We start from the raw sequence: 71761 nt of genomic DNA, 5'->3' as shown, positions 1-71761 counted from the left end.
AAGCGGTGCCAAGTTTTAATTTAGTGTTGAAGATTGATTTATTTTCCCCTATTCTGTATACAGAACCTGTGTATGAGATAGTGACAGGTGTGCTTCTAAAGAGGATGTAGAGAAGAAGAGGATGATGTAGTGTATTGGTGTAGCTCCTGTGTTTTCTAAAAGAGGAATTCCAGCCACACAAACAACACATTAAGGACAGAAAATGTGATTTAAGTGAGTGCTCAGACTTGAGAATGCACAATGTCAAGTCCTCTAGGTAGATTTTCCATATCTTAGTTTAACATTCATTCATTTATGACTGATGTAGGCAACAACAGGAGAGACAATTTTTCTGTTTGCATTCTGGGGCTTCCACATGCTTCTTCTCCTAGGCTTTCTTCTAAAGGGTGTTAATAGACACTCTGGGAGTGAGGGCAGGGGGACCTTTAACTAGAGTGGCTCTGAGGGTGTCTGGTGAACTCAGACTGGTGGGGAGGGTGGAGTGTCCCATGGGAGTGGGGTTGGTGGTTTGCAGCTGGCCAGCAGTGGGGGGTCGGGGGAGTGCCACACTCCAATAGACTTGATTGAGTCTACTCTGACACGCTGTAATTGCAGTATGTCAGAGCAGCCTCCCTGAATGTGTATAGGCACCTAAAGTGTCATGTCCAGTGAAGAGTTAATGGAGACTGATTGAACATAAGAAGCAGGTTAATTCAGTGTTGATAGAAGAAACTGATTTAGACTGGAATCTTAAAAGACGGGTGTGGTAATAAATTTAATCAGGCTCCTAACTACTTGTTAGGAAAACTGACACCATCACTAAGCAAAAAGTTGCTCAAAGACTTTATTCCAAAGTTTGATATTCCTTTATCCCTAAACTCTGATAGAGGAACTCATTTTACTGGACAGATAATGAAAGAAGTCTGCAAAGTCCTGCAGATCCAACAGAACTTTCATTGCCCATACATCCACAGGCCTCGGGTCGAGTGGAACACCAAAATGGCATTCTGAAAAATAAACTAGCTAAAATTTGTGCTGAGACGCACCTAAAATAGCCAGATGCACTTCCCATAGCTCTTATGAGTATGAGATCCACTGCCAACCGAAAGACTGGGCTTAACCCACATGAAATTCTAATGGGAAGACCCATGAGGATCCCTGCCTTGCCACCTGTTGCCTCCCACTTTTGTGATATACATTCACTTGATGATACCATTATGGACTATTGTAAGGCACTAATGAAGTGTGTTAAGGCTTTTCATTCACAGGTACAGGCAGCTCTCCCCAAAGCACCAGATGAGCCGTGCCATTCTATCCTGCCTGGTGACTGGGTCCATATAAAAGTCCATCAACAAAAGTCATCACTGGAACCTCACTAGAAAGGCCTATTCCAGGTACTCCTGACCACCAACACTGCAATAAAGTGTCAAAGACTCCAGACATAGATCCACGCTTCACACAGTAAGAAAACATCAGCCCCGTTAGACCCAGGGTTTCCTCCATATCAATCTTGTAATGAGCCTCCACAGACTGATAGTGAGCCTAGTGCCTACCAACAGAAAACTCAAGACCAGTAGTGAGCCAAGCACCTACTGGTGAAGAGGATTTGCCACTACAAAGCAAAGAGCATGTGCCCCAACGACACCACTATGCCCTTCAGGAAAAGAAAAAGGCCTCTACCTAGTTCCTGGTTCCCGAGGTAGAGTTGGTTAGTTGTGATTTGGGTAGTTCTTAGTATTTCTTTTTGGGCCATCTTATATGAACTTGACTCACCAGTTATTAGAAACTTTGTAAACCAAATTATACTTCCACACTGACAAAGAAGATCATTTCATGAAAATCTGTTCTTGTCTTTAGTTAATCAAATTGAGAAAGATTTAAATGTCTTTCCTTGTTGGATATGTAAACATGTCCCTATCTATTCTACCGGAGGAATACCCATACTACTGGTACCCTTGAATGTAACCCAGATGTTAGCCCCTTACTATTCAGATTTTCATGGAAATGAAACTTGGCAGAATGTATGTTGCAACCGATCTGACTGTGTACAATAACATATGCCACCCCTGGAAAGTTCTGTTGGACTTCTAATAGACCTTGTGTTGTAGTAGGAGTCAGTAAGCACGAGGTAAAATTTAAGATAAATGGTGTTTGGTTTTCTAATAGTTCTTGGATATCTAACTACTTCTCTGCAGGTCAATTTTCAGGCTGTTATTCACAATGGATGATGTCCCCACGCTGTAATAGAGCTAGATTTACTGCATTAGCTAGTCACTATTTTGTGTGTGGAGATAAAGCCAATAAAAATCTTCCCTCCGGTTGGAGAGGAATGTGCTATGTCTCCATAACGTATCCTACCTTTACTATTAGATCTCACTTACCTAAAAGTAAAATTCGCAATGTTCACAAAATTACAGGAAATCAGAGGTTTTAGAGTATAATGTTCCCCAGCTATGGTGCAGGCTTAGCTATGTTTGAGATAAAGAAAGGTGCAGCATCTCTGGAAAAGATTGCTAGTGCTGCTGATGGTTTTGATAAAATAAATACAGAAATGAAGGAAATAAGGCAAATGACATTGCAAAACCAAATTGCGTTAAATTACATACTAGCCAGCAAAGGAAGATTCTGTGCTTTAATAGGTAAAGAATGTTGTACTTATATTCCTGATAATTCAGAAGAAATCCAAGATTTAAGTAAACATATTTGAAAAGAAGCAGCTAAATTGCAAGAGTCAGATAGTTGGAATTTGAGTTCTTGGTTTAGCTCTATTTTCAATTCCTTAGGCTCTACCATCATTCATAGTTTGTTGATATTGTTTGTTGTTTTTATTTGAATATACCTACTGTTTATAATAATACAATGTTGCTTAAGTTGTGTTGCCAAGCAAATGCAGAATAGCCCAATAACCAGAAACAAAGTATATAATTTGTATGTTGAAATTGCAGAAAGTAAAGAGAAAGCAAAACTAGAAATGGAAAAACTAATGGCTATAAATATCTAACTTGTTGAAAAAAAAAAAAGGAGGGGATATGGTAATAATTTAATCAGGCTCCTAACTACTTGACTAAGAAAACAGACAGAGACCAGAAGTGCTGATACTGCTTATTTCAGTTATGTGTTCTGAGATAAGGAATCCTGCATGCCTTGTTTTGTCTTGCTATATTACCCTGTGTTTCCCTTTTCTTTAAGTAAACTCTCTGTGTGTGATTTACTTCTATTTTGTTTCTTGAAGGGTGTATTTTTTTCTCTTTCTGTCCTGAGTATAGGTATGCCTCTAAACTTATAGTTTGAGGATTCCTTTGAAACAGACAAGTGGGTGATTCCCCTTGCTGTATGGAATTCTCCCTGTGATCACAGTATAACCCTAAATAAAGGAAAGCTGGCTCTGTCAGTTCTGATTCAACCACAACGCAAAGTTTGATTTCTTCCACACAAGGCAGTTCCTCATTTGGAGTCTGACAGACTGCTTATATGCAGAACCTTTTTTTAATAACTGAACTTGCACATTTGATTAGAGCTGGCTAGTGAAGTTCAGATGGACATGAATGCTTTCCTGAACAGTTAGAACTTGCCTAAGAAATGCATTCCTATTAGAAACAGAAATGTCTTTCAAATGCTTATATAGTGTGCCAATGGAAGGCATTCTCAATTATTTGCTTAGACATAAGTCCTTTGGCTACAAAGAAACATTGTTTAATTCTCCCTTCATCTATCCCCAGCTCATTCTCAAGTAGTGAGAAATTGCTTTAATTAATTTCTAGTCAATTCAGTCTCTCTCTGAAAGGGGGAAAATGGTTTATGAACAAAAAGCAGTGTGAGCTTTATGTACTTCTGGAATAGGATACATGAGCTGAATGGGGGAAATTTTTAAAGAAATAATGGGGAAGTGAGAGGCCATCCACAAATTCACACATAATTCCCCAGTGAAAATTGGGTGCTTAATTTTCTTTTTGCCTGTGACAATTTCTCCTGTAATCACTTTGTTTTGATGAAGTTCAAGCAATTTTGGTGTAATACCTACAGAATGACTGAAAAAGTATGTCATTGTGGTAACTGAGTTGTAAGATAGGGGTCACAGGAACAAATAAGAGGATTTGGGCCCTAGGGTATGAGGACTTCTGGTTCTGTCACTTAGCGAAGAGGGGATGGAGATAGAAAATGGTGCTAATGACTGGGTGGTCTAGGATCAGTAAAAGCTGCTGATGCCAGCATTAGGAGAGATAGAGTATATGGTGAACACAGCAATGGATTTCACAAAGTTGGGATGGGGTTATAGGGACCAGTGCTACAGGGTTGATTGCAGAGGAGCAGCAGTCAGGCACTTAAATGCAAAGGAAGGAAAGAATTCCCCTTCCCATATCCTCCCCATGGTCAGAGGCATGTTCTGTCTCTTCCTTTCTCTGTTCCCTCCTTTCCCATTTCCTCTCTCCCTTGCCTGCCACTGCTAGGACCTGCACTGCACTGGGGTGAGGGCAACTTCTTTCCCACTCAAGATGGACTGTGGGGGACTTTGCCTACCCAGTGCCATGGCAGCAACGGTGGGAAGGCATGTAACATCTCCCTGCACCTGCTCCCAAGCTGGTGGGGGAAACCCAGGAGGAACAGGCAGGGAGGGGAAATGTGAGGGATCACTGCTGCTATGGTTTTGGCAGTCCTGGGCTGATTCCAGCCCTGCACAGCCTCCCTGAAGGTGGAAGAAGCTCCCTTCACCCTTAGGACAGAAAAGAGAGTGGCAGGCTATGGAGGCAAAAATGGGATGGGCATGGAGGGGAAGGGATGGGGAAAGTTCTTACCTTCTTCAAGATTTAGGTCCTTTGCTGTTGCTACTGTGGCATGATCAGAAAGTTGAGTGCAGCTGTCTCACTGCACCCACTCTGAATTTACCCCTGGGTGATTGTACATGTGGGTGGCTACTTGGGTTGCTTGGTGTTCTGGTGTGCATACTGGAGACATATATACTGGCATCCCAGATCTCAGTCTGTCCTGATTCCAGACTGTGAATTCAGTTTTGCAACCTCTGTAAATTGTTCTCTGCTTCAGCAAAGATCAGAAGGATATGATGGAGATGTGGTGGCAGAAGGAGATAAAAAAGGAGCAAGGAGCTCCTTCTCTGTCTCCTGATACCTACTCATGGCCACAGAAATTATTCTTTATGTATTTCCTATTGGTGGCCCTAAGATTAGGAAAACTTTAGTTAATTACTTTTTGGTTGCTGTTGCCGCCTTGCTTATGTTCTTTGTTCAGACTCATTTGTCAACCAAGTATTCCAGCCTTATCAAGGGGGATGCACTCTGGAATCAACAGTCAAGCCCTATAGATCTGTTTGAAAGTCAGTTTGACCCCAGACTTCTCAGAGATTCAGCAGGACCCACATACTGCATATCTCACACCCCACCTGTTAAAAATCAGACCATCCCCCCTCCCATGTCCAAGAACTGATTATTACAAACCTCACTATGTTTTGAGGTCTTTTGGGGATGTCCTGCATATTTCCTTAAGTTTGTTTTACTCTTACAGCATATGTAGTCTAGTGTATAGGTGGCCTCAAGATATGTTCAGGTTTCTTGTCCCTATGTTTATAGGAATTGTGGTATTTGATATAAATGTAATGTTGATATTTTTTCTTCTATGTTAGCCTAGACTGTCTAGAAGGGCAAGGGAACTTAAGTGTTCCTCTCATATTCACACTTGGGAGAAATAATCCTAGAGTATTAATATCTGACATGAGTTTTTTTACACATCAAATGGGCCATTGCAGATGTGGCTGAGGCCCTTAAGCCAGGTGCTCCAGGGTTTATTTTAATAGAAGAGACCTGTAAGAATAATGCCTGGCTATTAAGGGGAAAATAGTGAGTGAGAGAGAAAATAAGTGAGAGTATTTTTGAGACATGCCTGAAAGGATGCAGATATTCTCTTGTTCATAAACAAAGAAACTTCTAGGCTAGGGACAGACATTACACATAAACTGGTTTAAGTGATCATAAACTAGTTTAAACTTGTAAGAGAACAGACATTCAGTGCACATAAACTAGTTTGAAAAAAACCTGGTTGAATGTAGTACCAGACTTAACTGATGTGGCTCAAACTGCTTTATGCAATGTCTGTCCCAGACCCACTGCTGGTTTAAGATAAACCAGACTCCCCCAGCATGCCCTCTGGGTGTGGCTCTGCTCTGCTCCAGAGCTGGGATGGTCCCTCCTTTCTGCTCTCCAGCCAGAGCAGGGACAGGCCACGGCAAGACACCCTGGCCATGGTTAAGGCAAAACATGGTCCCTTTAAGGCAAAGTGGACAGGGTGGAGATTCATTTTTCCCTTCTTCCCCCCCTCTCTCACTGCAGCTGGCTGCAGGGAAGAAAGGGCAAAAATGGATGGAGGGAGGTATTAACCCTTCTACCTGCCCCCTTTACCTTAACAGCACCATGCTGGGATGGTTGTCCTGCAGGGCAGGGAGGGGGCTACTATTCTGTACTGGGGGGGAATCTTCCCCCTTCTCCTCTTCCATCCAGGCTAGGAGTAGAGGGCTCTATGTGAGGCTGTCCAGCCTTGGTGGGGGACTTTTCCATCACTCTTCACTGGCCGCAGCTGTTACAGCCACTCCTCCTTCCCTAGCCAGACAGTACTGCACAGAGCTCCCCCTCACCCCATGGGCAGGGGCGAGAAGCAGGGGAAAGAGTCCCCCTCTGGAGCTGGGGCTGGGCTTGCCAACCTGGAATGGAGCCCCCTCCTGTCTTCCTCTGCTTCCCCCCCAACAAAGTGGGGGCTCCATGCAGTGCTGTCCAGCCCCAGATGGGAACTCTTCCTCCAACCCCCCCCCCCACAGGGTGGAGAGGGGGACTTTGTTTCATGCTTAGGGTACTCTTGCCCCTTCTCCTCCTTCTCCCCTTGCCCCCACTGTCAAGGGGTGGGGAGGGGAGGCTCTGTGAAGGCTGCTCGGCCCTGGAGGGGGACACTTCTCCTCCTACAGAGCGGGGATCAGGGGGAAATACTCCCACTCCTCTTCCTACCCCCACCCCCTGCTGGGGAACAGGGAGCAGCTTTAATGGAGCCACAGCTGCCAGGGGTGGCCCTGGCCTCATGGCCTTTCCAAGCCTGGCCTCATTCAGCCCTGGCTAAGTCAGCTGCTTGGTGGGGCTGGGCTGGGCCATGGAGGAAGTTCCACCCCTGTTGAGTGCAGCTAAGTGATAGGGAGGTGAGTACAGCCATGCAGCTTCTTTAACTGTCAGCAAGTGTAGCCCAGCAGCTGGGCAGTCAGTGGTTTATCTATACCCACTCAGAGGGACAGAGGGGACTCGTAGGGCCTCAAAAAACCTGTGTTTGGTGGCAGCCAGGATCTCAGGCTCTGGACCTGTGGTGCCTCCGAGGCAGATAAGCCACTGCCTGGCTAGCCACCAGCTATGCATGCTGTGCTGCAATCACAGAGAAAGGAAGCAGGTGCCCAGCTGCCCTTACCTCCCTGTCACTAAGCTGCACCTGCAGGGGTGGCCCCTCCGCCATGGCCCAGTGCTGCCTGGCCCCACCAAGCAGCTGTCTTAGCTGGGGGTGAGCAATGGAAATATCTCCCTCTGGGGTTGGGCAGCCTCCACAGAGTCCTCCCCAACTTAGCAGGGGGGTGGGGGCAGGTGGAGGAAGAGGAAGGGAAAGAGTTTCCCTCCCCTGTACTGAAAAGAGGCCACCCTCACCCCATGGGGAGGAAGGAAGTTTTCACCTCTGGAGCTGGGTAGCCTGCAAAGAGCCTTCCTGGCCACCCCTCAGTGTTCGGGGTGGGGAGAAGGGAAGGGGGAAGAATACCCCTGAACATAGAACAGAGCCCCCCTCCCTGTACCGGAAGAGTCCCTATCTGGGGGCAGGTAGCACTACATGGAGTGCCCCCTCCATACCCCTCAGTGGTGGGGGAGAAGCTGGGGGAAGACTCCCTGTCTGGGGCTGAGTATCCTTGCAGTGCCCCCTTCGCCACCCCACAGCAGCAGGGGGCGAAGAAACCCCAAGCACCAAACAGAGCCCCCCCCACCCCACAGTGGTGGGGGACAGAGAATAGGGGGAAGAGTTTGCCTCTGGGGCTGGGCAACCCTGCATGTACAGATTGTTCCCAGCTGTCAGAGAGCTGCTGGGGTGGGCAGAGCACTCCTGCTCCTCCTCCCTCCACCCTCACAGCAGACACTCACTCTTCCCCCACCCTATGAGCCCTGCAGGTATGGCAGGGGTTTTAAATCTTCCTCAGTCTAACTTAGGCCTGCTGGGGCCTGGCCATGCCCCCTCGTAGCTCAGCTTCCCTGTTGGAAGGGAAGGGCTGCTCTAGCACCGTCATGTTTCTAGCCTGAGCTACTGCAGGCATGTGCCAAACATCTATCCACTTGCAAACTTGTTCACCCTCTACAGGTTATACTAACTTGCAAAGATTGAATCAGTTTAGGTTCCAGTTTTTTGAATGTTTGTCCCTAGTCCTAGCCTGGTACATGCATACACTTGAGGGACAGGAGGTTATATGCATAGTATGGGCTCCCCAAGAAGCCTAATGGATGAGTTATGTAAGTGGCCAGAAAAGAAACCATACTTAAACCTTGCTAGGAGAGCAAGTCTTGGTTTTCAGTTTTCCCAGACATAGGAAAGGCTTTGGTCCCTCAGCCACTGGGCTGAGTATTCTGGCTGATGGGAGAAAAAAGCAGAAGGCCTTGGCAGAAAGGTCAGAGCTAGAAGCTGCTTTCTAACCTTTTGAGCAGAGTAGAAGCTACTATCTTGGGTTTAAGATATAGGGTAAAATCAGAAGATTATTTTTCTTTTTTTATTGTTTTAGCTCAACATACGGTGACTGATTTCTTAAGTTTGCTCTTTTTTTTTGCTCTTATAATAAATCTTTTTGGTATCTTTTATAACACGCTTCTCAGTGAAAACTGTAATCTCAGAGCATTTGACATGCAGGCAGGCCTCTTCTCCAAAAGGGGGGGACCTGTCATTTCTGAGTACATGACAAGACAAGCAAAATATGCTCAGCTAAAAGCTGGTAAGACCTGAGTGAAGTAGGTAAAGATGAGCTACCAGAGGTAGCTGGAGATGACCTTTACAGCATCCCAGTCCATCCTCAGTGGTCATATAGCAGGTAGCACAGAGGGGTTTGGGGCTGAAGAACACCCCGAAAGTATGAGAATACCAGGGAGAGTGCTTTAAAGGTGGACCTAGCCATATGCGGGGTTGGGGTGTGTTGCACTGATGTTTTTCCTACTTTATTTTATATTTATAGGTCTTGCTGCATTTTTTTTAACCTTTTCTGTGCTCTCAAAAATAAGCGGTCCTTCCCCTTCATTCCCTGAGGGGGTTACCTGACATTAGTCTTCAACCATCTTGCTGTGGGTGAGGAACATCTGGTTGGAGTCATTGCCTTCCTCCAGCTTCCTAAATCCTGCCCTAAAGAACCATATTCTCTGAGCCCCAACCATGACACAAGTAGTTAATGTTTTTACTGAAAGCTGCAGAGTTAATGGAAACATAATAACACCTATAACCTATTAAAAGCAAACACTATAACTTGAACAAAAGGGGAAAGCAGCACTAGATAAATGTATGACAAGTGTGGCAGGGCACTGTGCCTGCCACTTGAAGGCCCTGGAGCTGGCAGCCTCCAGGTGCCTAATGAGGGCAGCCATCTTAGGCTCAGAGCTGCCTATATAAACAAGGCAGTTTGGCTGTTAGAGGAAAGGCAACAATGTTGTCTGGCTTGAGGGTTGCTGAGTTTCATCTGGAGGTAAGGGAGGAGCTGTAGGGGGTGGTAGGAGGCTCGTGGTCCTGGGTATAACCAGAAACTACACCCTGCCAGGAGCGGGTGGCCTGGTGGGGCTCCCAGTTGTGTGGGAGCCCCCAGGAAATGCTAGGCTAGTGATCACCCTGGTGAAAGGTGGGTTGGGGCACCTTAACCCCTAGGCCTCACCTTACGGTGGGTTGCAGTACACCAGAGGTGTGGGGGTTTGAGACCCTGAGGAGTAGACCTGGAGCCAGGCAAGGCTATGGCCACCTGAGCCCACCAGTGGAGGGAAGCCCCAAGACCCTGAGTAAAGGGGGTGTTACAAACAGGGTGGAGCCCCCGGTGCGTGCGTGCGCGCGCGCGCGCGGAGGGGGGGCAGGGCGTGGAGCCCCCGGTGCGTGCGTGCGCGCGCGCGCGCGCGGAGGGGGGGCAGGGCGTGGAGCCCCCGGTGCGTGCGTGCGCGCGCGCGCGCGCGGAGGGGGGGCAGGGCGTGGAGCCCCCGGTGCGTGCGTGCGCGCGCGCGCGCGGAGGGGGGGCAGGGCGTGGAGCCCCCGGTGCGTGCGTGCGCGCGCGCGCGCGGAGGGGGGGCAGGGCGTGGAGCCCCCGGTGCGTGCGTGCGCGCGCGCGCGCGGAGGGGGGGCAGGGCGTGGAGCCCCCGGTGCGTGCGTGCGCGCGCGCGCGCGGAGGGGGGGCAGGGCGTGGAGCCCCCGGTGCGTGCGTGCGCGCGCGCGCGCGGAGGGGGGGCAGGGCGTGGAGCCCCCGGTGCGTGCGTGCGCGCGCGCGCGCGGAGGGGGGGCAGGGCGTGGAGCCCCCGGTGCGTGCGTGCGCGCGCGCGCGCGGAGGGGGGGCAGGGCGTGGAGCCCCCGGTGCGTGCGTGCGCGCGCGCGCGCGGAGGGGGGGCAGGGCGTGGAGCCCCCGGTGCGTGCGTGCGCGCGCGCGCGCGGAGGGGGGGCAGGGCGTGGAGCCCCCGGTGCGTGCGTGCGCGCGCGCGCGCGGAGGGGGGGCAGGGCGTGGAGCCCCCGGTGCGTGCGTGCGCGCGCGCGGAGGGGGGGCAGGGCGTGGAGCCCCCGGTGCGTGCGTGCGCGCGCGCGGAGGGGGGGCAGGGCGTGGAGCCCCCGGTGCGTGCGTGCGTGCGCGCGCGGAGGGGGGGCAGGGCGTGGAGCCCCCGGTGCGTGCGTGCGTGCGTGCGCGCGCGCGCGCGCGGAGGGGGGGCAGGGCGTGGAGCCCCCGGTGCGTGCGTGCGTGCGCGCGCGCGCGCGGAGGGGGGGCAGGGCGTGGAGCCCCCGGTGCGTGCGCGCGCGCGCGGAGGGGGGGCAGGGCGTGGAGCCCCCGGTGCGTGCGCGCGCGCGCGGAGGGGGGGCAGGGCGTGGAGCCCCCGGTGCGTGCGTGCGTGCGCGCGCGCGCGAGGGGGGGCAGGGCGTGGAGCCCCCGGTGCGTGCGTGCGTGCGCGCGCGCGCGCGGAGGGGGGGCAGGGCGTGGAGCCCCCGGTGCGTGCGTGCGTGCGCGCGCGCGCGGAGGGGGGGCAGGGCGTGGAGCCCCCGGTGCGTGCGTGCGTGCGCGCGCGCGTGGAGGGGGGGCAGGGCGTGGAGCCCCCGGTGCGTGCGTGCGTGCGCGCGCGCGCGGAGGGGGGGCAGGGCGTGGAGCCCCCGGTGCGTGAGCTGAGTTCTGACCCCAGGAAGCCCTCCAATGCTGGTAGGCAGAGTTTGGGTTAAATATAACATCTGAGCCCCAGTTGAGAGGGGGTCAGTGCTGTGGAACCACAGCAAGAGGAGCCAGTGATCAGAAGCCCCATAGAGGGTGATGTGGGTGTATATAACAGGCCACTAGATTTCCCCCCCCCCCCCCAGCCTTCTCTTGTGGAGGCTGAACAGGTTCAGGTCCCATAGCCTCTCCTTGTAGGGCCTGCCCTGCTGCCCCCAACCATGCAAATGGCCCTCTTCTGGACCCTCTCCACATTGTCCACATCCCTCTTGAAGTGTGGCACCCGGAACTGAACACAGTACTCCAGCTGCAGCCTGACCAGTGTCGCACAGAAGGGGAGGATCACCTCCTTAGACTTGCTTGAGATGCGCATGATAAGGTGCAGCTGGCCTTCCTGACTGCACGCCCACACTGCCTGCCCATGTTCATCTTGGCATCAATGATGACTCCAAGATCCTTTTCTGCCTCTGCACTGATGAGAAGGGAGTTCCCCAGCCTGTAGGTATGCTGCTGGTTCTTCCTCCCCAAGTGCATCACCTTGTACTTGTCAGCGTTGAAACCCATCCTGTTCTCATCCGCCCACCCCTGTAACCTGTCTAGGTCTGATTGCAGCCTATTCCTCCCTTCTAGTGTGCCCACATCCCCCCACATCTTAGTGTCATCAGCAAATTTGAACAGAGTGCTTTTTACACTCTCATCCAAGTCCCTGATGAAGATGTTGAACAGTGCAGGCCTGAGGACCAAGCCCTATGGAACCCCGCTGCCCACATCCCTCCAGGTCTAAAATGACCCATCCACCACCACTGTCTGGGTGCAGCCCTCCATCCAGTTGGCGACCCATTTGATTGTGTAAGTGTCGACACCACAGCTCCCTAGTGGGTTTTTTTTTTTTTTTTTTTTTTTTTTTAAGACGAATCACCATGGTTACTGAACCCAAGAGGCAGAATTGGTTGAATGTGGGAGATGTGAATAAGGAGCTTAACTTAACTTTAAAAACTTTAGAATAGAAATCTTCATCTTTTCTCTTTCAGTTATCTGAAAAATGTCATAGCTATCCATGAAGTACTGGGGCCATCACCTAGTATGAACAGTACTTATACCATGAAGTAAGTACAAATGTGGGGCATTTTGTATTTTGCCACTGTAATTTGGCAAATTCTCACTTCAGATAACAACCACTGTATTTGGAACATTTATCTCTTGCTCTCCATAGGACATGGAGAGCAACTGAATGGGGCAATTTGAACAGATGTCAAAAATACTGGCATTTTAGACCTAAATCCAAGCCCCTTGGAGTCTTGATTTAATATGTTCATTGTCCCTGACAGGCCTTCGTAGATCCCTCCTAGTAATCTGGCACCCTGTTTTGGTGACCACCCTCTTCACCGAGCATTGGTGTTACTAGGTTTGGTTGTATACCTGTGTCACGGAGTCACGCAGGTGCCCCGTGACTGTGAGGGTGATTGGCAGAGCTGCCAATCACCCAGGCAGCTCAGGTGCCGGTTGCCAGGGTGACCAGCTGGGTCCCCTGGCCAGAAGGGGGCAGGGCCTGGCCTTTATAAACAGCTTAGGCCAGAGCCTGCCTCACAGTTCCCTTCTGGCTGCTGCAGGAGCAGGAGCTCTGCGGCTGAGCTGAGCAGCCCGAGGCAAGTGAGGCAGCCTTACCAAACTTACCGGCTGCGATGATGCAGGGAACAAGATCACCTTCAAGGGCAGGTTGATTCGGAGGACCAGGTGAGGCTATTGGGGAGCGAGGAGGCCTCAGCAGGGCCCCCCCCCCCCCCCACAGCTTGGGGGGTTCCGGAAGATCGTGCCAGGGAGGCACAGGCCCCAGAGTGGGCGAGGCGCAAGGAGCGCGGTATGGGGCCCCAGAGTGGGCGAGGCGCAAGGAGCGCGGTATGGGGCCCCAGAGTGGGCGAGGCGCAAGGAGCGCGGTATGGGGCCCCAGAGTGGGCGAGGCGCAAGGAGCGCGGTATGGGGCCCCAGAGTGGGCGAGGCGCAAGGAGCGCGGTATGGGGCCCCAGAGTGGGCGATAGCGCCGGCCCAATGGCGCCGAGACTAGGGCGGTGGTAAGGCCGGCCCAAGGGCGCCGAGAGTTGGGTGGCGGTGGCGCTATAGGCCCCGTGGGGCGCCAGGTGGCCGAGAGGCACCCGCAGTGATAGCGCTGGCCCGATGGCGCTGAGACAAGGGCGGCGGTAAGGCCGGCCCGATGGCGCTGAGAGTTGGGCGGCGGTGGCACTATAGACCCTGTGGGGCGCCAGGTGGCCGAGAGGCACCCGACGGGCGAGGGACAAGACAAACGTCCCCCGGAACAGCTGCGAGGCTTGGGGCGTGCTAAAGGGGAGGTTTGGAGGCACGCGTAGCCCTTCAGGCAGGGCACAGATACACACCCCATTGGGGAGCAGAGACAGGAACAACGATACGGTTCACCAGGGAAACAGGCAGCCTCCATACTATATATATTAGACATCAAAGTCGTGGCGGGCGAGATTCTGAGGGTGCTACATTCACCCTAACGTGACGGTGAGTGGCGCTAGGGAGTTTCACGGCCGCCCTTAGCGCCCGCTCCCTCACAACCTGCTTCACCAACCCCGCTTCTCACCTGCCACGACTTTGCTGTTATCCCAGTGGGGCGGGGCTAGTTCAGAGGTCCCTCGGTGTCCCGGGTTGGCCTCGTCGGCTACATATGGGGCTCCTGCCACCCCTACACACCGGCCTCATGCCACCTGTGGTCTCCACCTGCTCCATGATGGTACGTCAGACTCCTTCCCCGCCGGTACAGATGTCTCAGCCATATAACACTGTATAATTCCCACCACGAATTTGTTACCCTACACCATCAGGAGCGTACTTTTTCAAAGTGATCCTTCTATAAGGCCTACCCCCCTGACCTACCACCAGCGCCCCTATGGTCTGGCCCTGGGAGTAAACATCTCCTGGATGAATATATTATATAGCGCTGTCCCCGTATCCTTTGATCGCTGCCTTCTATTCTAGGCGGCAATCCCGCCCTGATCTTTCTCTCCTGCCAGGCAAGCCTTCTGCCTCACACTCCTCTTTGGTGCTTCCCGCACGCACCGCCACGGCACTTACTTCCTGCAGCTCGGGATCTTCCTGGGTGGTCTTGATTCTCCGCTGCTCACCCGATCTGGCGCTGTAGGCTTTCTCTGCCGGTGATCCCACCATTCTGCCTCTTCTCCCAGCTACCGGACTCTCTAGCACTTCAGCTCGGCAGCTCTTGTCCCGCTGGGCTGTCGTCGGGGACGGCTTTGCCAGCCATCTGTTCCCCTCTTCATCTGCCCCTGCCGGAGTGGCAGATGCCATTTTTAAATCTCCCGGGCGGCAGGTGACGTCACCATCAGCTGCCAGCCGCAGCTGTACATGGACACGGCTAACGAGCCGCGCAGGCTCTCCCTTCACCGCAGTGTCCTGCTCTCCTGGTAGGTCTTCCCGGCCCCTTCAGGTCCCGGGACATTCATTGATTGCAAATGGGGATACATCACCACTGAGCTGAAAGAATCTTCTGAGTTAGTTTTTTTTTTTTTTTTTTTAAAAGTGGTTTAAAATTCTCATGCAGTGTTGCTGAAGGTGTCAGTATAACATCTTTTTAAAATTCACATAGTTAAATTAGCTTTTGTTGTTACAACGTAAGGAACTTTAATAAAAAGGAACCATTCCTCTCTTTCCAAATTGCCCAATACTGTTACTTCCAGGTTCCTCCAAAGATGCACTAATCTATTTTAAAATCTCTTTGATGCACCTTAGGTGCTATATATATAAATAGAGACTTCTTTACTTCTCTAGGGAGCATTTTATCTGCAGTATCACTGACAATACATCTTAATTTCAGAAGAGCTGGGCAAAGAAAGAAGAAGTTTTTCTTTCCCCTCCCCCCGAGCCTTACCATATGTGACAGAAATAGGAATAAACACAACAGAGGCATATATAGTAGAAGTAAACAGGGGGGAAAAAAGTGAGTTCATATGAATTTCTTGACTGATGGGAATTTGATTTTTCAAAATACCACCTTCCTACCTAATGTACAGCACTAGTAAAATAGAAACAACTTGCAAACGGTGAACTCATCGTGTTTACTCAAATCTTTTTTGCAATAAAAAACACACCAGAAAACGATCATAAATCGTGTTTCTATCCTGCTGTAAACAAATGATAGGAATTGTTATCCTAGTTTGGGTAGCAAATTAAGCTAAAGTTTTTTGGAGCACAAATGAATGTAAAAATTACTTTTTTTCCCATACAAACACAGATTGGGGGAGGGGGGTGTTCTTTGCAACCTCCACAACACTTGGAGGGAATGAGGGCTTCTGGAGAACTGAAAGAGCTCAGCACTTTGTATGTTCAGTCACCTTGTCATCGTGTGGCAATGATGTTGCTTTCATCTCAAACAACAACAGAAGAAAGGAATCAAGTTTTAAGCAATTTCTCTCTGGAACAGAAGAGACCCCTCTTTGTTCTGAGGATAGACTTACATGATTTGTAAGCTTCTAAGATGTCCTGGTAAACTTGGTATTTATAACTAGCTAAAATTTTGTATCTGAAGTTTGAGGGTCTGTTTGCATTCTTGGTAAATGGGAGTGCCAAATGTGTTTTAAACACAGTGGTTAAAAAAAGTAGTCTAGGTATAAAATGACAGTAGCTATATTTGTCTAAGTTGCTGAGAGTATCAAATGATAAAGAAACTGAAAATAACGCTCAAGTTTATTACATGTGAAACTTGTAAGTACCAGATGCAACACATGGACATATGAACAAGTTATTTTGAAGTTAAAAATTTAAATAAGAAAAGATTGGGGCAGCCATTTATCATGTATTAGTTGCTATAGTTACTACCCTGGTGAAAGCTCTTACTTCACAGTCCATGGAAGCCAAAATGTAGCAATAAACTTTTTTTTTTTTAATTTAGAGCTTAAGTTACAGTGGTTGTCTTCCATTACTGGTGCCAATTTACCATGCAGGTGCTGATGCATAGTAAAGCCATATCCCCTTTTTCCCTGTGGTGAATTATTCAAATATCCATAGACAAAATACCATACATTTCTTGCATACAATGCACCTTTTTTACCCAAATACAGATGCTGGGAATTTGAGTGCACACTGTGTGAGAAATATGATAAGAGTAGTTTCTGCCACTCTGGGTGAAACTGAAGTTTTTAAAATCTGAAGCTGTCTACAGGGAGAAGAACAATGAGCAGGCTCACCCCTCTTGCTTGGGGGTGGGCAATTATTTCATGTGGATGTCTGCTTAATGAGTTTTGGTTAGGCATTGAAGGCGGCAAAGGTAGCCCTCACCCCCACATGGCAGGTGCCTTGCACCATTGTCGCCATCTTGTAACTGGAAGTCCTGTCCCCTAATCCCTGACCTCTGCTGCTGGGAGTCTTTCCCCTTCCCCAGGAAGTACTTCTCTTGCGGAAGGGGGCAGGTTGCTCGTATATTGTGTTTGGAAGGGTGGGTTGTATGGTTGGGGGGATGTGTGGGTATGGTGTAGGTGCAGTGTGTGAGGGCATAGGAGGGGTGTGCTTGTGGGAGGGGGTGGGGGTATGTGTGGGTGTGGGATGTCTGTGGGTGTGGTTGAGGTGTGGGCTGTTGTGGGACTTCTGGGTGTGTGGGTAAGGTAGGGGTGGGGCATGTGTGGGGTATCACATGGATGCATGTGGGATGTGTGGTTGGGGTATAGGGTGTATGGGACTGTTGGATGTGTGAGTGGATATGATGACGGGGTGTGCATGCATGTGTGGGTGGGTTGGGTGTGCATGTGTAGGGGCTTCTCCCTTGCCTGCCTGGATTGTAGGCAGCAGCCCATAGAACTGGTCCCCTGGATCACCCCTAGGCTCAGGAAGGGATCTCTAGCTTTGAAATCCTCAAGGTAAGTGCCAGGTAGTGTCCTGCAGTGCTAATTACACCATTAACAGTCCATGCACCCAGTGCCTTTCATTCTGTGCTGACTACTTTTGTGTGTGGAGCGTCCCCGGTTACTCCCCCACAGTCCATGATAACAATTTACAGGCCAGGCTCAGTCACTTTTGAGTTCAAAGTGGGTAAGGGATTCCCACACCCTTGCCTCAGCTTATCACCACTAATTACCTCATTAGCATCTTGTTACTAGCATCTTAGTCTCTCTCTGCAGTTTGGTGCCGGTGCAGCTCTGGCAGTTCCCTCACCATCAGAGCTGGCACCTTGGACCCTGGAGCAATCATCCCCTGAGCTCCAGGGTCACCAGCTTCCCCTTCTGGGTCTCGCCCTGAGACCCCTTCTCTAATTAGGGTCTCTTCACCTCACCACAGCGCGGAGCCTCAGCTTTTCCCCAGACTCACCGCTGCAGCTGGAGTTGCTTTGTAAGTAATTGATGGCATTGCCAACTTGCCATCCACATGATCCCTTGATCTCGACGCCTCTCTGGGTCTCAGATCCCTCTACTGGATCCTTTTACCTCTGGGGTCTCAAGCAGCCCCTGGTTCTGTCCATTGGTGCCCAAAGTTGTTTTCTTTGGGACCTCCCCCTTTTTATCTTCAGAAGTAGTGTCCCATTGGCCTACCTTGTGTGATTTGGGGAATCTTTTCCCAGCTGCCCAGGATTTTCCCCAAGTAACAGGGCTCCCAACAGGGACCCTGTTACAGGTATGTATAGATATTTGAGGAGGTTAGGGGGAGGTTAAATTGATCTAAGGACCCCAATTTTGGAGGGGCTAATGGGAGAATTGGGGGACAGGTAGGGTCTGTGGGGAGGAATTTGAGGGTCATATCTCTTTTCCCCCTCCCCCCCCCCAGACGAGGGCCTATTTTTAGCCCCCTGCTTCCCCCCCGCCCAGCCCATCTTCTCCTCTCCCCAACCTAACTTACTTGGTTGGCTCCCTGATACTGGCAAATACCAGTAAACTCACATTGGAATAGCTTCTGGTATGGTTGGGGGTTGGTGGACTTGAGGAGCTGGCTGCTCCATTGAGGAGGGGAGTGTCCATCTGTAGGTGATGTCAGGGGGCTACATCAGATTTTTAAGAACAGAATATTTTTTGAACTGGTTGTTTGAACAAAATATTAAATCTTGTTACTTAAAGGAATTGTAGGGAACAGATTAGAAGGGCTAAGGTGGCAACGGAACTAAAATTAGCAGTGGGGATAAAGGACAACAAAGTCCTTCTTTAGGTATGTAGGGAACAGGAGGAAACAAATGGGAGTGTGGGGCCACTGCTCAACAGCTCAGGACAGCTGGTTACCAGTGCTCAGGAGAACCAAACTCCCGAATGACTATTTTACTTCAGACTTTCACAGGCACAAGAGGCCAGATAAGGCACAGAAGGAGCAGGGTAGGAATGACCACATTCCTACTATTGCCGTAGAACTGGTGTGTGACCAATTTATAATATTGGACATATAGAAATCATCAGACCTGGATGAATTTCATTTGAGGGTGCTGAAGGACCTGGCTGAAGTCCTAGTGGAAACCCTGGTGAAGTTCATCCAGAACTCATGGCACTCTGGAGAGGTCCTTGAGGACTGGAAGAGGGCCAATGTTGTGCTCATCTTCAAGAAGGGGAAGAGGGAGGACCCAGGTATCTATAGGCCAATTAGCCTAACTTCTATCCCAGGGAAAACCCTGGAAAAATTTGTCAAGGAGTCTATATTTGATAGGCTTGCAGAAGGTAGGATTCTGAATGACAGACAGCGTGGCTTCATCACTGGCAGGTCTTTTCTTACTGACCTCATCTCCTTTTATGATCAGGTAACTCACCTCCTGGATAAGATAGAAGAGGTTGACATTGTATACTGTGACTTCCAAAAAGCTTTTGATCTGGTATCCCACAATTTTCTCATGGAAAAAATTGGAGACTGTCAGATTAACTGCAAGATGGTTAGGTGGGTAGGAATCTGGTAGGACCCAGAGTTCTACTGGACTGAGCTGTGTTGTTTTAGCAAGAAGTGGCCGGTGGGGTCCCTCAGGGGCCGGTTCTTGGTTCAGTGCTTTTTAATATCTTCGTCAATGATTTAGATGCGAAGATGATGAGCTCAGTGACCAAGTTCATGGATGACACCAAGTAATGGGAACGTGTGATCATGTTTGAAGATAGGCTGCAGAGACAGGCTGCCAAGATGGGTGGATCAGAACCAGATGAGGTTTAACATTGAGAAATATGAAGTGTTCTACTTGGGGATGAACAATCCCCTGCACACCTACAGGCTTGGCAATGGCAATCTAACCAGCACTCTGAATGAAAGAGACCTGGAGGTAATAACTGACCACAGTATGAACATGAGCCTGCAGTGTGATGCTGTAGCTAATAGGGCAAACAATACTCTGGCATGCATCAATCATTGCATCTCCAGCAAAACCAACAAAGTGATTCTTCCACTCCACTCAGCATCAGTGAGACTGAAGATGGAGTACTGTGTCCAGTTCTGGGTGCCACACTTCAACAAGGACTTCAAAAAACTCAAGAAAGTCCAGAGAAGGGCCACCCATATGATTAGAGACTGCCATAGCAAGCTATATGAGGTAAGGGTGAGGGACCTGGGACCCTTCAGCCTGAAGAAGAAAAAGCTAAGAGGGGACTTGATAGCAGCATACCGCTACATCAGGGTCATACATCAAGGGCTCAGGTTCACAAGGGCACCCTTGGAAAAAACCAGGAGCAATGGTCATAAACTCCTGGAAGACCGTTTCAGGCTCAACGTTAGGAAAAACTTCTTTACAGCTAGAGTGTCCAGACTATGGAATAAGTTACCTCCAGAGGTGGTGCAATTGCCTACCTTGGAAAGCTTGAAGAGGAGATGGGACAGTCACCTTGCTGGGGTCACTTGACCTCGGTTATCTTTCCTGCTGGACCTGATGATCTCCTGAGGTCCCTTCCAGCCTACATTCTATGAATCCATGAATCATTTAAGTTGACCTGAACTGATTATCTTTTGAAAGTATTGGCTCCTGATTTTTTTCTTGTTGAATTTTGTATTATGTCCACATGTGTCACTTAATACAGTTGATATATCAAGTTTTCCTAGGAAGACTTTTATTGGTCATCTCTCCATAGTGTGAATAAAACTTTGCATGAGTTTTTTTGATAACTTCAGTATTATTAACATAATTTTAAAATACCAGACTGTGTTGATACAGTCACAATAATAGGTTTTGACTTTAACCTCCAGTAGTGGTGAATTCCACATGCTGTGAAAGACAACAGCAATGAAAAAGAATGCTGTGAAAGGTTTGTACTGTCAAACTGACTGCCAGTTTTCTTCCCTTTAGGTTTATCTTGAGGTTTTTTTTGAGTTCAATACAGCACAGCACTGCAAAGAGACAACAATAAATATGTCAGAAACCATCGTGTTTTTTTCATTTTCTTTCTTTTGTCTTCACATTTAAAAAATTCCCAAGACACTCTCTGCTCTTCTTCCTACTTGATGTTTTCTAGACATTTGGGGTGTGATCTGCAACCCTTGTCAACCTTCTATCATCTTGCATCCCATCTGAAGACTGCATGGCAAATAGCCACCTGCCTTGTTTGTCTGCACAAGCCACCTGGCTTGTTTGGCTGAACTGAGGAATGGAAACTGCTAGACTTTATGGCACCAGAGCCAGCCTCCCAAACAAACTTCCACTGGGGCTAGAGAAATCAGCATTCTAGTGTTTTCAGTTATGGGGCAGATCATAGTGCAACACCTTCCAGAAGTTCTGGCTTGAAGCTGGTAACCACAAAGCCTTGGGAAGCCCCCACTATAAGGCTCAATTCCTGGTCCTGTACAATAGGAACCTTGAAAGCCATAAGGACTTTGGAACCAGGACTCTGGGAGCTTCTGATTTTACAGCATGAAGTATAATCTTGGAACCTAAGAAGTCTTTTGATAGATTTCCATGATCTGTGACTCCAGAGCACTAGATTGTGGAGCTGCTCAGATGTCATCTTCTCACACCCTTGAGCACCTCTTGTGCACTAAAGTTGATATTCCTGTTAAGAATGTTCTACAAAGCTGCTTCAGAATCCAGGGAGCTTACTCCTGCTTTGGAGAGGTTTTGCTTTGGAGATACTGTACTTTGGTGATTTGTATTTAAAAATATATATATCAAAGCAAAGTAAGCTCCCAATATATAACTATGTATTGTTTTCAGTCTGATTTTGAACCAAAACAATTTCCTGCCAACTGGAAATGCTGTGGTTTCCAGCTTTACATGGAGGTCTTGGTCATCTTATTTCAGTTTTTGCTTTCCTCCACATCTATCAGATTTTACCTAGGACCCTTGTGATTGTGGAGCATGCCCATCCACAGATATCTGCTCCTATCCAGGCAAATAGAAAGACATCTTTCCCACTTGTCTTGCTCTCTCCATGAAGTCTTACAGAAATACTTAGTGTGTATCTCATTAGCATTGAGTCAGAGCTATGAATAATTTTGTGGATATTTTTATGCAAGTGTGGGGAGTCTGCAGACAAAGTATTGTGCCACTTTGAAGTGCTAGAATAACTGTTTAAGGAAAGAGAGCCCTTAAAGCACAATTCCCTTAGTAACTTTTCCATACCATGTGACTTTCAAAATGCTGTACAGCCTTCCCACTTTCAGTCTTAACACATTTAAGTGCCATAAGGATGTACATGGTATGTAGTATACTTGGTGAGGGATATTAGAACTGACTTAAACTGTAAGTGTTGGGGATATACAGTACTTTAGGAGTTAAAGTACTGTAAACTCTAAAATTGATCTCTAGTTAAATAACAATTTGGCTTTTTATAAATTCATGAGCTAAAATTGCTCTGTAACAATGCACAGTATCCTATTTTTTATTCAACACTGTTTCCACTTTTCAGTGTCTTGTCTGACTTTGTACATAGGTTGGAAAGTAGTGCGATGCATCATTTTATGTTCTTTTCCACCTTTTATGGGCCTCTTTTTGCTGTCAATCATTTGACAACATTCTGTCAAAAATAATATAGAAAATTTAGTTTCTGATATGGCTGAAGAGCATTAACCTGTAAACAAACCCACAAGACAGAAATCAGAAGTAATGATTACCTAGGGTCATTGCAGCGATGACAAAGACCCAAATGAAAACCAAATAGTTATGGCTACTTGGCATAACAAAGCAATAGCACTTAATTTGGGGTTTATGTGAGTGAAAGTAGATAAGAAATATTGAATAATTATTGATAACGCATATATCCTTTTTTAAAAAATATGCAATTTCATAATGTGTGTAATGGAAGTCCTTCAAAAGCAACCAGGGGAATGTGATTAAAAATTTGCATAGGCCCATAACTATAGAAAGAATTAGCTGCATAAAGTGAGACTTAATCAGAGTTTGGGCACCTGAATCCAAAAGTAGAATCCTCAAATCCCCATCTAAGTCTATGGTCTCTTAAATCCACTGGTTCATATTTCTCTAGGCTGTTACCAGATTTGCCTGCTACTTTGGGGTGTGCTCATTTATTTGGGCTAGGGCCTTGGTAATTCTATCAATGTGCTGCTTGTGTTACTTGTGTTTCTATACAGAGCTGTATTTCTCCCTTCTGCAAGTCCTCACTCCAATGGAACTATCTTGAAGGACTCAGTTTAGTGGGGCTGGGTTCCTCCAGTCCCCAAGTCAGTCATATACACAAATTAACATAACATGCCTGACCTGGCTGGGTTGATCAGCACAGACAGGCTGACATCCTCATATGCCAAGAATCAGTTCATCAGAGCAACAATAAACTACAGTCAGACACAAGCACACAGTTAAACAGAATACCCCTGAATCCGATTGGGTGTCCAGATGACACCCTCGTGAGCCAGCATTCAGTTCATTAGGGCACGTCTGAGCCAAACTCGGGCAATCAGCCTGTACAAGCTGATCCCCTTATGTGTTTCAAACTCAGCACGTCCCAATCTTTTAGCCTCTTGATGAGCAGACCCCACAGTACTTTTGGGTCTTCACAGGGATCTTTAGCTTAGGTAAAAGAAGTGTTGCTGCAGAGCAAGTGGGGAAGGAGAAGTAAATAAGGAAAAATATACCCAGTTACCATCAGTTTGACTATAAAAGTTATTTATTCTTAAGTATATGAAGTATACAACGTCACTAGCAGTAATAGACATGCAAAGGAAAAACAAACACACAATCACCCTGGTTTCACTAAGTATCTGGGGAAACTTAGCTCAAGCTTACCTAATACAGTTCAGGTTCAGAACTCTCTTCTCTTCTCTCTCTAAGCATAATGAGAGAGCTGGAATCTCACCAGTCCAAGGCACTCAAGTTGCAAAGCTGACAGGTTAAAGTTCCCAGCATGATCCTTGAAGGGAGATGATCTTCCTCCTTCAGCCTCTCCAGAAGAAAGCAGGTGGTGTCAGAGCACACACACTGCTGCTTCTTTTACAGATTTTTATACCCTCAGTTCAGCTTCTTTCAAGCATTCTCAATAGTGTAAATCAAATTGTCTCTTCTATTGACAAGGGGTTATCTGTTTGGAATATCTCAGGAAACTGATATTCAGGAAACGCCTACTTAGGAGCCAGCTTGACATTCCTATGGATAGCAGATGTACCGATGGGCTATCTCCTGGTGTCTTCAGAAACAATAGATAGCTTGCAGCATGAGGGTTTTGGATTTTTACTTGTTGTGAACAAGGCTCGGCTTAGCATGACTTTTCCAGATCTTACTATAGTCTTTTAACAGATTTCAGGCACTTATTGGAGGTGTTCATAACCTGTTGTGGAAAGGACTTCCACCAGTCTTCTTGGGGAAAAGTATGACAACACTCATGGACAGGGCTCCAACGGACTGGATGCTGTGATGAACCCTTTACCATTGTTCAAATGTTGCCCATACCCCCGACTCACTGTATTGTCTCAGCCTTCCCTAACCCAGACACCGAGTTTTAGCCAATTAAGTTTACATAGTGGGACCAGGGAATGTACAGCCTGAGATGCCTATTAAACTTACTTCTGCTTAGAGGTGTGTGTGTGGGGCGGGGGGGTGGAAAAGTCCTTTGTTAATCCAGATTAGAACTGGTCTGATAAATGCTGAGCTGGGTGTGTGGGTTGATTAGCATTTGGAGCACAGATTCCCCATCATGCAGTGCTCCCCTGCTTTGCTGATCCCAGAATTCATTGCAGTCTCTGCTTCAGGCTTTTTGTTCTCCATCTCTCATGTAAATGAATGGTCATCTGTTCCCATCTCAGATGCAAATGAGACCTAAGGCAGTTGTTTCATTTTTGTCATCCTTATCTGGAGGGTTTTAGGTGTGTCTTTCACTGCATTTTAATCAGTTTCTGTTTAGGGGGGGTGGAATTCTTTGTGAGTCAGACAGTCTGCATCCTGTATCAGGGTTCCCCAAGAACATGGAGCTGAGAGGTAACAAGGCACTAAGAATTGTCTTTTTGGGCATGCCCAGGCTGCCATCTTGATAGGGCTGCAAGGTCTCAGCATCTTTCTCAGAACTACATCTGATTGGGCTCCTCAGATTAGCAGTTCTCATTTGCGCATGTACCCTCAGAGTCCAAATATGGTTGGCATGCTCAGAGCACATGTTAACAGGAGTCTGCTACAGCAGCAGGCTCCCTCTGATCTGCTTTTGTAGTCAGTCTTTAGTATTTTTGCACAGTGGAAAAGGTAAGGAGCACTTCAAATAGCTACTAGTCTGGTAATTAGGGCATTCTCTTGAGAGAAGCCTCCCCCCTACAAAAGGAATTGGTTTCTCCCAGGTTTAGGGTGCAGAACTAATGTGTACCACTTTGTGAATGCTTTAACTACTGAAGTACTGGAAAAAGAGCAGTACCATTACAACCTCCCCCTGTGTCTTTTATTTTATTCTAAAGGAAACTATAGAAGAAAGATCTAGATTACAAATTTTGATCTGACATGGAACCCTCCAGATAGAGCTGGAATATGGGATCAAGAGGCACTTTCTCAAATAGCAGCAGAGAATGGTTTCTTAGCCAGTGAAGCAAGCTGAGAACAAGGGCAGCCAAGAGAGACCCCACAGGTCTTTGTTTGGTCTGAATCAATCACTATTTCCCATTTATAATTCCGGAAAGAGCATCTAAGTTACATGTGGAACAAGGAGACAAAAACATCTGAAGCCAGTGTTCTGGAACCCTCACTTCAGAGGTTACTGTTACTACCTCAACACCACCAAGTGTACACTGGTGAACAATTAATAATAACTAAAAAAAAAAAAAAAAAAAAGAAGCAAAACCATCCCTTCTCTTCACCTAGTTTGCTCTTGAACATAAGAGTTGTGTAGCCTATGTAACTTGGGTATATACTGCCCTTCTCCAATTGAAGGGAATTGTTAGCTGGCAGGTGTGCTGTGGGGGACCTGCAGACCGCTTAGTTTCCCTCCGTCCCTATAGAACTATGCCAGGATAGTCAGGAGACTTAACTATACACAAATTCATTTACATTAACTTTTCACAAGGAAGAGAAACATGGATATCTATATCTATGAGATATCGAAACAGATGACAAACAATACCCTCTGGGGAAATACTATAAAACCTTACACCAGTGCTCAATACAGGTAAGTATCTGATCTGAAACAGATAAACCACAAAATAAATACAGCTAGCCAGATAAACTATAGATAACTATAGGTGAACAATAAATAAGCCACAAATAAATACAAATAAACAACAGGTGAAATAATAGCAACAGGGGATCCCAGAAGAGCCCTAGGACTCTACTCATCTACTAATTAACAAACATGAGAGTTCACAAAACATAAGGCATGACATCACACCATTTATGGTACAAAAAACCTCAAAAATAAATTTAATCCCAAGGGGAAACCCCAATGCCCTTGGGCTTTTTCCCAAGCCCTACAAGGAAGGTGGTAACTTTAGGGGGGGCCTCCAAGTGGGATCTCCACTTTCAGGATCCTTTGAATAACCAGGGCTCCCCTATGGGAATCTTTTTTTACCCTGCAACTTATGGCTTCCAAGGCTGGAGGGTGGTCCTTGTCCTCCACACCTATGCAGGTCTTCTGGGGCCTCTGGCTTGGCCCTATCTGCTGGCTCAGTAGTGTGAGCACTGTCTGGCTCCCTGGACTCAACCCTTTTGCTATGGGTTGGAAGCCTGGGCTGCCTCATGCAACACCAGGCTTGGTCCATTCCTGGACCCACCATGTAGAGCCTCTTGCACCAAGCTCCCAGCCTCATTCTGGGGGTTGAGGACCTGAGCCACCCAAACACTTCAAAAATCCTGCTCTGTGCCTGTGTACCATGTCTCTGGCCACACACCACAGGTTATAGACCTGGGCCACCTCGCACAACCCTTAAGGTCTGGACATTGTGTGCTGTGCTGAGCCCCAAGGGCCTAGCCGCTGGACCCATCTGGCATTCCCCGCTGATGGAAGCCTTTAGGGGCACTGCTTCACCCTGATGAGCAGCTCTTCTAAGCCCTGCTCTTCTCTCTTCTCTGTCCCAAATGTGTCTCCCTCATGTTGGGCACACAGCTCCTTTTATACTCTCCAGGGCTCTGCCCCTGAAGTCTTCCAGACCTGACAGTGTTGCAGTCTACAATCAGGTCCAAGAGGGGGAAGCTCCTCTCCCCCTCCCCTCAGGAAAGGGGCATGAATTAACTTCTCTTGCTGCATCCTGATTGGTGGATGGGCTCCACCAATCAAAACAGCAAAATTTCAAGCCTGAGACTCAACCCAAGGTCTGAAAGGCAAGCCTGCTACAATTGATTCAGTTGAGCTCCTTTTATAGATTATTCTGCAGACGTTATGCAAAGGGTTTGTTTGTATAGTAAATGTAATGTGTGGCATTAAATGTGCTAGTCTGTTTTGGGTGGGCTGCTTTTTAAACTAGAGACAGTGTAGCTGTATCATGGGGTGCTTCAGGTGGGCTGATCAGTCTGTTAAATGATGGTGCCCTCACAACCACCTATCTGGGGAACTGTGCAGGTGGGTTTTTATTGCTTCTGGTTTGTAAAGTAGAACACCCAGAACAATGCAGCATTCTTGAGGACACTAGTTTGGAGCATGGTAAGTTTTGTCATCTAATGCAAGCACACAAAAACAGTTACATGGTCTGGGAATCTTAACACTGGGGACAACTTTCAGCCAATTGAGAGAAGAATAAGGAAGGGGGGCATTTGAGAGCATGATATCTACTAGGGATGTGCAAAGCTTCCATCACTGATTCAATTCAGCCGAATTCAGTGGCCAAATCCAAATTGAATCAGGAGACCCTTTAATCTCTCTGAATTGGATCAGGACCCTCCAAATTTGATTCAGAGAGATTTTATGAGTCGGACATAGACACAGTTTTATATGTTTTTTCTACATACCTCAAGGTACCAGGCAGCTCATGAATGCTGAGACCAGAAGCACTTCCAGTCCACTCCTGGGTCCACAACAGAGTGCACGGGGAACCGCCCCAGCACCTGGGTCTGGGGGAGCACCCGGGGTCCTCCTGCAGCTGATAGCTGAGCTGGGGAGGCACAGATGGGGGCCACCCCACACTCCTGTTGGACACTCCATTCACCCCACCATCTCAGCATTCATAAGCTACACCTGGTACCTTGAGGTATGTAGAAAAAACATTTAAAGCTGTGTCTATGGCCAAATTGCTGATTCCCTGAATCAGCATCGAATCTTCAAATTCACAGATTCGTGGATGCTAGGCTCAGAAGGGACCTCAACAAATCATCAAGTCTGACCCCCTGCCTAAGCAGGAAAGAATGCTGGGGTCAGATGACCCCAGCCAGATGCCTATCCAGCCTCCTCTTAAAGACCCCCACGCTAGGGGAGAGCACCACTTCCTTTGGAAGTCCATTTCAAATTTTGGCCACCCTCACCATGAAGATTTTACTGATGTCTAACCTAAATCTGCTCTCTGTCAGTTTGTGACGATTGTTCCTTATTATCCCAAGAGGTTCCCTGATGAACGGAGTATCTCTGTTACCTTGCTGTGCCCCTTAATGAATTTATAGGTGACCACAAGATCACTTCTGAGCCTTCTCTTGTGGAGGCTGAAGAGCTCCAGGCCCCTTAGTCTCTCCTTAGGGCTTGGGCTGTAAAACCTTGACTGTATGAATGGTCTTCCCCTCAACCCTCTTGTGGCTATCCACCTTCTTAAAGTACAGCACCCAAAACTGGATGCAGTACTCCAATTGCAGTCTGACCAATGCTGCATAGAAGGGAAGTATCACCTCTGGTTCTATTTGTCATGCATCTGCTGATGCATGATAAAGTGTGGTTAGCTTTGCTGATGGTTTGATCACACTGATGACTCATGATCATCTTAGGCATAACCTACCTGCTTCAAATCCATGCTGGTTGCTGTGCTTCATTATTTTTCCCACTGGACTCCCACAAACATGAACCTTAATGATCTTTTCAAAGACTTTTCCAAAGTTGGAGGTGAGACTTACAGGCCTATAATTACTCGGATCCTCCTTCCTCCCCTTCTTGAAAATAGGGACCACGTTGGCCCTTTTCCAGTCTTGCAGCACCTAACCCAAGCATCACGAGTACCCAAACAGCAATGCCAGTGGGTCTGCTATGACACTAGCAAATTCTTTCAGTACTCTTGGATGCAATTCATCTGGGCCTGCTGACTTAAACACATCCAGTCCATCCAAATGACTCTGCGCCAAGTCAGCATTGACAGTTGGTAGGCTGGTATCGCTCTGATTCCTATCTAAGAACCCATTAGTAGATTTACCTTGACCCTTGTTCAAGAACACTGAGGTAAAAAACTTATTGAAGAACTCAGCCTTGTCCCCCTGTCTGTCACTAATTGCTCCTAATTGTTCAGTAGGGGTCCTATGATACTTTTTGTTGTCTTCAATTTGTGTTGCCAGTCTCAGCTCTGTAGTTACTTTGGCCTTTCTGACTGCCTCCCTGCAAGTGCGGGCCAAATAGGTATACTCCTCCTTGGTAGCTTCCCCCTGCTTCTACCACCTATATGTCTCCTTTTTTGCCTTTAGGCTCCCTTGGATTTCTCTGTTTAGCTAAGGAAGGGGGTTTTTTTACCCCTTTTCCCCTTTCCCTTGCACTAGAATCATCTCCCTCTGTGCCCAAAGGATCACTTCCTTTAGGAACGACCACCCTTCCTGGACTCCCATCTCACCAATACTCCTATCTTGCAGTGCTTTGTAGACTAGACTCCTGATCCCACTGAAGTTATCCTTCCTAAAATCAAGCACTTCCACCCTACTAGAGACATGGTGTCTCTTCTACCGGTTATCTGGCTGGACCTCAGCTTGCTTGGTGATGGCTGTAGGCTCCTCCAGCACAGTTTCCTCCACCACACACTTCTCCAGTGCAGCCAGGGCCTAATATCTGTTCCCCAACTGCACCAGGGGAGCTGTCTCTGCAGTGAGAGGTCTGGCCTGAGAGATGACTGTCCTCCGCTCTCCTGCATCTGCTTCAGGGCATTCCCTTGCTGCTTCTCCATCAGCTGAATTGAATTGGGACAGTGATCCAAATCAGTGAATCAAATCACTGTCCCCCAAATCGGGTCAAATCCAAATCAAATACAGCTCACTTTGGACATCCCTAATATCTACCACCTTTTAGTTAGTTATCATAATTAGATGATAGACACTTCGAAAGAAATGCCATAGCAGGCAGACAGATTGAAAGTGAGTGTTTTCATCACCATTAAGTCACAATTTTCATATCCTTCCATCATACTATCCTGAGTTCAGTCCTGCAGTTCTCCACCATCCAAACCTTTTGTGAAAGACAATGATAATAGGATCAGTGCCAGAATTTTTGGAAAAGAGGATTTACACATGTACAGATAAAGCAATTCAAATTTTCTCATTTAATTAAATGTTTCAAGTGTTTTATAACATCCAAATGACCAGCAGGGAAGGTTAAATTTTAAATGATTTAAGTCAGATACCACTGCAGATTTTTAACAAGGCAGCTTTGTATCGTGTCTATAAGAATCTCTATATTTGCAGGTTTGATCAAGGTTAGGGAAGTGATTTTAAGTGCATGCAAGTAAACATTGAGACCTATGCAGGAAAATTTCTAGAGGTGATGGTGCATAAACAAATTATCATATTTACTTGCATACCACATGCCCAAAATCAGATATGCACCCTAGTTTTGGTAGGCTGGATGTAGAAAAAAATATTTTTCAGGAGTTGTGACTGACTTCATGACATACAGCAAGTCCTCCTGTTAACATACAGATGAATGCACACATGCCTCTTGCCTTGCCTCAAACGTGCGGGAATGAAAAATCGTTCCCTTTGCAGCACAGGGAGAAAATTAGACCCCTGGATATCCAGAGGTTTAAAAAAAAATGAAGTTTAAAAAAGAGGAGCAGGGCACGGTCCCAGACTGTGTCCTGATGCAACCAGAGGCTGGGTGCTTCACGGAGATGCTCTAGCTGCCAGAGCATCTCTACTGTTGGCCCCTTGCCCTGGTGCTGAAACACACTGCTGGCCAGGCTGCATGTTTCAGCACCAGGGCTCTGGTGCTGGTAAGTAAGGGGTCAGGGGGTTGGAGGAGTGGGGAGGGGACCATGGGGGGACCCCTGACAACCCAGCCCACTCGCCCACCTCCTCCAACTTCTGCCATGGCTGCCCCCCACCTTGCCAGCCCTCCTAAGGCCCCCAAACCCTGCTGTGGCCAGCCCCTGACCCCTGTCCTGGCTGGCCTCTCCCCCTGCCTGCCCCCTGAGGCCCCCAAACCCTGCCCTGGTCAGCCCCATCTCCCCTTGCCCCCCGTAGTTTAAAAAAACAAAAACCCAGGCACCTACCAGCTCCAATTGCCATCTGGCTGACTGGGGCCCTGCCCATACAGTGCTGGGCAGGCTGAGAGCCCCAGTGGCCCCAACCTGGGCCCTCCGGCCCCCCCACCCCCCGCTGTTCTGTGCTGCCCTGGGTGCTCTGCCATGAGACCATGAAGGCCCCCAACCCCTGCTTCTGAGGTAAGCAGAGGCTTTTTCCCCATTTTTTTCTGTTCTTTTTCTGGCTTTTTAAGTGATGGTGCCTGGATTGTGGGGGTAGACTTGTGGGCCTGGGGGTGCAAGTTGGGGGGTGAAGCTGGGTGGGGCAGCCATTTGGGAGTCTGGGGGGATGGGGATGTGGCTGGGTGGGGCAGCCATTGCAGGGGCTGCAGCAGCTGGTGGGGGATGGGGAGGAAGTGGGGCAGCAATCAAGGGGCTGAGATGGGGCATGTGGGCATTCTGTGGGGGTGGTAGCCCCATAGCCCTTGTGTGGGGGCTAAACTCCCTGTTGCAGGGCTGAATCCTATGTTGGGAGCCAAACCCCTTGTGTGGGGGCTATTGGCCTGTGGGAACACCACAAAATATGTATTGATTAATTCATGAAACGTGTATTTAGAGTTCACTTTATTATTATGATAAGAGACTTGCTTTAACACTGTAAGATATATCAATAAAGCACTATCCAACTGATCTCTGCCATGACTTTGATAGTTCAAAGCAGGTCACTACACCCAGAACATCTTCTGGGTGATAGCTGCCCAGATCACCAGGCAGGGGGCACACATGGCAGTAGTGCCACACAGAGGTCAATCCTGAAACCATAGTCCAGTGGCAGCTAGCCCAGAGGGGCAGATACCTCTACTGGCTGTGCAGTCCCCATCCAGGTCTGGCAGGTGCACAACAGGTCACAGTCAGGCAGCAGCCCCCACTGTCAGACTTCTGCAGTGGGTAAAGGGTGTAGGGAACTCTCCGGGCTGCTTCAACAGTCTAGCTGACACAAAGGGTAGTGTCCCCAGGTACCAACTGGCTGGGCCTCAGAAGCATCTGAGATACTTGCTTTTTATACTGCTGGGGCAGGACAGGGCAGCTTTTTATACTACTGGGGACAGCACAGGTGGTGGCCCTGGGCTCTAGCTCCCCCTGGCTGCAGATCCAGGAGGAGCCAGGCAGTGTTATTTTGCCCCAAGTGGCACAATTTGCTCCACACCAAAGTGCATGTCCAAGCCTCTGTGCTGAAGCAAAAAGCCCCGGCTCAAATTTGCACTGCTTCTATTTGAGCTGCTGCAAGTGCACATGCTTGCATGTGTGGATGCGCCACAGTGTCCAGGAAGGATGGCATCACAGGACACAGTCTTAGTGAAGAAGCAGTATCTTCTTGTAGTGGCAGAACAGCAATAACACTAGGCCCCAGACTTGCAAGGTGTTGCAAGTTCAGTAGTAACACTGTTACTTCTTTAGTGCAAATACTTCTTTATATAAATAATAAAGTGCTGTTTTCTAATCAAGCTTCCCAGAATTACTACAGACAGCATGCAGCAGCTCGCTTGCTCTGAGCCAAGTTTTGTGTTACCTCGGGCACCAGGTACAGTGCTCAGCCAATAGCTTCTATGAGAGAGTTAACACTTGACCCTGCCTTTGCTATTTACAAATCCAGAAAGAAATGGCAAGCCATTTGAACTCCGTTTCTCCCTGCTTCTATTCCACCAAAGAAAAATCCTTCCTGCTTAAGACACGCCCTAATTTTGGTGCACTGATATTGGGGGGAATTGTGCGTGTATAAGAGTAAATATGGTGCATAGAGTGGCATTCTTCCTCTCACCCTTAGGCCCTCTGTACATTTATATAAAATTTTAAAATGTGGGTAGAAGACTCAAAGTTTGTGTTTTAATTTGGATGTGAAGGGATATTAATGGGTATAAGAAAACTAGGAGAAGAATAGATGTGAGGGTGAAGAGAGGGAAGGAGAAAGATCCATGATAGGAATTTGTCCTGTGTAGATTCTGAAAAAGAAAACCAGAGAGGTTTTTCAAAGCATCTTGGCATGGTAGTTTATTTAAACTAAAAAAAAGTCTGCCAGCTTTATTTAGGCATCTTAATTTCCCCTTGACTCTCTGGCTGGTCTCTTCCCACTCGGATGGATTTATATCAGCTGCAAGAAGGTGACTACTGTAACCAGCTTGAAGGTTTTACCTGGTTTGCTTTAGTTTAAAAGAATTTACTCTTACAGTTTGAGAAAAATCTTTAAAAGCCTTCAAAAATTAGTTTTGTGTGCTTTTTTCCCCTCCTGCTTTTTTACTGCTACTTGCTATGAAAAACTGTTTCCATCACTGGCAAAGGTAGCCCCAGGATCTCCTACCCCTCACCCTTTAGATGAAGAAACTGAAGCTCAGAAAGGGCAAGTAACTTGAGGCATATCAGGTTAATTATATAATGGTACTTAAAAAAACAGTATCAAATTCAGTGAGATACCATATATATGAAACCAAATCTCAGAAAACTAATAAAAAATTTCAAGGAAAAAATAGTTCTTCCATCAGTTGAGTGTGGCTCCCTAAAGTGAAATTTAAGTACAAATATTATAAGAAAATGTGCTGTTGTCTTCAATCCTGCTACTCTGCACAAGTTAAACATTGTACATAAATTCTGTTGATCAGATACCTTCCTTTCTAAGGTTGTTTCCAATGATGCATCCCTCTTATGTGAGACATGTCATTGGAGATATTTGCAGATGTAGAGCATCAAATGGGCTGCTGTAGTACCCTGAAGTCGTAATGGAGAGTGGTAACAGGGGATAACTTGATACCTGTTGTAATTATAGGGCCAAGTGGAATATAGTACTTACAAATCTCTATGAAATTTATGAGATTTAAAAGAAAAATCAGTTACCATAGGTTTTGATTCACTTTAGGGTAGTCTTATTTCCAGAGGGGAAAAGAACAAAGTCAAGGCAGGCAACATTAGCCAATCTTCAGCTCACTTGTTTCTGCTTGTTGGTGTGGGAGGCATCCTTTTGGTAGTATTCATCAATACATGTCCAATGTAACAGGCTGTATATTTTTTGTTAACTAAAATGATTGACAATGAGAACTACAGTGACAGTAAATTAACTAAAGAAAACTTTTTCCAGCAATAGCACTTCATACAAGGGTTCTGCTGAGCATCCCATATGGTGCACACCCCTCTCCCACAAGTTATTTTTCTGATGGCTTCAAGCCCCAGATGGCAACTGTTCTAATCACTCATAAGTGCAGCAAAGAAAAGGGAGGGAGAGAGAGAGATACTTTTGCCAGAGTCTCCTTCTTATATTAAATGCTAAAACCATAGGTTTGCAAAAGTGAAAGATGCCTGACGTAAGCCAGTGTTCTAATGAATAAAGTTTCTCTTTCTTTTTTTCCCTTTAATTTTTAAGAAGCATGGATGTGGTTGAAGGAAAGGTTTAATGTAGACATGAGGTTGCAGGAAATTCAACTTGGTTTTGAAGTCTCCATTTGTGTCATTTTTATTACCTTTTTTAAACGTAAGGGTGTTTTTTGGCAGATAGCAACAGCTTCTGGCAAGTCTTAATGCTTAAGCTCAAGTGGTTTATGGGACAGTTTGGCAGGTATGATATTCAATGTAGAGGCCAAGAAGGTCATGATCATGGACGTCACCATCCCCTTTGATTACCGGCACCAAGCCTTCACCGACGCCCGGGCTCGCAAGCGGAAGAAGTACGCCCAGCTGGCTGACACCTTGAGGGGCCGCAGCTATGACGTGACGGTCAACATGCTCATCATGGGAACGCTCAGAGCCTGGGATGCCAGCAATGACAGCGTCCTGTGTGCCTGCCGCATCTCCTGCCACTACGCCAAGATAATACCCTGCCTCATGGTGTCTAACACCATCCATTGGTCCCACGATATCTACATGGAACACGTCATGGGCCACCGCCAGTACTCCAAGCCCATCAGACAAGCCACCACCAAACCAGACACAGAGGGGAACGCCTGAACCGCCGACACCCCCTCCGCACCAGACGGACCTTCACTTCACTCCGAGAGGATTCTTCGACCACTGACGACCCCGCTCCACCTGAAGAGGACCCCCATGATGAGACTCTATATGGACTGAGGCACTTCCTCTGAACCACTTCCTCCACCATTGCAGACCATTGTAACGGGTTTGTGTGTATCTATATCCTTTCTCTCTCAGTGTTGCAAACCCCCTCCCTCTCCTTCCCCCCATCCCCAACCCCGGGCTTAGTTGGCTAACATTGTATTGCCTGTAACCTAATTGCGTTCCCCTCCTCACCCCCATCCCTCTTTTGTTAGTCCTTCACTCAGGCGCTCTGTATTTCCCTATCAGCTTTGTCATCTTTTTTCTGGATTCCCAATCCTAAACATTTACTAATAAAAGTCAATCCATTTGCCACTGGTAAATTTGGAAAGACAAAATTGTGATAGTCAGCAATATTTAGAGCAAGTACAAATTCTGATATATTGAAGTGAAGTTCCTAATGCTGCATTCCATATGAATCACATTCCCTTATTTTTTCCCCTAAAATTTTTAAATTTGAAAGTTGTATAGAATGAAACATCTTCAAATAAGTGAAAGATAATGTACAATTGTAGGATATTGTATTGAAGGATGATGTCTAGTAGGGTACCATATAAATCTACGTCAGGATTTCCAATCAACCTCTAATCATCTAGAAGAGGAAGTGAAAAGAAAATCAATGAGATTTAGTGATGATCATGCTGTATTATAGTGGATGTGGAAATTCTAATCGGTACAGAGCAATAATATCAAATGGCCAAGAAACAGCGCACAGGCAAAAACCAAAGCAGCTTGCACATAGGGACAGTGTGGATTAATTGTGTAAAAAACAAACAAACAAAAAAGGTTTTCAGGATAATCTTGGGAAATACTGATACTAAGTAATACCATGGGGTGATAGTGAACTGAAGATTAAACCATTAGTTTACTTAAAAATATAGTAGAAAATGGGACACAAATTTATGCGGAAAGGCAGGAATTCGTATCGTGCAGATACTGCCATTTGAAAATGTGCATTCCAGAAAATTGCATTAATTTCTTAGCATTGTCTAAGAAGTTGACAAACTGGAGGGAATTCAGTGAAAATATTGGAAATCTAAGCCAGATGGTCCAGTAAAGGCAATAGTGCAACCAGGGTAGCAGCAGCAGCCTAGCATAACCAACAGCTGCCCTATGCACTGACTTCATGAGGGGTGGGAAAACAACAACAGCTGCTGCTGCAGCAGCATGATGGCACCTGCAGCATGGCAGCAGCTGAAAGTTGCTGTTACACCCATGCGGCCTGTTTCCCTGGGCATCTGACTGCTTTGCTAAACTTCTGAGTACAGAATTAACCTCATGCTTGGCTTTAAATCTTACTCTGCCATTAATTTTCTGTGTGGTGCTGGGCAAGTCATTTATTTTTTTTATGCTCTGTACCCTGGAGCATAGTAGTTCTGTCTTACTGAACAGAAGTTTGATGAGTGCCCATATATACGTTATAGGTTCAGAGCTGCTTGGATATCACAGTAATTGAGGCCATACAAGTAACATATACATTTTAACTAAGGTGGGGAGGGGTACGCATGCACATGTTTGTTGGTGTCACTGGGCATAACCCTAGGTAACTCAGAGGGATGGAAGACCACGAGTGTCGATGAAGCCCCTCTGCTCTAGGCCCAGGCGAGCCAGGGCCCCCCACTTGCCCAACCTTTGTAACCCTTTCTTTGGCTCCTGTAATCTCCTGTCCTTCTGGAAAACAGGATGAGTAGCAAGCTGAAACTGTTATCTGTGGAATGCAAGGGCACCGCTCAGAGAGAGGGGGGAGGAGGGGGCCAGCTAGTGGAAAACTACTGTAGAAATGACCAGGGTATAAATATACACTGTTGCAGGGCTAGGGGTGCAGGATTTGAGACCATACAGTCTCCCTGCGCCTTTTACTTGAGCTCAAATAAACTCTGTCTACTTCTCCCCCCAGTGTGTTTATTGGCGCGACGCACACCGGGCAACGAACGCAATTGTTGCCTTCCTCGGGCACCTTGTGCCAGCAACATGTTCCTGTGTGCATGCTCATAAACCTTAGGTAAAAAATGAGTATTAGGGGAATTCACTGTGTAGTAAACACAGGAGAGGAATGATTTTCATGGCCCATCAAACTAAAAGTAGAAATGACTACCTAAAGTTCTAAAAAGGGAGTGTATCAGCTAAATATCATGAAAATATGATAATGCAAGATGAGTAAATGGCATGTTTTTAAATGATGCTAATGCCAGGTACATCATTCAGGACTTTCAAATAAAAGAAAGTCCCAAATGGACACTGGATGGCTTTGAGAGTTACATCATCTCTTTAAATCTCAAAGTGTGTTTGTTTGTGTAGTGGTGCTCTCCCCCACCCCCAAGAAAATAATAATTTTGTAGGTGCTTGCATTGTCCAGTATTTTTAAATTCTTCAAATTAAAAGAATACTTACATGTATTCTATTCCATAAAATGTATAATGGTGAGAAGGGTAACAAGGTGTTAAAGCAGAAGGGTCACATTTAGTAAAGGTCACTTTTATTAAGATGTGTGGTTTCCTCTTTATTTTGACATGTCCGGAAATATAGTGTCAGCAAATTTTATGTGAATTCACCAAGGACTTTTGCATGGGGCCTTCTACTTAAAATAAATAAATAAAAATGAGAATTTTGATAGTTTTGTGTATATTATTAATTTGGCACAAAGTACTGTAGAGTTACCTTCTTTTGTTTTAGTTTACAGTTTGCCAGCAAGCATGTGGTTCTTGTTGTACAAAACATGAACCAGTTAAGCATTTGTAAAGTATAACACTGCAACCCCAAAATTAATCCTGAGACTCATAGATGCATTCTGGAATTTGAGTGGTCACTAGTAGGTAAATGCAATCTATATTTATGCAGTAGCCTTTGAGTGTCCTAGTTCACTACATGAACAAATCATGTAGAAGTACTCTCAGCAGCACTAACCCATCCCACAGAAAGCCATTTAAAAAAAAAAAGTTGTCATTTGCTTGTAAAAATACTCTGAGAATCAACCTGTTGAATCTCTGCTGGAAGGAAGTACTAGATCCAGGATGTTACATAATGAAATGCTCTGCCTCAGGAAATTTCAAATCAGTATTTTCTTTATTTAGAGGCTGAAATAACAAAACAGGGATTGCATAAATTTATATGAAAATATATCATAGGCATGGCTGAAAACAAAGCCAGAAGTAAAAAATAAACCATCAAAATAACTACTTGGCATCAAACACGTGTGATTCCCTTTGACTTATTCGCTGCAAGTGGTTAGTTGATCTTTGTTTTCAGTATTGTGATACTAAGGAAAGTTTCATTAAGTCTTTCAAAAGTCAAAGGACACTATTGGAAGAGCGAGAATTTCACAGGTGATTAAGTACCTGCTCAATCTGTAGGAAAACCCTCAGTTTTTCTTTTTTTTAATTTATTTGAAAATGCATTCCCTCCCCTTCCCCAACCATCTCTGACTTTCTCTCCCTCTCTATTCCTTATAGATAAGTATAAGTAAGCTAAGATGTAGAATAAGCTTTAACATTTTATTTTAGGTAGTAAGTTTTATTTTTCTCTCCCCTCTTTGCAAATAAGTTCCCTGCTATTTTGCTATCAATACCCACTGTTTTGTAAGTGATAATTATTATGTTTGTATTGCTTTTATATTGTGTGATTACTGTTTTAGGCCTATATATGTATATAGTATATGTAAGTTAACGTAAGTCATGTCAAGTTTCCATTTTGTATGTCAAGCCTCCATCTTGCGTCCTCTGCCTGGGCATCCTCTGTGTTGCAACTGTATAATTCATGTACCCCTCCCATCTAAATTGGTTCCCAGATGAATGAAAGTAATTGGGAATGATCGAAATACAATGGTAGCAGGCCTCTACTGAATGGCCTGTAACCTGCCTTTTCCTTTTCCCCTGAGCAACCAGGTTTCTGCCTCTGCTTCTTTACTGGCTGTCTCCTCCTTGCCACCACTTATCTGCCTCACCTCCCAATAGCTCAGCTGTCTGCCTCAGTTTCTAGCTCCAGTCTACCTTAAGTAAACCCAAGCCTCAGTTCCTAAGCCAGCTTCTCTGTAGTCCACCAGTTCTAATCCTGGTTCTGGCAACTTTCACTTCCCTACACTTTAACTCTCTTTGACCTGAACCTTCCCCTGCATATCCCAGGTACCCCAAGCACACACATATACACTGTACCATTCAAGTTAGGAACTTACCTGTGTGTATGTGTTGGTGGGTTGTATGTGTGTGAACTGGTGAGTTTGTGTGTGTGTGTATATATGTCATTGTGTGCATGATAGAGGAATTACTGATCTGTGTCTAACTTTTGGGGTGTATAGTGTATGTGCTTGAATTGGTGATAGGTATGCATGTGCCTAGACTGGTTTCGATGTGTATGTGCCTGAGCTGATTGTGTGTGTGTGTGTGTGTGTGTGTGTGTGTATACACCTAATTGATTTGTGTGTTTGTATATTTGCAATTGTGTTGCACCCTCCTGTTCAACACTGCAATATTGAGATCCTGAGAGTTGGTCTGATACCACAGGGCAACAAATCATGCTATATTTGCAAGATGCAATAGAACTGGAAATTAAATTGTGGATGCCCACGGCTTTTTTAACAACAATTTTGTGATTACAGCATTGCTCCTCAGGAAGAAAAGGCAAATATTTCACTTTAAACACCCTGGTGTATAACAGAAAATGCAGAAAACTAAGCGTTGAGGGAACTGGGCCCTAAAGGTGCTTAGATTTTGGAGCCAAAGCCTCCTGTTGAGGAGAAACTTATTAGTTGTGTAGTCAGGATTCTAGCAGGGTTTGTGTTCACTAATTGATAGAGGTGTACCGATACATCGGTTCAGTATGTGATTGGTACCGATATGAAGAAAATTGTCTATATCAGATATCAGCCCTATGGGATCAATAATTTGGCTGATAAATGCCTGTGCTTTTTACAGCTGTAGCACAGCATGGAGCAGAGCTGGCAGTGTGGAGAGCTGCTTCCAGCTGTTAAGTCCGAAGGAGAGGGGAGAGGGATGGGGCATGGGAGGAAGATCAATGCCTCCCATGGTGAGGGAGGAGGCAGGGGCAGGTGCTGCTTAGCCAGGGCAGAATGGGGGCATGGGATAGAGCTGCAGCTTGTGGGGTCGTGGCAGCTCCCACCACTGCTTGCACCACAGGAGTGTTGGGGCGGGAGGGGGTAGCAGCTGCGGGGTAGAGCCAGAGCTCGTGCTGCATGGCTCTTCTCACTGGTGGCTGGGCTCAGAGGGTGCTCTGGCAGTGCTGGGAGGTGGCTGCAGCCACCACAAATTTCACCGTAGCTCCGCTCCGAGCTCCGCATTGCCACCTGCCTCCTGGCACAGCCCTGCTTGAATGACCTGCCTCCACACAAGCGTTGGAAAAACCCATGACTTGCGGTGCAAGGCTGGAAGTGGAGATGCAGTGAAATTTGGGTTGGCTGCAGCCTTCTCCCAGTGCTGCCAGAGCCCACTTCAAAACCAGTCCTACACAGAAAAGGAAAGAAAAGCCCTACTGTGATGAAAGGTGCCTTGAATGGGGTTCCCTGCCAAGTGTGGAGCCCCTCAACTCTCCTGCCATGACTTGATGTTATTATATAAAGAGAGAAGGTTTAGTGGAGATCTTCCTTGGGGCAGGGCTCTCTGAGGGACAGCTCTACTCATGGTTTGGGTGCAATGTTCCATAGGGCTTTGCCTCCCCTATACCCCGTCCACTCACCAACCAGATGGGCATCAGCAAAATGGTGATTTGGTCATGCTGGCTCAACCACAGCTTGCTTTGAGGGGGATCTCATGTCCGTGTGGGCTCTGTTGGTACTTGTCTGGCTGCCCCTTCTGCTTCAATGAGTAGCCTTCCCTCCCTATAGACTGGCAAGGTATATGTGCGTAAGCTGGCACCTACTTCAGTGCCTCTGAGTAGGGTGCTTTGCTCTTCCAACTCTTCTCTTTTTTTTTTCCCCAAAAGAAATAGACCCCTGGGGAGGAGAGGGGTGTGGAGTTGCCTCCTTTCACCCAACCCCCTACTGGGGGCTCAAATGCCTCCCCTGCTCTGCCTGCTGGTGTTGCACTAACTGCACTGTTCCTCTCTGTTGCAGGACCCTCAACACATCTGGTGTGCTCTACACCAGCATACTCCCTCTTTGCCTCCACCCCCCCCCCAGCTTCTGGTGGGGCTTTTAAAATGTCCTGCAGTGGCCAGAACAGCTGCTACGATTGGCTCAGCTTTTCCTCACTTGGGAAACAGCTGATTAAACAGCCGGCGTAATGCTGGCTCATGTGGCTGCGGTTCCTGCTCTGGCTCTGGCTGCCCAGTGGGAGGTAAGTTTCCCCCATGGGAGGGGGGGCTGTTTGTGGGGCTTGGGGCCCGCAGGGACTACCCTCTCCCCTTTGGGAACCTGTGGGGGCATCTTGCTACCACACCTATGTGATGCTGACTCCGGCTCCACCCTAAAGCTGCAGCCTGTCCTGCCCTACACAGATCCAGGAACACATGCCCCCTCTTGCCCTCCTGGGGTGAAAGCAGCTATGGGAGCAACCCACTGAGCCACAGTTCTGTCTGGCGCCCCTCCAGGCAGTGCCTGTCCCTGCCCCTGCTCCCTCCCTCACCGTGGGGGTCATTGATCTCCCCCCACATCCCTTTCCCTTCCCCCTCCTATTCCACCATATGGACTTACCACCTGGAAGCAGCTGTATAAGATTGGTATTGGCCAATATACCTCCTCAAATACGGTCTATCAGTATCAGCCCCCAAAATCTCAATTGGTGCACTCCTATTAATTGATAGATTCTTCCAGGCCTACGGTCAGGGAGGACTGAGTTAGGGAACTTCTGGAGGGGCTGGACATGTTTAAATCAGCAGGTCCAGATGCTCTCCATCCCAGGGTTCTGAGGGAATTGGCAGTGGTTATCGGGGGGCCCTTGGCATGGCTTTACGAGCACTCATCGTGTTCTGGACAGGTGCCAGATGTTTGTCAGAAAGCCAATGTGGTCCCCATTTTCAAAAAAGGGAGGAGGGAGGACCTGGGCAACTATAGGCCCATTAGTCTTACTTTGATCCTGGGGAAGCTCTTTGAGAAGATTTTCCAGGAGCACATAAGACCAGCAAGGGGAATGATGCTCGGGGCAACCAGCATGGGTTCATTAGAGGCAAGTTCTGTCAGACCAACCTTATTGCCTTCTATGATCAGGTCACAAAATCACTGGATGCAGGTGTTGCAGTGGATGTAGTCCTTCTGGACTTCAGGAAGGCCTTTGACACTGCCTCCCACCCCATTCTCATTAACAAGCTAGGTGACTGTGGCATTCATACCTTCACAGTCAGATGGGTCACAAATTGGCTGAGGGGCTCCACCCAGAGAGTGGTGGTGGAAGGGTTGTATTTGACCTGGAGGGATGTGGGCAGTGAAGTCCCCCAGAGCTCAGTCCTCAGGCCCACACTGTTCAATCTCTTTGTTAGTGACTTGGATGAGGGGGTGAAAACCGCCCTGTTTCAATTCGCTGATGACACCAAGATTTGGGGCAAGGTGGGCATGCTAGAAGGAAGGGTCAGGATACAGCTGGACCTGGACAGGTTACAGGGGTCAGTGAATGAGAATAGGATGGGATTCAATACTGACAAGTACAGGGTACTGCACTTGGGCAGTAAGAACCAGAAGCTGGGGAACTCCCTTCTCAAAAACCACAGTGGCAGAAAGAGATCTTGGAGTCATTATTGATTCCAAAATGAACATGGGCCGCCAATGTGAGGATGCAGTCAGTAAGGCTAACCGCACCTTGTCATGCATCCACAGATACCTCCTTGGCCTGGCTTGTGATGTGATCCTCCCCCTCTATGCAACACTGATCAGGCCACTGTTGGAGTACTGCATCCAGTTCTGAGCACTACATTTTAAGAGAGATGTGGCCAGCATCAAGAGGGTCCAGAGGAGGGCCATTCGCATGATCCAGGGACAGCAAGGCAGACTCTATGAAGAAAGGCTACTGGACCTGAACCTGTTCAGCCTTCACAAGAGAAGGCTGAGAGGGTACAGACTGGCCATCTATTAAATTACCAGGGGGGATCATCAGGGAATGGAAGAGACCCTGTTCACCTGAGCACCTCCCAGAGTAACAAGGAATAATGGCCATAAGTTGCTTAAGAGTAGGTTCAGGCTGGACATTAGAAGGAACTATTTCACAGTCAGGGCAGCTAGGACTTGGAACCAACTTCCAAGGGAAGTGGTGCTGGCTCCTACTTTGTAGGTCATTAATAGGAGGTTTGACAGTTACCTAGCTGGAGTCATACAAGTCCAGTATAGTCTCTCCTGACCAGGGCAGCAGATCGGACTTGAATATCTACTTAGGTCCCTTCTGACCCTACATGTATAAATGTATGAATCTCTGGATACAACATGTTTGATTCCAATGTACAGATCACTGTTAAAATGAATTTATCTTGTTTTATTTAATCATCAAATTTAGTAAAATATTACAGTATCCAAAAGATAACCCCTGTTGAAGAATATTGGTTGAATCATTAAATCGATGCAATTGGCAGCACAAAGAAATTCTACAGATGCAGTTTGGAAACAGATGAATGTTCCACTGTTTTGTGGCTTTGTTTGGGTTAAAGACAGGAGAGATTATACAACAGAAATGAATGAGCCAACTGCCCATATTTCTTTTTCCTCAAAGGAATACAGTAGTATAAAGATACTGCTAGAGAGGGACTGGAAGGCAATTTCAAAGATATTTCAAATCCACTTAGTGTATGGCTTCAACTTACCTTTAAAGCCAAACATTTAGAAGAATTTATTCTTTGAGAATTTGGGTGCTGACAAATTGACATTTTAACCAGCTGAGAATATAGCTCTGTGTGTATGTGTTTGTATGTGTATTTGTATGCATGTGTGTGTATATATACACAAATATTTGTGTGTGTATGTGTGCTACATATAATATGTGTATACATATGCATGTGTATACACATACAATTCAGCTTTTTTATATGCATTCTAGGGACTGTTCCATTTAACAATTACATCACTGTCTCAATAGCTGACTGCTTAATCGTTGTTCTTTGTTTTTATGGGGTTTCCTGAATATTGCTTTGCTGCTTGTTTAGTGGCTGTCTTTCTCTCTTTGCTAGACAAGTGCTCATAGCTTTCCTTAAGTTTCCTTCAAGTACCAGTAATCGGTACTTGGGATTCTTCCACTGACTAACCATGTATATCCTCACACAAGAGGCCAGGGAAGGTTGAAATTGAATAATTTTCAGAAATGTACTACAATTTTTAATCAATTTTGAGATCAGTCTTATGATTAAACTTTGCTTTATTCTGAGTCTCTGTTTCTAACTTAGCAAAATGAATTCCTGATAAGAATAGGTTTGGACACTGCTAACATAGAGAGTGGTTTATTTGATATGCTTGCAGCATGTATATTCTTCATGTGCACAGCTAAGACTCATGATAGTTAGGCAAAGAAAAACTTATCTCATATCTTCTAACTCTTTTCCTTGAGAGTAGGTTGTATAAGATGTGCATTTTCATTTTGGCTGCAGTTCCATTTATCTTTATGGCTAGGGACAGACATTACACACAAACCAGTTTAAGTGATCAGAAACTGGTTTAAACCACTTCCATGTACATAAACCAGTTCAGTGTACATAAACAAGTTGCAAAATGGCTGAAACCCATTGGAGATAAATCTGGTTGAATGTGGTATCAGACTTAACTGATTTGGGTCAAAATCATTTATGCAATGTCTGTCCCAGACCCCTTTCTGGTTTAAATTAAACCAGATTCTCCCGGCATGCTCTCTGGGCTGGGCAGGGCACTCTGCTCCACAGCAGAGCTGGCCCTTCTCCTCTGGTCCTTGGCCAGAGCTCCAACAGAAACTTGCAGGGACAGCATGGTTTTCTGGCTTCCTGATGCCCACCACCTCTGCTCCCCTCAGCGCTCTCAGCTTAAAGAGGGATTCCTTCCTCCTCTCTCCCACAGCAAGGGCTATAGCCAGCATGTGGTATGCTAGCTAATGGTATGTAAGGCTCCAGCAGAAACAGCAGGGTCTTCCTGGCTTCCTCCTGCTCTCCCCTCCTCTCTCCCCCTGCTGCTCAAGCAGGAAATCCCCCCCCTCTTTCCTTCGCATCTCCCACAGCAGAGACTCCAGCCCCATGTGGTATGCTAGCTAATGCCAAGGGGTATCTGTGTGCATCTCTCCCCAGTTTCACTGTGGCAGACAGACAGAACAGTCACCACTTAAAGCTGTTTGGAGCTAATTCACAGGTCAGCTGGTAAGCTGTTTAAGAAGCTGAAATAAGGGAGAGAGGCCATTGTTTTATTAATCAGGTGATAAAGACTGTTATCACTGTCAGCCCCCAGCTGCCTTGCTTGCCTGTCAGATTCCTGCAAACAGTATGATGAAGCAGGGAGATTTGAAAAGTTCCATATCATCAACAGATGCATGCAATGAATACCTCCCCCCAAACTTACCTCAGAGTGCTACCCCAGAGATGGGGGCTGGCAACACTCCTGTCCCTTAAGCAGCCAGCAGGGAAAAGTCTTAGACCATGCAGGCAGACCTCCATAATGAGAGAGTCCTGCCAGGGCCTGGACACATCCCCCTCAGTTCAGCTCCCTGCAGAAGGAAAGGGAAAGGAGGGCTGCTGTAGCACCAGCACCCCACCCTGCTTCTAGACTGAGCCACTGCTGACATGTGGGCTCAGGCTTTTTGAATGTCTGTCCCTAGCCAAAAAGTACAAAGTATATGTCCCAAACATAATCTTTATGGAAAAATTGATCTCTTTCATACAAATATGCTAGATATTGGCTTATTCTCCCAAGCCACCAAGCACAATCCATAGTTGTCAAATTCAAATGTCCTGAAAGTAAAAGAGTTCCTGCTAAGATGGGATGGATTCTTAATGGAACACAGATTTTAGAGCAGGACCAGCAGGGATTCAGCAGACACTTCTTAGCCTCTGACTTTGTTTCATTGGTGAATCCTACATATTGGCTTCTCATCCTGTGACAGACTGAAGCTTCTGTTTTCCTTGAAGAGATGATTTGCATTTTCCTAAGATTTGCAAGCAAATCAAAATTACAGTGGTAGGTTAGTGGTTGCCTTTTTACTTGAATTCAGATTTTTCCTCTATTGAAAAAAATAAAATTTTTTAATTTTTATCAGTTATGGGTAGTTAGTGCCATCGGCCATACCTACATAAGCTCTTAACAAAGGATATATCATTCATGCTGTCTGTGGCATGTTACTGTGTGTGCCTGTCACTTTAAGGCCCTAGAGCTGGCAGCTTCCAGGTGCCTAATGAGGGCAGCCATTTTAGGTTCAGGGCTGCCTATATAAACAAGGCAGTTTGGCTGCTGGAGGTCAGGCAACAACAGCACTTGGCCAGAGGTCTGCTGATTTTCATCCAGAGGTAAGAGAGGGGCTGTAGGGGATGGTAGGAGGCTCCTGGTCCTTGGTATGACCTAAAACTACACCCTGCTGGGAGTGGCTGGCCTGGTGGGACTCCCAGTGGTGCAGAAGCCCCCAGGAAATGCCAGGCCAGTGATCACCCTGGTGAAAGGTGGGTCAGGGCACCATAACCCCTACCCTTCACCTTTGGGTGGGTCGCGTTCCATTGGAGGTAGTTGTGGGGATGGAAGCCCCAAGAAGGAGAGAAGAGAGTTGGAGGCCAGGTGTGTCTGAGACCCATGCAGGGCTCAGGTGACTTGAGACCCCAAGAGGGAGAATTGGGGCCAGGCACAGCTATGGCCACCTGAGCCCCCCACCAGAGGAGGGAAGCCGTGAGACCCCGAGTAGAGGGGGCATGATGAACAGCAGCATGAGAAGCCCCCAGTGTGAGAGGGGCAGGGTTAGGACTGATGGGGCAGTAATGAGAAGCCCCAGGGTGAGGGGCAGAGATGTGGAGCCCAGTAAAGAAAGAACGGGGGCTCAGCCACAGAGAGAAGGAGCTGAGTTCTGACCCCAGTAAGTCCTCCAATGTTGGGAGGCAGAGTTTGGGTCAAATATAACATCTGTAGGAGCACCATGACTTGCTGCCTGGGGGGGAGTAAGAGTCCCCTATGAGACCCTGAAGTATCAGTTGTGGTGTGAGGTACCCCAGCTCCCCATGTCTGTGAAGGAGGACCCAGAGAGGTGGACCCTGGGATAGCGCCCATGGCAGTGGGGCAGATAATAGGCAGCCTCCTGCTTATTACCAACTAATTAATCAATTAAGATCAAGGCATGGCAGGCAAGAAGGCGGGCGGTTAGCCCAAGAACAGATGGGCGGGCCACACAGAGATCAGCCCCGGTAGGCCCCCTGTTACACTGTCACCCATTCATCTCTTGAACTGAAAGATCTAGCCCTGAGGTGCTCCCTGTGACCTATGAGGTCAAAATATTTGATTTCTGCTTTTTCCAGATTCCAGATTTTTCAAGATATTTGGTTTCTTCCATAGATCTGAGTGGCTCTTATTAAGCCTTGGAGTCGCCTAGTCAGTTGCCGTCAGACTTGATAGTTCTTACATCATAGCATTGCTTTTAAAATGGCTCCCATTGTATTACAGGTATGGTGTATTATAGTGAGGTTTGTTTTTTAATAAATTGTCAGTTGAGGGATTTATGAAGTCCAGAGTCTCTGCCTTTATTTTCTTTAAGTCTTCTAGAAACCTGATAAGTAGATTCTCTGAAGATGATCACATTTCTGCATGGAAGGTAAAAAGAGTGAGCTTCAGTGTATTTCATGATCTTCATGATCTTGGGTTTCATTAGCAAAAGATGTAACACATTTTGGATTAAATTTTTTTATTTATGAAACAACTTTATTTTAGAAGATTCTTCCTTCACACACATAGCTTTTAACTAATATTTTGATGGATTTTAGTGGAACTCCTATAGAATTATATTATTACATCAACATTAATAACAAAATAGCATGATTAATGATGTTGCAATGAATACGAAAGAATATTAAAATAGTTTTTCACGTATTATAGCAGGTTATCAGAATAACTTAGTGATTTATTAGAAACTATATAATGATATCTACCTAATTATTTCCTTTAAAAATTGCTACACTTATTATGTTGTTTGATCTGGTTCATTGACTTACCTGCGCATTAAAAAACCCCAACCTTTTTAAAAATCCCTAATTCATCTGGTATTCAGTGTAATAATACTGATCATAATGAAAGCACTTGATATTCATGTAGGTGCCTAAGTACTGTACTTCTATGGGAATTTCTCAGTACTTCAGCATTAATTAATGTGTCATTGAGCCACAGTCAGACCAAAAAAGAAAAGGAAAATTAAGGTTGAATGATCCAGTGTATATCACATGAGATCTAACCTGGATTGGTCATGGGGACTGATCTGGAAAGGGAGCTCATTTCAGCCTGAATCACATAATTGAGGAGCAAAAGAATGCAACTCAGTTTCTTGAATTTTCTTCCTTATTTTAAAAATATATGAACATGCTTGTTCTGGCTGTGAAGAACCTGGATACTTCATTAATACCTGGTCTTGATCTATTCCTAGTGGACAAGCAATAGGAAATATTTAGGTTAAAATAAAGACTGTTTTAATGATGTGAACAGCCCTTTTTGAGAGAGTTTGTTAAGTAAAGGCTTTTATCTAAATGGACGCCTGAATTTAGGAATGCACAAGCTTCTAGGCTCAGAGCCCACTAAAATTAATGGAATTTAAGAATGCATTTTATATAAGAACAGCCATAAGTGTGTTCTTCACTTGGCTGAATTGGCATGAATCTAAGTTTTCAAGTTTAGATATTACTGAAAATAACTTACTTGGATAAGAGACGGTGAATATTTTAGAGAGCAGATGTTAGAAGATTAGTACACCTTCTTCTGAGTAGGAAAAATGTGAAATAGCACATCTTGTGCTGTGTGTTTTAGTTTCTTAGAAATGGTATACACAGAATGAAAACTGCTTTGTTAAATGTGAAGATAAAAACCTTGCTGGATTATGTTTGCACCATTCCTGTTAATTTCCAGGTAATTGGTGTAAGAATTAGTATGGTGCCATTTTAGTCATTAGACAGTTTTCCATTTTCTGGACTAGAGGTGTTTGCTAGTATACTTTTCTATTTGTGGTGATATTGAACATTTTAACATGGATAATTGGTCATATTCTTAACTTTTATAACTCATTATTATAGTTCAGTTGAGGTAAAGAGAACTATAATTTACAGTAGCTGAGGAATAGGTCCAATAAGTGCCTTAAATGTAAATTGGAATAAAAAGCGTATTTTTTCCAATAACATTAAAACCACAGAGTCTTCGCTATCTAACTCTAGAAGTGTAGTTAGTTTTGCAGCTAGTTTAAAATTGCCTTATGATGATTTATTTGCTCTCTGCTTTATCTATTAACTAATTTGAACTTTGGAAAATATTATTAACTTGCTCAGTTCTGTTAAAAACAGTTTTGTGTTGTTTGCCTTCTTCAATGCTTGAATGCTATAGTAATGAACAAGATTATTTAAAAAAATAATTTTAGGTACCACAGGTTTCTTCTGATTTTATTTATTTGTTTTGTTTTTGAGAACATCTGTATTCTGTATAGAGAGACACCTTGTGCTGAAAACTTCTTCCAGAAGTGAAAATAGCCTTTGCTAAACATTTATGCATCTCTCATACTCAGAATTCACAGGATTTAGATAGAACGAAATGTACAACGCATAGAGTTCATTTCAATTCTGCAGGTTTACTGATCCCAGAGATTCATCACTATAACCAGCTGTTTCCCACTACTTTCAATACTGCAGTGGTGCTGGTGGAGGGGAGTCTTATTACTATATACCTGCATAAAAGGAGGTTTAGGCAGAAAGCATATGCAGGTTGTAGGCTCCCTAAATGAGATGTAGAGAGAGCATAAGATTCTGTGAATTTGAGCTCACTTCATCAGGTGCTGTGAAACATCTAGCAAAGAGCATTATAAAAGTGGAGTGAGTAATTTGAATGCAAAAGGGTGGGGGGAACAAACAAACCAAAGAAGAACCTATAGGAACAAAGAAGAAAGAAGTTATAAAAGCTAATCCAGGTAACAGGAAAAGTCTCTGTAGTCCCTGTTCAAACCATACTTTACAAAGTTCAGTCAGTGCATGATTTCTAATTCCACAATTTCCTTTTCAAACGGGTTTTTGAAATGTTGATGCTTCAGAACAGCGATCCTGAGGTCAGCAATGGAATGTCCAAGGAGGTTTAAAAGTGTTCTTTGTGTCTTTCTCAGCTGATATCCAATTGATATTCATTCCTTCTTATACATAGAGATCACCCTGTCTGTCTAATGTAGAGAACAGAGGGGCACTGTAAGCAGGTGATGTTGCATGTGGCCCACAAGGGGTTCATTTGCAGCCCCTGGGCTCCCACCTGGCCTCCAGTCACCTCATTGTCCCAGCTGCAGGAGCATCTAAGGGGCTCCCCCTCCCCCTCTGGCTTCTGCATTCTTCCTGCAAGAAGAGCAGTATGGCACACCTTGCAGCACTGGAGTAGTCCATGGCCCTGGGCTGCCATGCAGTTCAGTGCAGTGGGGACTGTAGGTGGCAACTAGAAGGATTCTGTTGTTTTTGTCCCAGGGTGGTATTGTAGCAGATCAGACAAAAGTCTGAGTCTGATTTTGTTGATTTGAGTAACTATAATTTTGGGATTGTATTGCAGTTATAGAAATCCCTGATCCAGATCCTTAAGGCATCCTGAATGGTGGGTTCAGAGCAAATAGGGTTATACATACACCTTGGCTATAGACAATGGTCTAGTCATGTGCTGATGGTGAAAGGTGGTGGCACACAGGCACCTCTGGAGATTTTGTTGGTTTCCAATATTCCATTTTATACATTTCTCTATGTTTGTTCTTTTACAGCATCTGATCAAATGAGCTTGAGTTCACAAAAGCTTATAGCGTATGCTTATGCACTTGCATACATGCGCGCTCTCTCTCTCTCTCTCTCGTGTGTGTGTGTGTGTGTGTGTGTGTGTGTGTGTGGCAGCCCAGCAGGTGGGTTTGGAAAAGTTTGAAATGATTTGTGGGGTATTTCCCCTTCACCCACCAATCAGGTGAACACAGGGGAGAGGCTTGCCCCACCCCTACTCCAAGGTGAGGCAAAGAGCTGGACCTAAGAGGGGACCAACACCCCCTTCTCTCTGTTTGGTTTGTTTCTGAACCACCGACGGAGCCCCTAAAGGAAATAAAAAGGCAGTGTGCCCAGAACATGGGCAGCTGTGTCAAGGGATGAAGAAGAGGGCAAAGAAGAACTGGTAGAGCTGGCCAGTGGGGTGGAGCTGTTGCCTGAAGCCTTCTCATTGTGTAGAGAGTGGTGAAGCAGCCATGTCCCCCCTGCCCCACTGTGAGGGAGCATGGTGAGCAGTGCATGGGTTGGTGCATGGAGGGTCCCAGAGGGACCGAGACCCTGGAAGCTGCACAAGGCAGTTCAATTCTCCAACTTCTGGTGCAAAGCCAGGCAGTCAGTGCACAGGCCAGTGGACAGAGGGTCCCAGAGGGACAGAGACCCTGAGAGCTGCATAAGGTGGCTCAGATCTCCAACTCCTGGCATGAGGCCCGGCACGCAGTGCACAAGGTGGTGCATGGAGGGTCTGAGAGTGGACCAGAATTCTGGAGCTGCTTAAGTCAGCTTGGGATCTCTAGACCCTGGCATGAGGCCAGGAACACAGTGCACAGGCAGTTCACTGAGGGTCCAGGAGTGGACTGAGACCCTGGCACTGCAGAAGGCAGCTTGGGACTCCAACACCTGGTACCACCAGTGCATGGCAGGGCCACCAGTGCGCACAGCAGTGCACAGGGCCCAAAGTGGGCCAGAGGCTGGGAGAGCTCAAATCATCTGAGGGCCCACTGCTGAGAAAGGAGGCACTTCACCCAGGGATAACAAGGTCAGCCTCACCAGATCCTGGGAGAGCTATGAGTTACAGAGGAGAGAATTCCCACAGGGCACTGAGGATCACTTTCCCCCTCCTCTTATGTTTGAGGTTCTACTATTGCTCCAGGGTAACCCGGGTTATTCTTCTGTATTTTCTTGAGAATCTAAGTCTGTGCATCCATCACCCTGCTCCTTATATTTTGTGAACTTGTGCCTCATGCTTTGTAGATTCATATTTCATTAAAGTATATGATTGCATGATGTTTACTGAGATCTTTGCTTCCCAGATCCCCCACCTGCATCTAGAGTATTTGCATAGAGTTGTATATATATTGAACATAGTTCCCATGTCTTTTAGATATGGGATCAATTTTTAACTCTTACATATTAATAAAATGTTACACAGTTAAGTCTCAAGATGTGTCCAAGACTTTAGACACATCTTTACTCTATAGGGGAAGAAGAAAACTGCATGCAGTAGGCCATTTCACCCCACAGTGCACCTGCCCTGCTAACATTCCTTTCAATTAGAGAAGGGAGTACATAATTGGGTACTACCCAGGCTACATACATATAAAGAGAGAGAGATTTATATATACCTATTTAGTTAGTTAATAAGTTGCATATCTATCCTGCCTTCTGCCTTATTTCAGACTAATAAACTAACTTGTTCCCTCTAAAGAGAGGATTCCCATTCACAGGAAATGTTACCTTTATTTTTTTCATCATAATTTGGTTACCATTTGCATCAGACTGAAACAGCTTTCCATGAACTAAAAGCTCACTGGAGATGCGACAGCATGTAAGTATAACTAATATTAGTGTCCCTTCCATTAGAGATAAACCCAATGAAGGTAGCAAGATGATCCATTGCACTGGAGAGCTGCAGGGAGCTCTGAGCATTTGAGACCTGAAATAACAGGCCCTAAGAGCCTATCCCAAGACTTTCTAGGCTGAGTCACAGGCCCATAGCAAGGAACCAGGAGCTAAAACTTCAGTTTTTGTGTTTGTTCCTTTACAGTGGAGTTCCAAGGCATTTGACCTGGTGGGTCTGCTCAACAGCTGTGGACCCTGAATTCCTACCAGGAACACTGGCCCTGGGCCAGCAATGGTGGAATCTTTCAGACCTGTGGAGAAGTTCACCAAGAATTTAGGAAGGGCCCTGTTGAAATGCTACCTTGGTTTTCGCAAAAGTTTGTCAAACCTGAGATATTTTGGATTTTCAGGTTCCACTGAACAACCCAGGTTCATCTTTGCATGGATTTTTTTTTAGAGCAGGTTGGAGAAACATCTGGCTGAGAATGGTTTAGTAAGAGATTAGAAGGGCCCGCCAAACAGGGAAAAAAAGCTCAGTTAGGCTCCGGAGTGGTGAGAGACACGCGGGTGAAGCCCGCTACACCCCCGCTCCCCAAAACCCCCCAGACAACCCCTCAGCAGCCGCAAAGTCCCCTGCCGACCCCCAGCACAGCCAGAGGTAGGTGGGCTCGTGGTGGGAAGGGGTTAACTCCTCGCTCCCTGGGAGGAGGCGGCTGTGTGGAGACGGGCTGGGTCAAGCCCCCGCCAAGGCCCCTACTTGGCCCAGCCCCCCGGGGAGACACGCAACCGGAGCCGTGCGAACAGGCTGCGTAAACAGGCGCTTGAGTTAGCGTGGAGTTCACGCAGGAGAGGGCGTGGGAGGGCACGAGACCCTGCCTGCTAACCCCCCAGAGTAGTCAGTCCCAGCCGTAGCCAGCCTATCAGAGGCATGACACAGATGGGCACGCGCCGCACACCGAGGGTCCCCTCAGGCTCTGTGGCCCCCCCACATTGGGCACCTCAGAGATGGCCACCCAGACGGAGCCCATGGTTCTGGGCTCCATGCAGACGGAGCCCCTGGCTCTTGGCTGCGGGGCTGCCTGTCCCTTTTTCAGGCTCTGAGGCCCAGGAGCATGGCCACCTCCCCTTGCGGGGTCTGCTCCCTACTGGGGTCTCTGGTGTGCCAGTTGGAGGAGCTCCAGGCCACAGTCCACAGACTGCATGCCATCAAGGACTGTGAGCAGGAGATAGACTCCTACTGCGAAGCCCCTCTCCCCTGGGAGCCGCAGGTAGAGCACCGTCTCTCCCTCCAGGACTAAGGAGGACTCTGGGACCTCCTGCTCTGCCCAGTCAGGGGCATGGACCAAGATGGTCAAGGGCCCTAAGGCCCGCCGCACTAAAGGACCCTCCCTCGCCGGAGCTTAGCAACAGGTTCGCACCTCTTGCAGCCCCAGCAGAGCCTGCTCAGTTGCCAGCTCCTGCAGGCAACCTAGGCTCAACCACAGCTACTGCCCCCACTTTCCCCAGGACAAAACGAAAGGTGTTTGTTGTGGGAGACTCAATCCTGTGGGGGACTGAGGGGGCAATCTGCCACCCTGCCCCCTTAGCCCGGGAAGTCTGCTGCTTCCTGGAGGCCCGCATCCGAGACATTGCGAAGAGGATCCCAGAGCTCCTCCAGCCCACAGACCACTATCCCATGCTCCTTATTCACGTGGGCACCAATGACATGGCTCAGAGCACCACCAGCCAGGTCATGAGGCGCTACAGGGATTTGGGAGCGGGGCTTAGGGGTCTGGGAGCTCAGGTGGTGTTTTCATCGATCCTCCTAGTCTCAGGCTATGGGGTGAGGAGGGAGAGGAGGATCTATGTAGTGAACCAAAGACTGCGGAGCTGGTGTCATCAGGAAGGCTTTGGCTTCCATGATCACAGCCCGCTCTTTGGCGAGAGAGGCAGCAAGCTGCTGGGAAGAGATGGCCTCCACCTCTCCCCCCTGGGGAGGAGGCTCTACTCAGGCAGGCTGGCTGAGCTGCTCCACCGGGCTTTAAATTAAGCCCGCTGTGGGATGGGGGGACTACTGCCACTGCTGGCCCACTGAGCAACCCTTGCAAAGCCAGCAGACCAAGGCACTTAAGGGAGCCCACCCCTGCCCCAGCCCTGGCACAATCTATGGGCAAGGCAGAACCCCCAAGGGCACACTTGCCTGCCTGTAAACTAATGCCAGGAGCCTGGGCAACAAACAGGAGGAGCTCATCTTCCTGCTCAGTGCAAAGAATTATGACGTCGTTGGGATAACGGAGACCTGGTGGGACTCCACCCATGACTGGACCACGGGTATAGAGGGCTATATCCTGTACAGGAGGGATCGTGTTGACAAAAGGGGTAGGGGTGTAGCTCTCTATGTGAAGGAAAGCTACAAGTCCCTGCGAGCTGATGTTGGTGACCAGCATGGACAGCTAGAGAACCTCTGGGTAAAAATTCGTGGGGAATACGGCACAGGGGACACAACGGACCTCCCACTCAAAGTCCTGAGCTTGACTAGGAGTTCACCCGGGAACTGACTGGGGCCGCTTGCTCCAGGACCTTGGTGGTCAAGGGTGACTTCAATTACCCGGACATCTCGTTGGAAGATCACTCAGCTAAATCTGAGTGGTCGCAAAGCTTTCTCTCATGCGTGGATGACCTCTACCTAACTCAAGAAGTCTTTGGCCAATGAGAGGCAAAGCACTGCTCGACCTGGTACTGGCTACGGGGGACGACCTAATCGGTGACCTAGTGATTGATGGGAAGCTGGGTGACAGTGACCACGAGCTGATCACATTCACCATCTGCCGTAAAGCTGGCAAGTCAGTCAGCAACACAGAAGTCCTTGACTTCAGAAAAGCTGACTTTGACAAGCTCAAGAGGATTGTTGGTCAGGCCCTTAGGGACCATGACCCTAGGGAGATGGGAGTTCAAGAAAACTGGTTGCTTCTCAAGGAAGCGATCCTCAATGCACAAGCCAAATCTATTCCAACAAGGAGGAAAGGCAGCAAGAAGGGACAGCGGCCCTCCTGGCTCTCCAGGGACCTAGCAGACCTCCTAAGACTAAAAAGAAAAGCCTACAAAGGATGGAGGATGGGATTCACCTCCAAGGAGGATTATTCTGTGCTGGTCCAGTCCTGCAGGAAGCAAACCAGGAAAGCCAGAGCTGCAACTGAACTCCAACTATCTTCAAGCATCAAGGACAACAAAAAGTCCTTTTTCAGATATGTGGGGAGCTGGAGGAAAAGCAAGGGCAACGTTGGACCCCTGCTAAACCAGATGGGGAAACTGGCAACTGATGCCCAGGAAAAAGCCAACCTATTAAATAGGTACTTTGCATCAGTCTTTCATCAGTCCCATGGGACACCCATGCCTGCTGTGGGACAGGGAGATTCGTGTGATGGGAATCTCCTACCCTCCATAAATGCTGACCTCTTGAAGGAACATCTTGAGAAGCTGGATACCTTCAAGTCAGCCGGCCCTGACAATCTGCACCCCAGGATACTCAAGGAGCTGGCAAGTGTCATAGCCCAGCCCCTGGCATGGATCTTTGAAAACTCCTGGTGCTCTGGTGTAGTGCCTGAAGACTGGAAGAAGGCCAATGTGGTACCGATCTTCAAGAAAGGGAGGAGAGCAGGTCCGGCTAACTACAGGCCCATTAGCCTGACTTCTATCCTGGGGAAGATCTTAGAAAAGTTTATTAAGGAGGCCATCCTTGATGGACAGGCCCAGGCTCACATCCTAAGGGATAGCCAGCATGGGTTTGTTGCAGGTAGGTCTTGTTTGACCAATCTCATTTCCTTCTATGACCAGGTGACCTATCACCTGGATGAGGAAGAAGAGATTGATGTCATATACCTTGACTTCAAAAAAGCTTTTGATCTGGTATCCCATGATGAGCTCTTGGCCAAACTGGCCAGTTGTGGCCTTGGCTCCACCACGATCTGATGGCTGGGAAATTGGCTCCGTGGTCGGACCCAGAGGGTTGTAATTGATGGCAGTCACTCATCATGGTGCCCTGTGACCAGTGGGGTCCCTCAAGGCTCTGTCCTGGGACCCATACTGTTCAACATCTTCATTAATGATGCGGAGATTGGAGTCAGGAGTGGACTGGCCAAGTTCGCCAGTGACACCAAACTTTGGGGTAAAGCATCCACGCCAGAAGATAGGCGGATGATCCAGGCTGACCTGGACCAGTTCAACAAATGGGCAGATGAGAACCTGCCCATTCAGTGTTTAACACCAAAAAATGCAAGGTTCTCCACCTTGGGAGGAAAAACCTGCAGTATCCTTATAGGCTCGGCAGTGCTACGTTGGACAGCACTACAGAAGAAAGAGACTTGGGGGTCATCATTGACCACAAAAGGAACATGAGCCTCCAATGCAATGCTGCAGCTAATAAAGTGACCAAAACACTGACTTGCATCCATAGATGCTTCTCGAGCAAATCCTGGGACATCATTTTCCCCTTGTACTTGGCCTTGGTGAGGCCGCAGCTGGAGTACTGTGTCCAGTTTTGGGCTCCACAATTCAAAAAGGATGTGGAGAAGCTTGAGAGAGTCCACAGGAGAGCCATGCACATGATCAGAGGTCAGGAAAACAGATCTTACGATGACAGGCTGAGAGCCACGGGACCCTTTAGCCTGGAAAAGCGCAGTCTCAGGGGTGATCTGATGGCCACCTATAAGTTTATCAGGGGTGACCACCAGTACCTGGGGGAACGTTTGTTCACCAGAGCGCCCCAAGGGATGACGAGGTCGAATGGTCACAAACTCCTGCAAGACCGTTTCAGGCTGGACATAAGGAAGAATTTCTTTACTGTCCGAGCCCCCAAGGTCTGGAACAGTCTGCCAGCGGAGGTGGTTCAAGCACCTAGATTGAACACCTTCAAGAGTAAATTGGATGCTTATCTTGCTGGGATCCTATGACCCCAACTGACTTCCTGCCCTTTGGGCAGGGGGCTGGACTTGATGATCTCCTGAGGTCCCTTCCAGCCCTGATGTCTATGAAATCCTTCCTTGAGCAAGGGGCTGGATTAGGTGGCCTTCTGGGGTCTCTTCCTGTCCAACTTTGCTATGATCCATGAGAGTTAAAATATAAGTGAAAAGTCCAGTATGAAAGGACAATATGATTTTTAAAAGTACACCTTTTATATTTCATGTGCAAAATCATTATAATTTATGTAGCCAGACATGATATTTAGTAATATGACTGGCAAGTCTGCATAAATGCCGGATAAATACACACAGTGGAGATGTTATTAAATGGCAATTTTGATGTTGAGCATTTTTTGTTTGTTTCCTTGGGGAACTATCTATAACTCAGTTTTATTCCTGTTAAAAAGTTATGAGTCAAAAGCCTGCTCATATGACATTTAATTAACAAATAATATGTCAGAAAATGATTTTGCACAAAAAGGGAGGTAAAACTTTTTTTTGCGATAAGACCAGGATATGTAAACACATTTTTAAAATGGACTCTAAGATTATGCCAAATGGCCCATTACTTACCTGTTGTAGGTTGCAGCATAAATCAACAATTCAGTTTGAGGCAATCATTGCTACTGAATATAGCCTCTTTCTAATATCAGACATAAACCAAGACAAAATAATTGCAAGAGCAGTGGCTCCAGAATCTCCTGCTGTTCAATACTAAACTACAATGCCATAAATCAGTTAATTTCCCATTGAGTAATCTACTGGAGTGGCACAAACTGGCTGATATTTCAAGGGTGGCAATATGGGAAAGCTATAAAAAGATATCCTTCTTCACCTGAAGTATGATAGGCTGTTTTGCTGCTGACTGTTCCCTATATGGAACTGCAGTGGCACTGCCATCCTGATAATTCTTTGTGAATTATGTATAGGGAGAGGAAACAAAAGATGCCAAGGCGAAACAACTGAATGTAATGAAAGTTCATAATTCTAAATAGCAGGTATTCATCTGTGCAAAGGTTTTAAAAATGAAATTTGGAAATAATTTATCTCTACAAGAATGCAACACTTTTTTCTTTTCTCCTATTCCCTCCTCATAGTTCACTATTATTGTGCTCAGCCATAAGCCACTTGATACAGATTTTTCCACTGCTGCTGTTGGCCACTTTCCAACCCCATCTAATTGCTTTTGTTCCCCTCATCTTCAGGGTCTAGACTGACAGAAGGATACAGATACCTAATAGGGCTGTGCGAGACAGCAGTGATCCGATCAGCTTTGGATCTGCTGCTTGAGATGGCCATGATCCAATTTGGAGCCCCAGACTGCATTTCCACCTCAATCCGGACAAAGCAGCTCCGAAGCTGCCTCGGAGATCCGACCATAGGATATAATGGGGAATCAGTGTAAGATCTAAAACTTTGTTGTTTTTTGTATGATTTGCATGAAACTTGAAGGGGGGGGGAGGGTATCCTCTGCTAAGAGCATGAAGTCTACCAAGTTTCAAGAAGATTGGTAAAGGGGTTTGGGAGGAACTGTACCCCAAATTCTTGAAAGCCAAACTCATCACAGCTGTATATTACACCACAGAGGGCTGAAAACTGCAGGGGTGGTAGCTCTTGCTGAGGCTACAAAGCCTGCCAGCTGTCAGTGTGTGTCCTAGAGCAGGCCTGAGTGAGTGCTGGGCCCTGCCAGGCCGTGAAGCCTGCCTGCCAGCTGTGTGTGTCTTACTGGGGGAGTACCTGCAGTTGGTCCTAGATGGAAGGAATAGTAAAGAAGCCAGAAGCTGGCCTGGCCCACAATACAGGCAAGAAAGCCAGTCAGTGAAAACGGAAATGGAGGCGTCAGGGGGATGAGGGATAGGCTGGGGTGCAGTGTGGGGGTGGGCGGGGAAGGGGGATGTAGCAGTGCAGGTAAAAGTGCGGAGGTGCCTGGGGTGTCATATGTCTGGCTGGTTGCAGTGTGTCAGAACTCCACTGTGTGAGTCCATGAGTTACTGTACCTACTACCTGATGAAGTGCTGTTCATAGGCCCAGCTCTGAAAAGTGATTTGTACATTCAAACAAGCACTTAACCTCATCACCAGAACTGAAGCCAACTTCCTACAGCTCCAAACACAAAACCTACCAACTATCTCCACTACCCCTGCACACTGCACACCAGAATCTATCAATGATAACAAAACCCAACTACCTGTGGGGGCATGTTCCTCACCAAAAAACCCTCTGCCACCAGTCTCTCAGGCCTGATCCTGAGAAGGAACAAATTACAATTGAAATCACTTTTCAGAGCTGGGCTTATGAACTGTACTTCATCAGCCTCCTAAGTAGTAGGTACAGATACTCATGGACTCAATATACATGGTAGAATTCTGGCATACTGTGACCTGCCAGACATCTGACACCCCAGGCACCTCTGTACTTTCACCTGAGCTGCTACATCCCCTCCTCCCTCCACCCCCCAATCCTCCACCCCAGTCTTTCCCTCCACCACTGATGCCTCCATTTCCATTTTCACTGACTGGCTTTCTTGCTTGGACTGTGGGCCAGGCCAACTTCTGGCTTCTTTACTATTCCTTCCATCCAGGACCAACTGCAGGTACTCTCCCAGACTCCCCCAGCAAGATGCACACAGCTGGCAGGCAGGCTTCACGGCCTGGCAGGGCCCAGCACTCACTCAGGTCTGCTCTAGGAAACACACTCACAGCTGGCAGGCTTTGTAGCCTCAGCAAGAGCTACCACACCTGCTCAGCCTGCCCAATGGGATCTGAAGACTCGCACAGCTCTAATAACCAAGTCCATTATTAAAATCAACAAAAACCCTGACCAGCTCTTGCCTAATTCTAGAAACAATGTAAGTCCATAGGTACCTCATTTTTTTTACATTGAAATTCTTTATACATGCCCCAAAACACCTGAGTTTGGAAAGCGCTGAGCAGTTCAGTCTATGCCTCACAACATTTGAAAATTGTGTTTCTCCAGTAGCTATCTAGTCTGAAAAGCTTAATAAAATGTGGATGAAGAAAGGGGTGGTGGCACTGGAGATGCATATATTTAATATCTCATAACTTAAGGCATTTTTACACATGCTTCATGAGTGGGGGATAGGGTGCTTTAATTATTGCAGCTCAAGAGCTGCTTTAATTAAAGTGCCACAATGTCTCGGGTATAAGTGTCCCCACACTTCAAAACAGTGGTGGGGAACTTTAAAGCTCATTCAATGAGGTTTATTTAAAGTACCACCACCAACATTTTGAAGTACAGGGACACTGATACAGGAGATGTGGAGGCTACTGGAGGTGCACTAATTAGCAACCTGCAGCAGGCTTGCTTAATTGAGTCTGCTCTGATGCACTGTTATTACACCACATCAGAGAAACCTTCCTGTACATCTTCAGGCACCCTTTGTGACTAGTGTATTCACCCTGAATGAAAATAATTAAATATTCATTGGTGGAGTGACTGGTATTCAGGTCTTACCCATCCTTGTAAGTGATTGTGGCATTTGTTCTAAAGGTTCATGCTGATCTCATCCCCCTTGCTCTGTCTTAATAAATATTTATTTATTCTGTTTAAAATGGAACTGTTTCAACAAGGGGATGGATTGAGAAACCTTTCAATATGCCTTAGGTTGTCCTGTTTACTTGCAGTTGGGAACCCTCCTAGAAGGCATAAAATGTAGACTCGTATCTCTTCAAGTGGAGGAAGGAACTCAAACTTAGGTAAGTGCTCTAATCACTTTCATATTAGATAAACAGCAGGCACCATCTTCACAACACTCTTTAGGGGGAAAAAAAACTTGATCTCTTCTCAATTGCTGAAAGAATGGGCATTGTGGTAAGGCACTGTTGGTGCGTGCCATTTTAAGGGCTGAGTCAAACAACCAGCATGTGCTTGATTGAGGCAGCTATTTTGAGACACTGTCTGCCTATATAAACACAGCAGATTCCTGCTGGTAGGCTAGGCAGGAACATCAGCTGGCTGAGCTGCCGCATGGAACATCCTGCAGGTAAGAGCAAGAGGCTCTTGGTCTTGGGCATGACCTAAAAACTGCACCCTGCCAGGAGTGGGTGGCCTGGTGGGGCTCCCAGTGGCACAGGAGCTTCCAGGAAAATACCAGACCAGTTACCACCCCAGTGGAAGGTAGGTCGCTGTGGGTAGCAGTTGGGGCCAGACACGGCTATGGCCACCTGAGCCCCAGTGAGGGGATAGAAGATGTGGAACCCCAGTAAAGGTAGGCCCCAGTGAAGGGGTAGAGATGTGGCACCCCAGACAGGGGGAACGCAGAGGGCTGGGAGTCTGGTGTATGTGTGACAGTTTGTGTACAGTTGCCCTGGGAGGGGCCAGGGCAAGCCTGGCCCTGCTCAGATAATTGGCTGGCAACTACCTTAGTGAAGGTTGCTGGTAGTGAAGGTTGTGGGAGAGGCCCAAAGCACGGTACATCTGCCACCTAAAGTGTGCATTACATAAAGCTGATGGCCAAAGGGGCCCATTCTGAGAGGGAGTAGTGCAGTACAAGTTGTTGATTTTCATAGACATCAGGGCTGGAAGGGACCTCGGAAGATCATCGAGTCCAGCCCCCCGCCCAGAGGGCAGAAAGTCAGCTGGAGTCATAGGATCCCAGCAAGATAAGCATCCAATTTACTCTTGAAGGTGTTCAATCTAGGTGCTTGAACCACCTCTGATGGCAGGCTGTTCCAGACCTCGGGGACTCGGACAGTAAAGAAATTCTTCCTTATGTCCAGCCTGAAATGGTCTTGCAGTAGTTTATAACCATTTGACCTCATCATCTCTTGGGGTGCTCTGGTGAACAAACATTCCTCCAGATCCTGGTGGTCACCCCAATAAACTTATAGGTGGCCATCTGATCACCACTGAGCCTACGCTTTTCCAAGCTAAAGAGCCCGATGGCTCTCAGCCTGTCATTGTAAGGTCTGTTTTCCTGACCTCTGATCATGCACATGGCTCTTCTGTGGACTCTCTCAAGCTTCTCCACATCCTTTTTGATTGTGGAGCCCAAAACTGGATGCAGTACTCCAGCTGCGGCCTCACCAAGGCCAAGTACAAGGGGAGAATGACGTCCCAGGATTTTCTTGAGAAGCATCTATGGATGCAAGCCAGGATTTTGGTCGCTTTACTAGCTGCAGCATCGCATTGCAGGCTCATGTTCCTTTTGTGGTCAATGATGACCCCCAAGTCTCTTTCTTCTGTAGTGCTAGCCAGCGTAGCACTGCTAAGCCTATAAGGATACTGCAGGTTTTTCCTCCCAAGGTGGAGAACCTTGCATTTTTCGGTGTTAAACACCATCAGGGTCTCATCTGCCCATTTGCTGAGCCTGTCCAGGTCAGCCTGGATCGCCCTCCTGTCTTCTGGCGTGCATCCTTTGCCCCAAAGTTTGGTGTCATTGGTGAACTTGGCCAGTCCACTTCTGACTCCAATGTCTACATCATTAATGAAAATGTTGAACAATATGGGTCCAAGAACAGAGCCTTGGGGGACCCCCACTGGTCACAAGGCACTATGACGCTTGTCTTCCATCAATTACCACCATCTGGGTCCAACCACGGAGCCAGTTCTCCAGTCAGTGGATTGTGGTGGACCCAAGGCTGCAATTGGCCAGTTTTGCTAAAAGGTGATCATGGGATACCAAATCGAGACCCTGTGAGAGGGGGTGGAGCATGAGAGGCCCTGATGAGTGGAAGGTGGTATGAGTGCGTGTCTGTGTGAGGCCTGACAATGAGGGCTAAGCTTGGTCTAGATGTAGGGCAGGAGTATTTATGTCACCTGGATGCCATCTGCGAGGCTTGGGCTGTGGTCTAGGGGAGGATCAGAGTTGCAGATAGCACCCCCTGGCATCAGGGCAAGTATGGGCAGCCTCCCTGGGGCTTAGATGCGCCTAGAGCCCTGCATCCTTCCAGGTCAGCTGATCAGGGACAGGTGCTAGGGGTGTAGGTTGTAGTTGTGTTGGTCTGACATGGCAGACAAGGTTCTTTTGGTCAATCTGATATCTTTTAGTAGACAAAAGAAATATAGCTTAGTAAGCTTTTGGATTGAAAACCCTTTGTCAGGTAGAGGAATCACCTGCATTTGGTGTGTGTGCTCTTCCTGGATGGAAGGAATAGTAAAGCAGCTACTGAAAAGAGGGCTAAAACTAGGCCCTAGATATCTGATCAGCCTGTCTCTGATTCCACTCCAAGCTTCTTGGCTGCATCTGTTGAACGTCTATGTTCTTCTGCATCTGAGTGGCAGTTTCTTCTGATGTTGGCAAAAAAGGAGCACTGATTCAGAGATGAGCCCACACATCATGCCTATGTCCTGCTGATTCTTGAAAACACATGTGATGCCCATTACATCAGTGAACTGTGTTTTCCACAGTATTGATCACTAGGTAACCAAAAACTCTACCCCACATTCCTTAGACTTAAGAACGGCTTCAGTATCATGCATGGTACTGGGACCAGTATTCCATTTGACCATTATATAGTGGCGAGAGCCCTAAAGAGCTTTATTTGTGTTTGCCTCCAGGTTCATAACTCTGAAGATATTTTGTTACCTCAAAGTAGTACTAATACATAACTTCAGTTGGAAGGGCAGGCTGTCTTTCAACAAGGGTATTGAAAGGGCAGAATCACCTTTAAGCTTCACCCAAGTTTCTGCTGATAGTTCCATGTAAATGAGTCCATTCACCTCCTGATTTTCATTCCCAACCCTTGGTGAACCCCCTTAATAAGCTAAACTTCTTGTATTTGAAGTGGTACAGACATTGCTAAAAAAATCCTGATCAGCATTAGTCTTACTAGCTAGCAAGGGGGAACATTGGACCTGAAATCAATGCAGGAATTCCTCATACTGATTAAGCAGACAATGCATCTAAATTAAGCTCAGCAAAACCATACAGTTAAACAGGGAGTGTTAAAGAAAAATTAAAATTGTCTTCAATCTAAAAACAGGTCTTTGCATTTTTAAACTCACCGTATTTAAATAGAAATTGTCTGAAATATATGGATTTATTAGAAATATGCCCTTTCCCCAGCAGTGCATATCTAAAGTGAATTAGTGCAAACATTTTTATAGTAGCCAATCTTTCCATTAGCTCTTCATATTTTAATTGGTTTGTCAATTTACCTTATTATATTTTTCATTCACAATCATCATTCAATTGATTTCCATTACAGTTTACATTAATAAAGGTATTTATATGATTTTCTTCTCCCTAAATTCTGTTAACAAATATATTTGAGAGCAAGGCAGTCAGCTTTCTTTTTTGCCCTTTCAGAAATTCATCACTGCTGCAGTAGTTATTTTTAGAAAGAGAAAATACCATTTATATGCATATGCATGTACCAGAGGTAGGGTAAAGCTTGGCATGAAGGATATGTTGGCATGCTTTCAGGTAACACCAGTAGTTATGATTCCCCTAAAACCATGTATTCTTTATATATTACAGGACCACTATTTTTTTTTTCTACTTTTTAATATTTCTGCTGCCTAAAAACAAGTATGGTATGATATATTTGCCATGCTTGGCATCAGGATGATAAAGGATACTATGTTGCCTAGAACAGGTTACTTCCTACTTCAAAAACAATGTACAGTAAAATCTCTATTATCGGCACTTTACTAACCAGAATACTCTAACCAGAATTTCAGTGGAGGGATGCACGCAGTGCCGCACTGCTGTGCTGCCTGCTGTGCTGCTTTCACCGGCAGGACACATGCTGTAGTGTTAAGCGTACTGTACTTAAGTGATCTAGGTGCATGCTGTATGCTGCCAATAGTGTACTACATGTAACTTTAGTGTACTGCCTCAGAATTTTTCTTCACTCCAGTGCTGCTTTACTATTATTTGATTGGTGAGTACCTGTATACTATTTTATTCTTTATACAGTATATTATACTGTAATGTATTGTACACTAATTATTTGAAAATCTGCACTACAAGTACAGCACTGTCTTCTTGTTAGGTATACTCTCATATAAATTTTAGATAACCGCCACCCCCCATTCTCCACTTATGCCAAATAACAAAGATTTTACTGTAGCTGTTTCTGTGGGGGAAGGGCTATTTGGAATTCCTGTTTATCCTGACCATGGTTACACTGCTTTTGGTTTAAGCAAAAGCTCCTCCAAAGGCAATAGGGCATGCTTGAGGGCACCACTTCCAAGGAAAGAAAGTTAAAGTGTAAACATTGTTTCAGCTAAGCCTCTTAGGCTAAGTCAGTGGTCCCCAATCTCTGACAGACTGCACACCAACAATTTAAAATGATACAACCTTAAGTACCACCAGCAAATTTTTGTCATATGAAGTAATTATAACAAATCTGTTGATGCGTACCACTGACAGGTTGTCTGCATACCACTGGTGGTACACATACCCCAGATTGGAAACTGCTGGGCTAGGTAAAGGCACTCAAAAACCTCAAGGCAGAATCAAAGTTACGTGGTTTTCTGTAAGTGGCATAGTTTATATGAGTTGGGAACAGAACTCACATTCATCCTTCGGTGGGCAAAGGAGGGGGAAATCTTAAATTGGGTTCTGCCATTTTTAAACCAGTCTGTACATACCAAACTACTGTTCTATTATGGGCATAGATTGGTCTGTGCACTGAACTTCTGTTATTGCTGTAGCCTGGTTTCTGATCACTTATACCAGTAAAACTGTAATGTCTGTACCTAGCCTAAAATGATAGAGAATAGCTTTTCTGCACTTAACCATGTCATATCATTAAAGCTAATTGTGTCAGGGTTATCGTTTTTCACAACTAAAACAAAATCAAACATACTCCCATCTTAATATTAATTCATGGCAAATAAAGTAAAAATCAATAGAAAACAGGGAATAAAGTCATAGTACTCCTAAATCCCAATCTTGTGAAAACTTACACATGGGTTTAACTCTAACACTAGTAGGTCTTTTGAGCTCAGTGCCTCAAAAGAAGCTTCTAGAAAGAGGTCACTTGAAAGAGAAAAAGAGAAGGACCATTAGACTTTTAAGTGCAGTGTTAAAGTAAAAACAACTTTCCTGCTCAATAGCTGCTACTAAAAGCTGGAAGCAGAGCTTCAAGATTGCTGCCTTTAAGGCATGTTACACTATAATGTTTGTTTGAAATGTAAAACCCTAAAACTCATGGTTCAAAGATGATGTCTTTTATTAGACCAACTAAGAAATTGCAAAAAAAAAAATCTTTCTTTGCAAGCTTTGGGTGTGTGCTCTTTTTCAGGCTGAGGGAAAAGTGTTTGTTTGATTCTTTTATTGGTCTAGTATCCAAATATGGTGGGATCCTTGAAAATCTATGAAAACCCAAGCTATTCAGCATGTTCAGTGTTCTCTCTGGTGGATGCGGTGAAGCAGCTGTTCAGGTGCATGGTTGATGAACCAGTGGTTACAATTTCAAGGTTATACTAGAAATGGTCATGACACAGCCCTGTCAAATTCTAACAACTCTGTGAATTCTGCTAAGCACCTTGTCACAAGGACATGAAAAGGGAAAGGATAGGCAGTATGAATAGTGGGAATTGCCTTAAATGTGTTCAGGAGGAACTCACTCACTATGTCTTTGATGTGAAAAAAATAAGGAAGGAAACCATTCATTTATTTAGAAAATGGGATGCAGTGCTGTATCTCCCTCTTCAACCCCTTTAGCATGAATTCATATTGGAGCATCAAGGCCATTAGGGTTTTAAAAGGAAAAATACCAAAACTCTATTCACTGATAAATATAGGCCCCATCCCTCCACACAAGCTGGTACTTATAAAAATACATTTCAAGCTTCCACACCCACAGATTGGTGCTCATCCCAACTAAATGTGAGAGATCTAGTAGCATTTGGTACAGTGCAGGATACAGATGTCTAGTCTTAATGGGGTAGTCTGAACCAATCAGAGAAGAGAAAAAATGACCTTGATTGTAGCCTTATTTGTATGCAGTTTTATATAGATGTTGCTCTTTCCAATAGAGAAGTGGTAGGATACAGGTATAGTTAAGCTGATCAACCCCTTCATGTGATGCAACTGATAAAAATTCTTATGTTAGTATAGTTCATTCCCCAAAACTTAAACAGAAAGCTCATGAATGGAATAACTAAATATGAATTAAGCAAACATAGTGTAAGCATAACTTTATCCCTTGGCATTAGAGGGCACATTTCTCAGAGGTAAGAGTTGTGAGTTTAAGTGTATTCAGCCAGGAGATTGGAACACAGCTATTCTTATTCTCAGTGAGAGCTGTCCATGTTCTCACTGAGTGTTGATTGGGATATAAGGTAAAAGACAGGTGGTGTTAGTAGCTAGGGGTCTGCGAAGCTTTGGTTTCTGATTCAATTCAGTGGAGATTTGGCCTGATTCAGTGGCCAAACCTCTGAATCCAAATCAAATAAGGAGACCCTTTAACCTCTCTGAATTGAATCAAAACCTTCTAAATCGATTCAGAAAGATTTGGCAATTCAGATATAGACACAGCTTTAAATGTTTATTCTACATACCTTAAGGTACCAGGCAGCTTGTGAATGCTGAGATGCTGGGGTGGATGGAGCATCCCACAGGAGTTGTGGGGGCTCCCCAGCACACTCGGCAGCAGACCCAGAAGTGGATCAGAAGCACTTCTGGTCCACTTCCGGGTGCTCTGGGGAGCATGCTGGGGGTTTCTGGCACCTCCTGGCTTGGTGACTGGTGCCTCCTGGGTCTGAGGGGGCACTTGGGGTCCCCCCCACCTGTGGCCGATTGCTGAATCGGGGTGGGGAACAGGGAGGGTCCCCAGTATGCTTGGTGGCGGACCCAGAAATGGACGAGAAGTACTTCTGGTACACTTCCAGTTTTGCCACTGAGCATGTGAGTGCCACCGCCCCCCAGCTCCCACTGCCATGCTCCTATGGGATGCTCCATCCACCTCAGCATTGCCGCATTAACAAGCCATACCTGGTACCTCAAGGTATGTAGAAAAAACATTTAAAGCTGTGGCTAAATTGCTGATTCTCTGAATTAGCATTGAATCTTCAGGTTTGGATTCAGCTGAATTGAATCAGGGGCAGTGATCTGAATCAATGAATCAAAGCACTGTCCTTGATTTGGGCTGAATCTGAAATGAATACAGCCCATTTCTCGCACCCTAGTAGTACTATCATTACCACCTTCTCTTCCTGTGCTTTGTGTGGGGCCTAAGCTAATAGCCAGTAGGAAAAAATACAGGATCAAGAAAGACATGCATAGAAATGTCTAGTCATAGATTGCAGTGGGGCCTAGGTCTGAGTTAGGCACACTGGTGCTCTACAGGTTTGAAACTTGGGCTAGCTAAACATGCATGAATGCATAGTCACATGAATGGCAAACTGGCTCCAGCAGCACAACCAGAGGGTGGTGGTGGATGGATCAATGTATACCTGAAAGGGTGTGGTTAGCAGAGTCCCCCAGGTCTTGGTCCTTGGGCTGGTGCTGTTCAACATCTTCATTAGCAACCTGGATGAGGGTGTGGAGAACACCCTGTTCAAGTTTGTTGATGACACCAAGCTGTGGGGTAAAGTAAATACACTGGCAGGCAGGGAACGCATCCAGGCAGACCTGGATAGGTTGGAGAAGTGGGTGGATCTGAACAGGATGCAGTTCAACAAGGACAAGTACAGAGCGCTGCACCTGGGGAGAGGGAACCAGCTTTATGGTTATAGGTTGGGGGCTGACTGTCTCAGCAGCACAGAGGCAGAGAGGGATCTTGGAGTTATGATAGACTCCAGGATGAATATGAGTCACCAATGTGATGAAGCAAAAGGCAGAGCCAACCACACCCTGTCCTGCATCAACAGGGGCATCACTAACAGGTCCGGAGAGGTCTTGCTCCCCCTCTATGGCACTGGTCAGCCCACAGCTGGATTACTTTGTCCAGTTTTGGATGCTGCACTTCAAGAAGACATGGAGAACCTGGAGAGGGTCTAGAGGAGGGCCACTTATATGGTTGGGGGCCTCCGTGGCCAGCCCTATGAGGAGAGGCTGAGGGACCTGAATCTCTTTAGTTTCTGCAAGAGGAGACTGAGGGGGGATCTTTTGACTGCCTACAACCTTATTGGGGCCAGCAGCAGGGACTCAGGGAAAGTCTGTTCACCAGGGTCCCCCTTGGAGTCACCAGGAACAACGGCCACAAGCTGAGGGAGGATAGGTTTAAGTAAGATATTAGGAAGAACTACTTCACTGTAAGGATGGCCAGAGCCAGGAACAGGCTTCCCAGAGAGGTGGTGCTCTTGCCTTCTTTGGAAATCTTCAAGAGGAGACTGGATAGGCACCTGGCTGGGGTCTTACGACCCCTCGCACCCCCAGTACTCATTCCTACCCATGGCAGGGGGTCGGACTCAATGATCTGTCTAGGTCCCTTCCAACTCATTGATTCTATGATTTTATGCCCAGAAGAATATTTAGAAACCTAGAGACCATTACTAGAGGAGAGCTGAGTGGGACTTTTGAGGATCCAACATTGGATTTTGGGACCTTCATTGGCAGTTAGATGGCATGTAGACGCCTAAGTTTCTCCTTCCTCCCCTTTTTAATCTAACCAAAGTGTTTTTCTTTCTACTGGACATGTAACTAACTTCATAAAACTACGTTCTGAAGTGGGTAATAAGAACTGATTGGTCTTCAGAGAGATGACTATTTTAATTTGAGAAATTAAATTCTACAGGAGAATCCTTTGTATAGAATTTAGGGCTTTCCTTCCTTTTTAATCTCTTAAATATTTTCTTCTGTATGTGACTGCATTTATGTAGTTTAAGTCTGTGTGTGCAGTAATTATATAGTACTTCAACAGTTCCCTGACTGAATGGAATACATTCATATTCTCTGCATCCATACTGAAAGAAAGGAAGCTCTTATACTTTATTTTACTTTGATTGTTCCCCATTTCCAGATCAGTGTATCTCCAGTCTGTCTTGTAACATCTGCCTGGCTTTCTAGATTCTGTAAAAAGTATTCCAAGATCCTTGAAAAAGGCAGTGGAAGAGAAAAATGGACAGTTGTGGGCATGGAGAAGAATGGGCAGGCTAGATATGCATATGGGGCTAGATTCTACTTACATTGTATTTAGGAGCAGCTACAGAGGGGGTTCAGTAGCTCCCCCTTTTTGGGGGCACTGGCATATCACAGCCACTGAGTTGACACTCAGCTTCTGCTTTCATGCAGTTCCAGCTCCACAGCTCAGGGGCTGAAGGCTGCTGCCATTTATTCCCTCTTTTCCCTTGCTTCTAAAATTGGGGTTGGGGGGCAGAAGAAAGGAAGGGAAGACCAAACAGCAGTAGAGCTCATCCCCTTGGTTCTGGAGCTGCATGCAAGCAGGGGCTCAAGGCAGACCCTGTGCCAACAAGCTGATGAGCTCCCAGAGCTCCCAGTCAGAGGAACGTTGATGTGTTGGTGCTCTTGGAGAACTCACTGGCATCCAGGAGCATGGTGAGGTGGGATAGTCCTGGCTACATCCATTTGGTTGCATGGCTTACAAGCAGTAAGCTCTCTTCACTGCTCATCCACTACACAGCTGACAGAGGTTGTGGCCACACCCTCATCCCCATTGTCCTGGATATCCCCAGACCTATAGCATATCTAACTGAAGTTTGTCACCTTTACAAATACATGGAAATCCATTAATGCATCTACTTTTGTAGAAAGCTGTCATCTGCCCCTTGTGACTGTTAGAAAAACAAGATGATCCTTGAGAAGCATATGATCTTTCCCTAAACTTAAGGATAGCCTTTTGCTGACAGTAAGCAAACTTGTTCTGTCTATTTTGTAACTCTGTAACAGCAAGCAAAAAAACAAAACCACAAAGCTAGTGGAAATTCCCCACAGATGTGCACGCATATATGCCTTATGCCTATATTTGCATATGTATGACCTGTCAGTGTAAAAGGTGCTACCAAACTCAGATCTGGGGAACTCTTGGTCTACTAGGCCCTGAGTAATGCCTCTGCAGAGAAATAAATCATCTTGCCGACACTCCCTCGTTCTCTGCCTAATTGATCATGGCTA

At 46.5% G+C, this 71761-nt stretch overlaps 1 protein-coding gene across 10 annotated transcripts; it reads left to right on the top strand.

Moving 5' to 3' along the window:
* Positions 1 to 11323: 11323 nt before the first annotated feature.
* On the top strand, positions 11324 to 44318 carry LOC149864406 (uncharacterized). 10 transcript variants are annotated; one of them, XR_016442687.1, is made up of 4 exons: positions 11324 to 11404; positions 12445 to 12519; positions 41244 to 41466; positions 42939 to 44318. XR_016442687.1 is itself a non-coding variant. In XM_090049711.1 (3 exons), exons 2-3 carry the CDS (start codon positions 12497 to 12499, stop codon positions 35075 to 35077), a joined length of 420 nt encoding a protein of 139 aa, XP_089905837.1. In that variant the 5' UTR covers positions 11324 to 11404; positions 12445 to 12496; the 3' UTR covers positions 35078 to 39728. The 10 variants fall into 10 exon arrangements, 7 of the variants coding, with proteins under 7 accessions (XP_089905837.1, XP_089905840.1, XP_089905843.1 ...); XR_016442686.1 differs by having other exon boundaries at positions 41244 to 44318; XM_090049711.1 differs by lacking the exons at positions 41244 to 41466; positions 42939 to 44318 and adding an exon at positions 34681 to 39728.
* The last annotated feature ends 27443 nt before the right edge of the window (positions 44319 to 71761 follow it).

This window comes from Crocodylus siamensis, chromosome 5 (assembly GCF_052110815.1).
Source record: "Crocodylus siamensis isolate JL-2025a chromosome 5, ASM5211081v1, whole genome shotgun sequence".
NCBI classification, from domain to species: domain Eukaryota; kingdom Metazoa; phylum Chordata; order Crocodylia; family Crocodylidae; genus Crocodylus; species Crocodylus siamensis.
Note: the sequence above shows the minus strand (reverse complement) of the source record. Positions and strands in the feature narration are given on the sequence as shown.

Bases quoted from the DNA above. Each gene is read 5' to 3' on its own strand.
- LOC149864406 (XM_090049711.1), top strand. From the start codon at position 12,497: ATGAACAGTACTTATACCATGAA. The intron at 12,520-34,680 runs GTAAGTACAAAT...TTTATGGGACAG, and splicing joins AACAGTACTTATACCATGAA to TTTGGCAGGTATGATATTCA.